General features: G+C 39.7%; 4 protein-coding genes across 7 annotated transcripts; 1 reads left to right on the plus strand and 3 right to left on the minus strand.

Annotated features, from left to right (window-relative positions):
- Window positions 1-3,250: 3,250 nt before the first annotated feature.
- si:dkey-32e23.4 (dynamin-1-like protein) lies at window positions 3,251-37,924 on the minus strand. Of its 4 annotated transcripts, XM_017696342.2 has the most exons (19): window positions 37,592-37,924; window positions 37,002-37,369; window positions 36,067-36,170; window positions 34,889-35,030; window positions 33,857-33,895; window positions 33,425-33,471; window positions 33,166-33,234; window positions 32,944-33,030; window positions 31,770-31,932; window positions 29,477-29,597; window positions 25,217-25,555; window positions 23,544-23,664; window positions 23,003-23,158; window positions 17,178-17,267; window positions 16,905-17,003; window positions 15,384-15,494; window positions 14,383-14,492; window positions 13,845-14,004; window positions 3,251-10,918 (listed from the first exon to the last, which is right to left on the minus strand). In XM_017696342.2, exons 3-19 carry the CDS (start codon window positions 36,166-36,168, stop codon window positions 10,862-10,864), a joined length of 2,013 nt encoding a protein of 670 aa, XP_017551831.1. In that variant the 5' UTR covers window positions 36,169-36,170; window positions 37,002-37,369; window positions 37,592-37,924; the 3' UTR covers window positions 3,251-10,861. The 4 variants fall into 4 exon arrangements, with proteins under 4 accessions (XP_017551831.1, XP_017551829.1, XP_017551830.1 ...); XM_017696340.2 differs by lacking the exon at window positions 37,002-37,369; XM_017696341.2 differs by lacking the exon at window positions 37,592-37,924 and having other exon boundaries at window positions 37,002-37,561.
- Window positions 37,925-41,087: 3,163 nt separating this feature from the next.
- rab7b (RAB7b, member RAS oncogene family) lies at window positions 41,088-47,814 on the plus strand. Its single transcript, XM_017696344.2, has 6 exons — window positions 41,088-41,326; window positions 42,751-42,819; window positions 43,795-43,921; window positions 46,024-46,242; window positions 46,369-46,497; window positions 47,219-47,814. Exons 2-6 carry the CDS (start codon window positions 42,767-42,769, stop codon window positions 47,306-47,308), a joined length of 618 nt encoding a protein of 205 aa, XP_017551833.1. The 5' UTR covers window positions 41,088-41,326; window positions 42,751-42,766; the 3' UTR covers window positions 47,309-47,814.
- A 791-nt stretch (window positions 47,815-48,605) lies between these two features.
- ubl4a (ubiquitin like 4A) lies at window positions 48,606-55,007 on the minus strand. The gene is made up of 4 exons (XM_017696346.2): window positions 54,816-55,007; window positions 52,559-52,664; window positions 51,317-51,543; window positions 48,606-50,022 (listed from the first exon to the last, which is right to left on the minus strand). Exons 1-4 carry the CDS (start codon window positions 54,861-54,863, stop codon window positions 49,915-49,917), a joined length of 489 nt encoding a protein of 162 aa, XP_017551835.1. The 5' UTR covers window positions 54,864-55,007; the 3' UTR covers window positions 48,606-49,914.
- A 2,657-nt stretch (window positions 55,008-57,664) lies between these two features.
- On the minus strand, window positions 57,665-59,692 carry b2ml (beta-2-microglobulin, like). The gene is made up of 4 exons (XM_017696347.2): window positions 59,502-59,692; window positions 58,430-58,702; window positions 58,303-58,331; window positions 57,665-58,131 (listed from the first exon to the last, which is right to left on the minus strand). Exons 1-3 carry the CDS (start codon window positions 59,563-59,565, stop codon window positions 58,318-58,320), a joined length of 351 nt encoding a protein of 116 aa, XP_017551836.1. The 5' UTR covers window positions 59,566-59,692; the 3' UTR covers window positions 57,665-58,131; window positions 58,303-58,317.
- Between the last annotated feature and the right edge of the window lie 885 nt (window positions 59,693-60,577).

A 60,577-nucleotide genomic window follows, 5' to 3' on the forward strand; every position in this document is an offset into this window, starting at 1 on the left:
ATACTAAGTAAAATCTATGAATAAATTTCACAAAGATCCAACCACACAGTGTCAATTAATTTCACTTGGAAGTTACTTTTAGTAACTTGAGGGGAAGAAGCTCCTCGGGGTAAGATGCCTCTCTCCCCCTCTTATTTTCTCTCCTGATCAAATGATGGGGCCAAATCTGATCTCAACACATTTGCTGAGTGACTATGGTCTAATTCATTCTGAAATTGATCTGGATCACTGTATTCCAGGATTTTTTTGAAGCAGAAAAAAGGGGTCAACTGATCTGATTTTAAGGCCTTGGCCAAAAGTGATTCCTGGATTTATATGTGTTGCAGAAGAAAAAGCTATTTGGTTTCAAGAAATTAAAAGAAGAATTTGATTTATTTGTTTAAAGTGAAAATATAAAGTTTGGGGTAAATAGTGCCCCTAGACATGACACAAAAGGCCACCTTTATCATAGTTCCTCAAAAATAATAACTTCAATTTTCATCACTACTCGGGTTTCAGAGATTATCTTGTGCAGGGGTCGCAAGTCAAATGTTAAGAAGAGCAATTTCGTCCTTTCAGCTAAAATCAAACCACCTTTGAAGCCACATTATTTTATATCCCTTTTACCATCTTGGCTGTAAATATGTTTCGGGATGTGCTGATGCGTTAGTTTTTTGTAAAATGTCTCTCAACTTTTTACGAGGCTGAAGTCGCTTCTCATTCACCAGGTTCTTGTTTAAATTTTCCCGTTCCACCTTAAATGGTGTAGTACTTATATTCTGTTGCCTCAGGCACCATTTAAGGTGGAATGGGACAATTTTAACAAGAAACTGTTCTATCTTTGTGGAAAGGTTTCCTGCTGGAGAACTTTTAAGTTAAACTTAAAGCAGAGTAAAGCAAGTCTGGCTTTATATTTTAACCTCTACTAACTATAATGACTTCGTGACTTTTTAGTGTTTGAGTTTCTCGTTGCAGATTAAACGTATGAGGGAACCACCTGGAGTGTTTATAAAAGCAAATCAGTCCATTCATCTCCAAATGATCAATATTGATCTTATATCTCTCTTTGCTGTTTCGTGAGCTACTAGCTGGGTGAGATTGTCTGTGTTGCTATGGTGACCAGCAGTCTGCATGCCAAACTTCAGATTTAAAGGGTGGATTAGCAGTTATACGTTGACTCCAGCGTTCAAAACCATTTATTGTTAAAACTGTGTTGAACGATCAGCAGAGCTTTATTTTACTGCAAAGGAGCATCATTTTATTTTTAAAAATCGAATTCCGCCATGGAGCCGCAACAGGACAGTAAAAGAGCCAGATGTTGCTGACCCCTGAGCGAACATCAGTCTTACTTTAGCTATAACAACTCTTCTGTAGAATTAGGTCACATATTTAGCAGTCTTCCTGGAGATGAATATGATCTGTGCCGCTGTCTGATTTGCACTTTTAAGTTAAATGAACACTAACACGTTGTTTAAACTGAGTTTCCTATAACAATAACAACAGATTAATGGTTATATATTTAATCACAATAGCAGTAATTAAGGACTGTTTGTATTCCACAGATACGTGTCTTTTGTAATGGGTTTATTAAAGTGAAATCACTAATTTAGAAGTGGCAAATCATTTATTAGTGTTTGATTTTTTGAAAAATGATTTGACAAATAAATTATGCATTCTTTAAAACTAACATGACAAATTGATGCAAGATTCACAAGAGCAGCTTCTTACCCCAGGTTCCCCCCCTTTTTTTTTTTTTTTTAGGCTATGGAAACAAAAATGTGCTGCCATTTCTCCTAATTGTGTGTATTTATATGCATCATCTTCCAAGACATGATAAACTCAGTGTTACTGTTATAAACTCATGTTGTATTTTACCCTGATAAACATCATTTATATCATTCATTCAAATCCTTGATGCTTTATTTCCCCACATGTTGTTTTGTGTGCACTGCAAGTGATTCTTCTTTGCTGAAGGATGGCAATGCGGTTATACTGGCAATCTGATAGTCTGCTTTCTGTACACGCAAGTGCTTTTCCTTTTTCCGCTTCTTTTGTTGCCCATGGGCACTCGGCTACAAAAACATGCGCAGCGCACTAAAATCTGGCTCGGTGTTTCTCCTCCAGATTGACACCGCTCGCTTCTTTTTTCCAACCCAGTGCAGGAAACTGCAGAGCAAAGGCAGCTGCTGGCAGCCCCCCTTTAACACCATCACCCAGTATCCAACAAATATGAATAATTTGTTCCTCTGCTGTCGAACGTGAAGGAGGAGAGGGAAAGGACTGTGTTAAAATTTAATGACTTTCTTCCATATGAACACACATCAGTACATCAGTATGTATCACAAAAAATGAAAAAAATAAAAAATAAAGAAATTGGCAGCAGGAACTTGCAGGCATTTTGTTGAGACGATACGTTCGTTTAAAAGAACACAAATATTCACTCCTTTCCAGGCACACACAAACACACATGCAAACATGACATTATAGGTCATGGAGAAAAGGAAAATGGACTGTTTTAGAGGCAGTTTGGTGAAAAAATCTAGTTTACAAAATTTTCCTCCTTACTTGAAATGTAGTCAATGAGCTATTTGGTTGAGTGTATGAAGCTTGTTGTATGAAGTTTGCCACTTTAGTTTTGCACTGGAGCAGTAAGGCTCACTGCATTATCGAGCTGCATGAACTGTATTCTATTGTTACTGTAGTGAGTTTCCACAATGAACATGTTGTTTAGGGCTGCCATGACAGAATGGATCAAATTACCTCACATGCTTTGCCTAAATGAGATAACCAGATTGGTGGGAACAGCTTCAGAACCAACAAGTGCTTCCCTGAACTGAGAGCAAGTAACTTAACCATTCGGCTAAACAGCCAATTACAAATTATGCACATGCGCAGCTCAAAAACTGCTCTATTCTGAACAAATTCTGAACGACTGTAAAATGTTCAAACCATAATTCACCTTCCAGTGGTTTGTGTAAAATGTGTAAAGATGTGCTGACTAATGTTACAACAAACATGCATCACCACAAGGATCTTTTAAAGGAATTAAATGTACACAGAACACTTTATTAAAACCATCTCCTTGTATCTACACTCTCTGCCCATTTTATCAGCTCCATGTACCATAAATACAGACTGCAGTCCATCTGCTTCTCTGCATACTTTGTTCGCCCTTTCACCCTGTTCTTCAACCGCACAGGACCACCACAGAGCAGGTACTACTTGGGTGGTGGATCATTCTCAGCACGGCAGTAACACTGACATGGTGGTGGTGTGTTAGTGCGTGTTGTGCTGGTACGAGTGGATCAGCCACAGCAGTGCTGCTGGAGTTTTTAACACTGTGTCCACTCACTGTCCACTCCATTATACACTCCAATTCTGTTGGTCCACCTTGTAGAGCTGACGTTCAGTCGCTGCAGTGCTGGTGATTGTTTAGTCCTTCATTAAATGGTCATGGGATGCTACCCACAGGACTCCAGGGTCCATGGGAGTCCTGACCACTGAAAAACAGGGTAAAAGGGGGCTAACAAAGTATCAGAGAAACAGATGAACTACAGTCTGTAATTGTGGTACATGGAGCTGATAAAATGGACAGTGAGTGTAGATACAAGGAGATTTTAATAAAGTTTTAATAAAGTGTTCTGTGTACTACAAAGTGCACCTATATAGTAAGTGGACTTTATAAAACCGACAGAATGTAGAAACAAAAGTGATGGTCAGAAGTGATGGTCACTCGTATAATTATTCAGTCGTAAAAATCTACGTTTAATTCCTTTTGTAGCCTTACAGTGAACATAAAATATGTAGTTTTGGTGTAAGTAGCTATTAATTTTTCATTATTTTACTGAATGCTATTTTGCTACTCATTTATAAGAAAATTATTTTGACAGTAATTCATTGCTTCTCATATCATCATGATGTCCAACAGCTTTATAGAACATCATATTACAGCACATCAGCCCTACTCTATTCTGATACACGGTTACCTATAAAAACAGATAACTGTACACACAGCTATCTAAAACAGTTGCAGCAGTTTTGTTCAGGGAGGGTAAGGAGAAAATTGTACAAACTGATTTTTTTGCTGAACTACCTCTTTAACTCTCTACAAGAGTTCCGTTACTTTGTCATTACATTTTCCCACCGTGATCAAACATGGAGCACAAAGACACAAAGACAACATTTCAGTACTTTTGGCTTTAGAGCAGGTAAAAGAGTCACTTTAGCACTGAAGATCCAAAGAAGACACGGCAAGTGGCAGTGTTTCTACATTTCATCCAGTAAACCATCATCTAATTAGCAGTGAGACTGCAAAAGTGGTGATTAACATTCACCAGCTTTCCGCCTGTCTCCTTTACATGCTTCCGTTAAAGGAATACTCCAGCTACTTAATCTCGATCTGCCGCAACTGTCCCATATGGTCAATTACCACTCAACAATTTCCTTGTATGTAGAAAGGATCCAATATAAACACTTATAATAGAAGTCTATGTGCAGAAGCTGAAGTAACTGCCCACTGGCATCTAATATAAGCTTGTTTTGTATCAAGTGTTTTTGTTTTTGGGGTTTTTCCACGTAGTGGGGACACGTTTTAAAGTTATTATATACGGTAACTGCACACATGTCACAGATGTTTCAGGCTAATAAATGCTGGCTTATTCCTTTCAACTTCAGCACCAACTGTAGTTAACATGCAGAGACTCATAGACAGCAAAGTCTGGAAAAAAGTAGTCAGACTCATGCATCCACAGAATACAGAAGCTATCCAATTTGCAGGGAAGTATGGTCAAATCAAAGGACAGGAGCGAACCCACAGCACAGAGAGAGAGACTCATAAGATGAGAGATGGACCAAAAAAAAAGAAAAAAGAAGTGGGCATGCCGCAGTTCACACTCAGTGAATCGCATGTATTGTTAATGGGTGCAAAAACACATTTGCTTTATTTTTTCTCGTTTTTCTTCACGCTTTGTGGCATTTATGTTGGTCTATCATCGTTTTTTTGATTGTTAGCATAACCAGTAATTAAATACTCTGAGGGGATAAACAGTTTATTTAATTCACAAAGACCTCTGACTGACCATGCTCTTTCTTCGAGCTCACACACACAGCTTGCTCTCTTACACGCCGTCTCCCTCTCTCCTTCTCTTATCTGTTCATTTCTAAGGGCTTTGACAGATCAGCAGCTCATTGTACGCTGACCTTCACAGTACTAGTCTCTCTCTCTCTCTCTCTCTCTCTCTCTAATATGGAGCCGCTGTGTTTTGGGAGAGCAGACACCCGACCTTATGAAAAATACCCCCCTAGATCCCTCACCCTGACTTCTGATCAGGACATCAGAGCACCCGAATGCAGCACAGGCCACAGCTTTGCCTTCTTTCTGGCTGCCGAATCCACCACAATAGCAAAGTTAAGCAACGTGCATCAGTACGGACCTCCACACCTCTGAACTTACATACACAGCCCCTCAAAAGGTCTGGGACACCATACCTTCCTTTGAAATTAAGGCTTGCACAATATATTGTTTGTTAATTATCATCACAATATCAGTCTTTGCAATATTATTACTGCAGAAAGCTTTACAAAAGCGTTATGAGCAAATATTTTGCTCTGTACTGTAAGGGCTGCTGGAGCCTATCACAGCGGTCACTGGGCAGAAGGCTTCACCAATCACAGACAAATCAAAATGTATTATTATTGTTCTTAGAATTAAAAGAATAATCGGTTGACCGATGGGTTTTAATGTTGCAATGCATACTGCAATTGCATTATGTTGTAAAATAACTGCAACACTTTTTGTACGGCTGGACTGAACGGTGTTCTACAGGCTTCGATTACTTGGTATTCCTGAACAAATACTTAAATACTCACTCTCAGAATCACCCTTAAATAGATTTGATAATTAACCAAAACTTTAAGTATGTTTGTTACTATAGTCCAGCAGGCAGCGATAATGTATCAATACTCATATTATTGATTTAGAAGTCGAGATACAGCCCTCTCATTCAAATACAGCTTTTATGAGTTTTGTTCTGCTCACAATTATCATTTTATCACCAACATCGCGGTTTCAGTTCAGCTCACTTTACTTGCTCTCATTTACTTTATTAACTTTATTTGGTTAGTTTGCCTTTTTTTGACGGCAGGCAGCTGTGAGGGTGACACACAGGTTGAGTTTAGCTGAGAGTCAGTCGTGCTACTAAAAGTGAAGTGAATGATTTGAGGCTCTGCGCTGCCCAGTTTCATCCTCCTCACCACAGATTAGTGGTAATCAGGGAACTGGCAGTCTCTTGCGCTCTGAGGTGGAGGTGATGCATATGCCAGCATGAATGTATGATATTTTGAACTAAACCCAGCTATTATTGATCTATTTTTAACATTTTCCACATATTAACAATGACTGTAAAGGCCTCTGACAATAAAATCTATTGCAGTTTAATTTCTCGCGGATTCCCTGTATTAATTTGGAACCCGAAATAAACCAAATACTCAAGTATTCTAATTATTCAGGCCAGCCCTAGTATTTTGTGCATATCGTAGATCTCTTTTAAAATTTTTCTCATTAAGAAAACATTTCTACATGTGCACTTGGATTTATTTTGCACCACTCAGTTTCAAGTGTCTTGCATGTTTTGCCTAATAGATGCTACTAGTGTTAAAAGCACAGATTGTTAAAAGCAGATTGAAAACACGTTTGGGCCCAAATGTGGGTTAAACATGTGAAACACAAGGGTCTGAGTGCTGACATAAACAAGAGCATGTAGAATCCATCCATCCATCCATCCATCCATCCATCCATCCATCCATCTTTTCCTATGTGTATAACGAAACTTTGAGAATAGGAACTGATCTGATATTTCTTCTTTAAATACTCCTAAGCTTGAAAACAAGCTACTTTTACTTGAAGCACTTCATGTAAGATATAAGGCTTGAACTACTCAATCATTCTACAACCCCACAGCAAGAAATACAAACCCAACATCAATCACGTCACACAGAGTGAGTGAGTGCTGTTTCAGGATAGAGTTGCTGCAGGACTGGATTATTTACTCCTAAAATGGGCCAATACCGATGCTTGTAGGGTTTAGTGGGGTATGGCATTATTCCGAAGGATGCACTGTGAAATATTGTAATAATTGGTAATAATAGGAAATATGCTCATTTGTATTGAACACGTTGAAAAGCTAGGTGTCCCCAAACTTCTGATGGGCAGTGTATGTGTCCGCTTCATCTCGGTCATTAATTATGAAAATCTTCATTTCTGAGACTGAACAGCAAAGACAAAGGCCTTTCGCCTCAGCGGCCACCATCTGCTTTGGAACACAATGAACTACAGAGCGCTTCAGACAGAACAGCTTCAATTCAGACGTTTAACCTCTAGCGCACTCACTTGCACTCGCACTATAAATACTCAGACGCACATAAATATTACTCGACAGTCGAGCCCCTGACAACAAGCGCTATGATTTCCTCTCCATCATAGCAGAGATGCTAATGAAAGGCCTTTTTGTTCTGTGGCTTTTCTACTCTAAACCTTTGACCATGGCAGTCTACAACGGTAATCACATTTTCTTTGACTAGTTTTTTTGAGCACATATCGGCTAATTTATCATATGCTAATGTGCTTAAAAAAAAAGAGCACAGACAGCAATTTGATCTGAACTGATTTGAGTGAGATGAAGTGAAACATAATGGTGGAACGTTACACCATTAGTTGTACCCTTTACTTTTTGCCTCTTGATCATCGTCATTAAAGGAACACTCCAGCGTTTTTAACCGAATAGCAGAAGCTAACAGGCAGTTATGGAATTCTGTCAGTAAACGTCTATATGAAATACTTTATAGATCATTTATGAATTTTCCAGTCAGAGGTATAAATGAAGTTTTCCAGAGATGGGACTAGTTGTCCAGAGGGAAGATTATGGTAATTCATTTCCAGTGTATTGGTCAGGGCCTGATCAATATTAATGACCTGGTTTCACTGGTAAAAACTGCCTATAATGTGCTAATAAAAGCCAATTTTTCCAACCTTGGCATTCCTAGGATTTTCACCTCCTGATAAGACAAAATCTTCAACAGTTTTTCCACTTGGGAAACCAGGATAAGAGACCTCTTTGTAAACACATAGTAGGCTGAACTGATTATACTGAACCTAAAACAATGAAGGTTGAACACCCTTCAGTATGAGAATAGCATTATTACAAGAAATATAAAACATTTCCAAACTTAAACATTAAGCACTCGGGAATAATGTTTTTCCTCATACTTATTAGAAACAAGTACCTCAAAAATGATGAGTTCATAATTTTTTGATGCACATTCTCTCAGAAAGAAAAAAGTGGTAAACAGAAAAAACAATGTTTAAATTATTTAAGTCTGGGCTTCTGCTGTTGGGTTTAAGCAGCACGGTAACTGAGGAAAACTAATAGAGGGTAGAATTAAAATCTATAAAAATAAATACATTTATATCAGCCGATATCATCACCTATTGAAATGTTTAGCCCCTTAAAATCAGAATCAGCCATAAAACATTCTTATCGCTTGGGCCCTAGTGGTCATGTGGGTGGAGTGCCTGCCTAATCACGCATGGATAACAGCCAAACATGGGCATCCTTAGATAAGTAACCGGATCTGGTTTTTCCACTGAGCTGTTCTATTAATATTGTAAGTACTGCAGTTTGTAATTTATGTTATATAGTGATGCATTTCAAGCATTTATTCACAGAATGGAGCAACTGCTCAATAGCTTCTATTTTAGGTGAGCCAATGTGTTTTCAATTATTACTAATTGCAGAGAAATGTGCTGAAATAATTGCCTGTGCTATGTAGTACAGTACAGTACAGTACAGATTAGTTTGGAAAAAAAAAAAACCACTGGAGTGTTCCTTTAAAGAATAAGAATGGTCCGTGTTCCCCTTCACAAGTTCCAGCACCAGTCGTTTTCTTCATAGACTAGAACCACACAGACCAGAAGAGCTGTGTCAGAACCATGATTATAACCCGTTTTCCATAAACATTTCCATATTACAAGTAACCTGTAAACACAAAAACAACAACAAAGGTGCTCCAACAACCAAGCTTCATATTAATATGCACCAATAACTTAAAAACACCATGTACTTCCGTATTTATATTTACAGCCTAGATTTACTGACATATATCAATGCTCTGCATGATGTATTATTATTTATAGGGCTTTATTCTCAAAAGTCTACATAAAGAATTCCACAGACAGCAAGACTAAATCCTGTGTATTTGAAAGCGGACTCCGTTATCAAATATGAGGACCAGAAGTGGTTTAATAATATTCAGGACACTTCCAAATATGAGAATGGAATTGGCACAGACTTTTTGGGACAATTATACAGGCTTAGCTAAGGATGGCAGGCAAACTATGATTGGTCTGTGTTCAGCATTATAGGAAGGGCCGCTGAAAACCTTCTATGTGCGCATCCATTTCAAAATAAATCATCTTTATCATTACTACTAATCAAATAAATAGTTTTTTTAGTCAAGGTCATGTGTAGTTCTAGCTGTGAAAGGCAGCAAATAGAGAGAATATTCACAGCAGATTTCAGAAACTGTAGAAGCTCCTCCAAGTGAGTCTGAGGAATTTCCAAGTATCTATCAAGAAGCACAGCCCAAATAATTAAAGAAATACTCCAGTACTGCTTCAACATAATCTCTAAGTGATTACACAGGCCACAATTCTTCCATGTACACACACAAAGACATTTTGGGAATTAAGGACTTTAAAATGAGGTGCACTGGACAACTACTTCATAATTAACCATATGCTTCTAATTTTTTAGGGTTACTTAGTCTGATCACTGTAGACATCTTAACTGTCAACTTATTATGCCCCTATCTCAAAATCACCCACAAATCTGATCATTTCCATTTTAGGTTGATTAAAATGTAAAAGTCTGAAATTGTTACTTAATAGCTGCTGTGTGTAGCACAACAGAATAATTAAAGCACTCCTGCAGGGGGTTTTTATTCTGACAAGCTGCTGCGCTTTATAGATACATATGGTGCACTTCTTCTTTGAAAAGAAAAGGTTCTTTCATCTTTTAAAATAAGACCGCCTGTGATGTGATCAGTTATAATTATTAGCAGTATTTTCAGTTCCAATAATAAAAAAGTGCACTGTGGAATGAAATGACACTTATCAATTTGTATCCAGGAAATAAATCGGTATCGTGTCTGGCCAATATCTGATCCATTTAATATGTGATGTGATCAATCATGATTATTAGCTGTAAGTACAGCATTCAGTTCCATTAATAAAAACACTGTGAATATTTGATATGCATCACATTTCTGAATTATGCTCTTTAATTTTAGAGCAATTGTTTCCAAGAAACAGAACCAATAGTGTACTGGTCTCCTCTGCCTGGTATCTGAGCATTACTAGAGATTAGCTTGAAAAATTCTGGAGTACTCCTTTAAAGCTCAGTGCATTTTCACAGCATGCCTAAGACTTTGGTACAGAATAGACATGCTAGTGGTAAGATTTCTATCTGGCCGACAGTATGGGTAAACAAACACTCCAGCTCACCTTATAAGAACTCACTCACACACACACACACACACACACACACACACACACACACACACACACACACACACGCACCCTCAAATGCATATTTAAAGAAACAGGTGTATATACATTAGAATCAAGTACCTGAAAAATGATGAGTGTATAAATGTGTTCATAAATATATTTTGATGCATGTGCTCACTGAAAGTCTTTAAATATGTATTTGATGTAGATATGAAACGTTTGGTACATACATACAGACACACACACACACACACACACACACACACACACACACACACACACACACACACTCAACACGCTGCTGTTGATGACACCGCGCTACCACAGGTGAGTCTCTCGGATCTCTGAGATAATATTGTTGGCTTTCTTCAGTGCCTGAGAAGAGAAAGGAAGAAGGAAAGGAATTTGTATTAAAGGATAAAACCATGAGACAAGTCAAACAACAGAAGCTGGATCCTGTGAACGAGCAAGCACTGATATGAAGGCACCTATGAGGCTTTTGTTGAGAACAGTCCAGAGACATAATTAGCTCTTCTGTTTCCCTGCTCTTACAACCGTGTGCACTGCTGGCGAGAAAAGTCCAGGTCTCCTGCCTGTCTTGTAGTCACACACACACACAGGCATACATACACTACTGTGCAAAAGCTGGAATCAAACCAATGGTTTCAATAATACAGAACTGTCCAGCAGACACTGAGGAGAAAGAAGTATTCAGACACTTTTATTTTGGGAACTTATGTTCCCTTACATTAACGGCCGGACGTCCAGGACCATTCTGTGTGGAGTCTGTGTGAGCTCCACGTATCTGCCTGGGTTTCCTCTGGGTTTTAAATTGCCCCTAGGTGTGAGTGTGTGTGAATGTGTGTATATATATATGTATGTATGTATGTATGTGTCTGCCATGTGATGGACTAGCGAGCTGTCCAGGATGTTTCCTGCCTTGTGCCCAATGAGCACTGGGATAGGCTCCAGTACTCTGTGCGACCCAGGGCTTAGAAGATGGACGGATGCTGGTTATAAGCACAAACTAATGAACACAAAACTGATAAAGCTGGCAAATCCAGCTTTAAGACGTCCAAGTAATTAGCTTTTTAGTAGCATTGTGGTTCAATGTTAGCCCATTCCATCTTGGCAAACCATGAGGTTATGAGGATTCCTCTGATGGGCTCGCAACTTCAAAATCCTACAGAAATTTTTAATGGGTGTCATATCAATAGATTTACTAGGCCATGCAAGCAGCTTCTCATTTGTTAGAAACAGGTCTTCAGTTATTTTGGCTTTATGTTTGCAGTCATCTTGTTGAAACACCCTTTTTTTTCCAGGTACAGATGATTGGCCAATGAGATTAAATTCTCCTCCAATAGCCTCTGCTACACGGCTCCATTCATGTTTCCTTCAGTGACGTGTAATGCCCCAGTACCATTTGCAAAGAAGCAGATCCATATAATGATGCTCCCACCTTCACACTTCACTGTTAGAGTGGTGTTCTAGGGATCACGCGCAACCCTTCTGTAATGACCTGAATTACTACCAAAGGGCTCTACTTTTCGTTTCACTCATTTCGTCTGACCAGAGTACTAGTTCCAGAAGACTTCTGATTTGTCTAAATGCTTGAGCACAGATTTCTGATGCACATCTCTGCTTATTTTCAGCAACAGAGGAGCTTGTCTGAGATGTAGGAACAGATGACTGTGGAAAGTTTTTGCTTTACTGCTGTTCCTCCTGCTTTTCAAGTCTGCCTTCTCTCTTACCTTCCTCATAATTAGTATGAGAGAAATCCTGTGTGGCACACCTGTCCATGAACATCCATGTAATTTCCATTTACATATCAGAACAATTGCACTGAGAGGGATGTTTAAGGTCTTTGCTATGGTTCTGTAGCTGTTTTAGTCGATTGTGTGGTTTAATTTGGGGCAGTCGTGGGCTGGAGGTTAGGGATCTGGCCCTGTGACCGGAAGGTTGCCGGTTCGATCCCCAGGGCCGACAGTCCATGACTGAGGTGTCCTTGAGCAAGACACCTAACCCCCAACTGCTCCCCGGGTGCCGTGGATAGGGCTGCCCACCGCTCCGGGCAAGTGTTCTCACTGCCCCCTAGCGTGTGTGTTCACTGGTGTGTATGTGGTGTTTCACTTCACGGATGGGTTAAATGCAGAGGTGGAATTTCCCCGTTTGTGGGCTCCAAAAAAAAAAAGTATCACTTAATAATGAAGTCTCTTCAATGAAAAGAACTTCAGGAAGCTCATTCAACTACACTATTAGAACTACTGGTTGCATGAAATCTCTAAATAAATGGTGATGTTGCTTATAACAACACTAGGAGCTTTTTGGATTTACATTTATATTCTTATTTTTGCTGCATTAATAAGTAGAGCTTTGAAATATGGACTGGCATTAAATAACAAAAAGCAAAGTTTCTTGTTTCCCCTCAGTGCAAATTCATTCTAATACGCTAGTTCTGTTCTACCTTACAGGTTTGAACTTGACAGGATGCTCTGCAGATATGCAAATGTGAGGCATGAAAAAGGTGACCGCTTCAGAAACACATAGTGTGCTTGGCCACCAGTGAAAGCTGCTTGCAGCTATATTTGCCAACTATCTCTTAAAAGCTTGTTGTTCTGACAGTCCATAGAAACGAACCTGTCCTATTAAAAACATGCCACTTTCAATCAGAAACTAAGTTGTAGCCTAATGTCCTTCTTTCAACCTTTGTTCAAAAACTATTCATGAAGAATCCACATAGATGAATATGAAATCAAATTTACTGCTCACTTACAACAGCAGTAACTGTTGGCTAACGCTAACGACACGTGGTTTAATTGTTAAGTTCATTTAGCAAATTAACGATACTGTAGCAAAGTTACTTCAATTAGATAAACTGTTGAATTCCATACAACAAATGAGAATTGAAGCTTGCTTTCAAATCAGTTTACTGCCGTCGCATCAGACAGAACACAAAGGTAAAAGAGAACCTGGTCCAAATCTTTGAGAAGACAGTGTAGATTTTTATGGTAGTTCTGATTGGCTCATAAATTTAAAGTACTATATGAATTGGCCAAACAATGACTCTGACCTGCTACTGTAGTGTATTTGTAGAAGGCAAAACTCTTCAGCTCTACATGATTCAACATGTTTAACATTAAAAACAGTGATGTATTTGAATGTCTGACAAATAAAACTGAAAGCAGATGATTTCAGTGTAATTATATTTCATCTAATAACTTCTTCTTGTAACCAGAATTCCTTTTGGCATATACGTAAATGAGATAAAAATGATTAAAATGACAACTGTGCACACACTAACCTCCAGCATGTGGGAGACCTCTGTTCGTTGCTGTGCTGTGTCCTGAGACTCGATAAGGAGCTCCTGCAGCAGAGGCTGCTTATAGAGCTGCCCCACCAGCTCGCTCTGCAGCCGCTCCTTCACAAAGTTCACCAGGAAGTGCATCACTGTTTTGGGCACGCTGCAGGACAAGAGAGAGGCAAGAGAGAAAGAGAGGAAAGGAGAAAGATGGGGTAAAGATGAAGAAAGTGGTAGAGAGAATTTATTGGCAGGAGGGTGGGGTGGGCAGGACAGGGCGGGATACATTGCAGCTACTTATGCAGCACAGTTCAATGAAGCATCAACTTATTTAAAGTGCAAGAAAAAAATGGAAATCGAGTTTACAAGCCAGTGAATAAACTGCAAAAGGAGAGTTTTTAAAGGACTATGCCTATTTTAGACCTAAAAGTCAGCATTTGTTTGTGGCACAGAAGTCTTATATGGCACTTCGGTACCTAAATCTTCATTATTACAAATAGTTATTGGAGCGTATGACCATCATGATGTTGAACCTGCTAACCTGTCCTGGATGTTCTTGCGTACAATGAGGAAGTAGGATTTGATGAGACGCTGAATGACTTCGCAGTCCCGCTGCTCACGAGCGCTCAGCTTCCTGGAGATCGGCACTGCCTGGCGGACCCAAAATAAACAAAGCATGTCAATAAGCAACAATTTTAACACTTAAATGATTTTTGACTTCATAATGCTTGACGTCACTGTATTACAGTTGTAAACCTGTGATCTTCCAATGATTAAATTATTCAAGCAATGATTTAATGCATCGCAACTATTATATATTATTATTATTATTTTGATACGATTCACAGCCATTTTAAAAAATACTCTGACACTCTCTACACAAATATGACCGGAGGAACTATATACTCAGCAGTAGAAAACAGACCATAAAAAAAAGACTCCAAGTTCTTGGGGGATTCTTATGTTTGAAAATAATAGCCTTAGATTTTATTTTGCCCACGAATTCACATTCTTTATTAAATACTAACATGATCAATAATAACCAATTCCAATGTTCCAAAACTGCTGCAGTTGAATCACCACCTTCATCTGTTGCATCTTTACACCCGCACACCATCTGTTTGTGTAAATGTAAGAGCTGTGAATATCTTTGCATTTTCCACTGTGGTTCAATCCAGCATTCAGGGTCCTCATTCAGGTTTTCTACCTTTGTATTCTGTGCCAGGTTTCAACACTCCTGAGTCACTAAAGTAATCAAGATAAATAGCCAGCTCAGGACATGTTTCTCAAAGAAGAAATTCTCAGTTAACCAGAAAAATTAAGCCAGATGTCAAGCCATTCTAAGCAGATGATAGACATTCCCATTGGACAGTCCCAGCTTTGGGCTTAAGTCATCTGGTTAACTGAGAAATTCTGCTTTGTTAAATACTCCCTGGAATGCTGGGGGATGGAATAAAATACAAACATAGATCTTGTGCAGCATCATGTAGACTGTCTCAACACTGAAGATTGTTCTAGGCTGGACGTAGAACTATCTCTTACCGTGTCCAGCAGGTTTACTGCTTTAGAAGGGCTTCCAAAACCTGGTACAGAGCCTTTATCCTCTGATGGCAGCTTCTCATTCTTCCATCGTTTTCCATCCAGCGACTCAGTCTGAGAAGACGGATGATAGAGTCAAAAAAGTGAATACATGTGAGGCTGACTATGTGTTAAATACTTCAAAACAAAATAACATGTGCAAGAGTGTGTGTGTGTGTGTGTGTGTGTGTGTGTGTGTGTGTGTGTGTGTGTGTGTGTGTGTGTGTATATACACAGGGGTTATCCAGAATTTTTGGAACCCAAAAAAATTGGTTTTTGAGAAAAATATGTATTTTATTTAAGAATTTAAACATAATGTTGTTCACAAGACCTACAGAGGCAAGACCAAGTCAAGAGTGAGGCTCTGTTTTTATCAGGACTCCAGAAAAAAATTAGCTTAAGGAGCCTCTGGCTCCTAAAAGAAAAGCAGTCAGGCACCAGTAGCTTATTTTAAGTGGCAAATAATAATACACACAAATTAAGGCTTTTAAACACCTCAGATCAGCTCTGTGATTTAAGTATCTCTTCCCTTCACCAAACCTGGCTCTTTTCATACATTTTAATCATACGTCTTCGACACATCCAGTCCCTTTTTTTCATTAACAGGGAGGTGAATTTGGTGAAGGGTAGTTCTTCATATGCTACCATGACAGCTGCACTGAATTGAATTTTAAGCTCTTTGAATTCTTTCTCGTCTATCCTTTCGCATACATGAGACACTGAATGAGCTATGGGAGTTTCCGTAGGAGCGATAATAAAATCGTACATTTTTATGTGTTTGACTCTCTGCATGTTTTTTTTTAAGTCTCTTTTTTGATATGATTCGCTCCTATTGAGAAATCCATTTTCCCAGCTGTATCTTTGCCTGCTTTCAAATAGAATTTGCAATATAGTTTGCTTTATGTTACCATATCTGAGTCACGCAAATTCCTGAAGCCAAGTAGCAGATGACCTCTTCAGGTCTGACATAAACACAGATTGTGTGGAAAAAAATCTGTATTTTTTTCTTTCGCCTCACCATTTTCTACACGCTGACATTCATTGCAAAAAGCTCAGTTCATCTGCTTTGCTTAAGTCCTGCAACGCAGGGGTTTTTTGATAGGCTGACACGTCGACGCTATAGCACCATGTATAGTTACTTTAGAAAAATGAAAATGATAAAAGAAAATAACAAAAAACAACACATTAGTTTTAATGTTTTAAAACAGTAATAAACTGTTACCAATAATAATTATAATTAATAATAATAATCATCATCATAATAATAATAATCTGGCGTGCTACCTCTCGCCACTGGCAACTTAATTTTATTGCAAATTAATAACTGTGGTTGCAACTGCAACCATTTAGGAGTCAAAGTCAAGACCGAGACCAGATAAACAACAAAGCCTATTTTCCAAAGCCTTTTGCGCTTATATTTATCAAGGGTACCAATAATTCTGGGAGTCACTGTAAGTGTGCATGTGTCTGTATGTACATGAATACCTGCTGGCTGTTAACCGAAGCGGACACTTGCGCAGCATCCGTGAAATCTGGGTGTTTAGTGTTGATATATGCCAGTTCTATCGCCACCAGATTATGGACCTAGGACAGAAACACACACACACACACACACACACACACACACACACACACACACACACACACACACACACAAACAAAGCCACCAGCTTTTGTAAAAGAATCAGCTGAGCAGATGACCAGTGTCCTGATCCAAAACTGTAGCTTGTGTCCGTGTGCATAAACTCAGTTTCTTACCATTTCATTGGTGATTGGAAGACGTTTTCTGAGTAAGCTGGTCACCACCTCCACTATTGAGTCATGCAATTTAGGAAACCGCAAGAGTTCCTGTGAAAACACACACACACACACAGTATGTAAGATCACAGTGTCAACACAGCTTATTCACAAAAGGAGAGATTAGGTATAAATAAGGCAATTATTTAAAATGTGAGAGAATCTACACTTTCGTTCCCTCAATACATTAATACTAATGGAAGTGAGGTTTTATCAGCTATCTGCACACCTGTACTCACAGCAGTCTCAGTCTAAGAATATTGACACTGTGTTTGAATAGAAAGCAGGGAACAAAAGAGTGATAATGTGTAACGAATGTAAACAGAGAAGGCAGGAGGAAAAGAAGATAAGGTAGCGATGAAGAGCAGAATTTTAATGAAATGTCACCTCCTGTCAAGACAGTGTGACTGGATGTATATGAGGGATATGAACCAGAGCCACAAGCGAACTGGATGATTTTTATGATTATTATTATTATTATTATTATTATTATTATTATTATTAGTAGTAGTAGTAGTAGTAGTAGTAGTAGTAGTAGTAGTAGTAGTAGTAGCAGTTGTATTAGCAGTAGTAGTAGTAGTAGCAGCAGTTGTATTAGTAGTAGTAGCAGTTGTAGTATTATTATTATTAGTAGTAGTAGCAGCAGCAGTTGTAGTATTAGTAGTAGTAGTATTAGTAGTAGAAGTAGTAGTAGTAGTAGTATTAGTAGTAGTAGTAGCAGCAGTTGTATTAGTAGTAGTAGTAGCAGCAGTTGTATTAGTAGTAGTAGTAGTAGTAGTAGCAGCAGCAGTTGTAGTATTATTATTATTAGTAGTAGTAGTAGCAGCAGTTGTAGTAGTAGTATTAGTAGTAGCAGTAGTAGTAGTAGCAGCAGTTGTAGTAGTAGTATTAGTAGTAGTAATAGCAGCAGTTGTAGTAGTAGTAGTAGTAGTAGTCATAGTAGCAGTTGTATTAGTAGTAGTAGTAGCAGCAGTTGTATTAGTAGTAGTAGTAGTTGTATTAGTAGTAGCAGTTGTAGTATTATTATTATTAGTATTAGTAGTAGCAGCAGTTGTAGTATTAGTAGTAGTATTAGTAGTAGAAGTAGTAGTAGTATTAGTAGTAGCAGCAGTTGTATTAGTAGTAGTAGTAGCAGCAGTTGTATTATTATTATTATTATTATTTAGTAGTAGTAGTAGTAGCAGCAGCAGTTGTAGTAGTAGTATTAGTAGTAGCAGTAGTAGTAGCAGCAGTTGTAGTAGTAGTAGTAGTAGTATTAGTAGTAGCAGCAGTTGTATTAGTAGTAGTAGCAGCAGTTGTAGTTTTATTATTATTAGTAGTAGTAGTAGCAGCAGTTGTAATATTAGTAGTAGTAGTAGTAGTAGTAGTAGCAGCAGTTGTATTATTATTATTATTAGTAGTAGTAGTAGTAGCAGCAGTTGTAGTATTAGTAGTAGTAGTATTAGTAGTAGCAGTAGTAGTAGTAGCAGCAGTTGTAGTAGTAGTATTAGTAGTAGTAGCAGCAGCAGCAGTTGTATTAGTAGTAGTAGTAGCAGCAGTTGTAATATTAGTAGTAGTAGCAGCAGTTGTAGTATTATTATTATTAGTAGTAGTAGTAGTAGCAGCAGTTGTAGTATTAGTAGTAGTAGTAGCAGTAGTAGTAGTAGCAGCAGTTGTAGTAGTAGTATTAGCAGTAGTAGTAGCAGCAGCAGTTGTAGTATTAGTAGTAGTAGTATTAGTAGTAGCAGTAGTAGTAGTTGCAGTATTATTATTAGTAGTAGCAGCAGTTGTAGTATTAGTAGTAGTAGTATTAGTAGTAGCAGTTGTATTAGTAGCAGCAGTTGTAGTATTAGTAGTAGTAGTATTAGTAGTAGCAGTAGTAGTAGTTGCAGTATTATTATTAGTAGTAGCAGCAGTTGTAGTATTAGTAGTAGTAGTATTAGTAGTAGCAGTTGTATTAGTAGCAGCAGTTGTAGTATTAGTAGTAGTAGTATTAGTAGTAGCAGTTGTATTAGTAGCAGTAGTAGTAGTTGCAGTATTATTATTATTAGTAGTAGTAGCAGCAGCAGTTGTAGTATTAGTAGTAGTAGTAGTAGTATGTTTTAAGGATACACTGAAAAAAAAACAGCATTTTTACTTTTCAGCTGAAGGAGATGAAAAAAACATTATGCAAAGCCTACAATGAAGTGTCAAGTGTAAGACTGATCTACCACTTAAATGTTTTTAATGGCAATAAAATGTAGAAATACACTGTACACTGTAATGTTTAGAACATTTACTTTATGTGAAATGTTATTTATGTTTTATATGCTTTTGTCCTACTGAAAGGAATGATTTAACCGCTCATATTGTTTTACATTTTATTCTAAAGCAAGGCAAAAAAAAAAAACAACAACTTTGTGTCCTGAAGTTTGATTTTATTTTCTGCCAATAAGTTTTTATTTTGGTGCATCACTAATAGTAATAACAATGATAATAAAATAATAGTTATTGAATATTCATTAAAACAATCAATCATTTTCAAAGCTTAAAAACCAATATATTAATTGTATATTGGTAGATCTGTGTGACTGCTGCTGCTACATCTACACCAAAATGTCGCAGCGTAATTATGCATGACTCACTGTGCTAAATAACCTGCTGCCTCTTACCTTCAATGTAGCACTTAATTTGATTCATTTTATTTAAATAGGCAAGTCATTTAAAATCCCAATAAACAATGATGCTTACATTGCAAGCTTGGCTAATATAAAGTACTGTAAACAATCTAGTGTGTTTTGTGTTCCGCATACAGCGTAAGATTAAGATGGGAAAAAAAAATTGGCTCATAAAGCCGACAGACACCGAAATCGGCCATAACCAATCGCTAGTGGTCAGTTTAAACCCACATATATGTTATAGACTCAACTGAAGTGACACTCATGACACCTCACTGTTTAATGATGCTATGTTCTCCAATAGTTGTGATCACAGGTCAGATGCTGCTTTTCACTTCTCATATAGTGAAATATTAATCACTGTTTATAACCCTGCTTATCTCACACTGAGCGCAGATGCCTTGGGGTTCCAGATGCAACATTTTGACATGCACACTACATCACACTGTACACTATATGTTATTTTGATAGTTTCTCAGGAAACAGCCTCGATTTCCAGGGCAACGTGTATCGCTTGGATAAAAAGCAGCAGTGCACTCAATGCACCCGTTTTGTAGATAGAGAGCACATTCAAATACACACATTTCTTCTGGTGAAGTAAATAAGCACAAAAAGACATGCTGAAGTGGGATTTTCTGCTTTAAGTCAAGCGTTCTTTTATGTTGCACGGAGCAAACAAGCAATTATGCGCCTTCCACACAATTTCACAGAGAAATTCTACCAGAATTTGACAATATTACACTGCTGAAATGGATACTAGTTAGAAAAAGTCTCTAAAAGAGACTAGAAATCCTGATAAGAAGCACAATGAAGACTTTAAGCTACAAGGCATGGAGAGATTACATGCTTTAGTAATACAGCACAGTAAAAGAGTCAATTATAATAATACAGTTTAAAATTTAAGCATGTGCACTCTGAGTTTGATAACTTGCTTTTAATGTGAATTTGCTCTACTGCTATATTTTATGTTGACAATGTTGTACACCACACTTAGAAAAAAGGTTCTGTGTACATTTTTCATTCTCCAAGGTACAAACCTTGCAAATGTTTCAATTGTCCACCTTTAATCTGTTTTTCCTGGTGAAACTCTTATATTTGTACCTTTTCATAACCAAATGTTTTAAAACAGATCAACAAAATAAAAAGCTTGGAGACGAGACGGGGTCTGGAGTCAATAGATGGATTCTAGAACAATTATGTTTCCTGACTAAAGGTACTGAGATGTACCCTTAAGGGTCCCACCCCAGTGACAAGAGAGATACCTTTAGTACCTTTTTTCTGAGAGTGAGTTGAAGGGCTTGGGGTGGGCAATATGATGATATTTATAGTCATTATGATAGATTACATCACAATATTCTTTCCTGAGTATCTCATGGATATTGACAGTACTTAAATAACAATGAAAGCACTTCATACTTCATTACTAAGAGAGCACAATTAGCCTTGTTTCATTAAGCATAGCACATTTTGTGAAACACTGAGTAAAAATGAGTCAACATTTATTTTTATACTTTTTAAATGTGGCACAATGTCTTTTTTGCATGTTTCAACTTCTTAAACTCCACAAAAATTGAATACAGTGACTCATTTCGTGCATCATGAAAATGTCCTAAAATGCTGTACCACATTTCTGCCTTCACACGCATATGAACTTGAGTGACATCCCATTCTTAATCCATAGGGTTTAATATGATGTCCGCCCACCCTTTGCAGCTGTAACAGCTTCAACTCTTCTGGGAAGGCTTTCCATAAGATTTAGGAGTGTTTATGGGAATTTTTGCCCGTTCTTCCAGAAGCGCATTTGTGAGGTCAGACACTGATGTTGGACGAGAAGGTCTGGCTCACAGTCTCTGCTGTAATTCATGCCAAAGGTGTTCTATCGGGTTGAGGTCAGGACTCTGCAGTCTCCGCTCTAATTCATCCCAAAGGTGTTCTATCGGGTTGAGGTCAGGACTCTTTGCAGGCCAGTCAAGTTCTACCACACCAAACTCGCTCATCCATGTCTTTATGGACCTTGCATTGTGCACTGGTGAGCAGTCAAGTTGGAACAGGAAGGGGCCATCCCCAAACTGTTCCCACAAAGTTGGGAGCATGAAATTGTCCAAAATCTCTTGGTGCTGAAGTAAGAGTTCCTTTCACTGGAACTAAGGGGCCGAGCTCAACTCCTGAAAAACAACCCCACACCATAATCCCCCCCTCCACCAAAATTCCCATTTAGCACAATGCAGTCAGACAAGTACTGTTTGCCTGGCAACCGCTAAACTCAGACTCGTCGGATTGCCAGACGGAGAAGCGTGATTCGTCACTCCAGAGAACACGTCTCCACTGCTCTAGAGTCCAGTGGCGGCACTTCACACCACTGCATTCGACACTTTGTATTGCACTTGGTGATGTAAGGCTTGGATGCAGCTGCTCAGCCATGGAAACCCATTCCATGAAGCTCTCTACGCTGTTCTTGAGCTGATCTGAAGGCCACATGAAGTTTGGAGGTCTGTAGTGATTGCAGAAAGTTGGCGACCTCTGTGCACTACACCCCTCAGCATCCGCTGACCCCGTCATTTTACGTGGCTGACCACTTCGTGACCGAGTTGCTGTCATTCCCAATCACTTCCACTTTGCTATAATACCACTGACAGTTGACTGTGGAATATTTAGTAGTGAGGAAATTTTTCGACTGGACTTGCGCAGGTAGCATCCAATCACGGTACCATGCTGGAATTCACTGAGCTCCTGAGAGCGACCCATTCTTTCAGTAATGTTTGTAGAAGCAGTCTGCAGGCCTAGGTACTTAGTTTTGTACACCTGTGGCCATGGAAGTGATTGGAACACCAGAATTCACTGATTTGGACGGGTGAGTGAAAACTTTTGGCAATATAGTGTACATGCATATAGTACCTGAAGTGAAATGATTTCAATGTGTCAATGGAGCTTTTTATACAGTACTGTGAAGAGTCTTATACTAGGATTCCTTAAGGAGAATTTAGAAATGGTTAAATAATACATTATTAATTATTGTATTAATGTTGCTGCTATTTTTTCTATAAACACTTACTGACCAAATAACCATCTTTTTTAATGTAATTTTTTCAGGTGCGTCAAACGTTCATACCCTCCCATTCCTACATGCTATGTATCGTGTGTGTGTGTTACCTGCGTGCTGTAAGATGAGCAGTGCTGAATAATCCTCTGCAGCTCCTCGTGCACGAGCTCCACACAGCGCAGACTAGGTTCCTCCAGTCTTTTGATCTGCCTCTTCACCAGGAGCTCAAAGCTCACCTCTGGAACAAACAGCGCCGGCCGTGGACCCTACGGTACGAGAACTACATTACCCACAATTCCGAAAAAATGGCCATTGTTTACGGTATTTCAAACGGTTAACATACCATGTTTATGTTAATGATCTCAAAAGACATTTTCTTACACGTAAATATGAACAAAGAATTCACTCTGTGAGAAAACATTTCAAAACACAGGGAAACAAAACTATGAAATCCTGTCATTGAAATGAAAAACATTCTCTACACAAGGCTCAAAAGCTCCAACAGGAAAACAAAACAAACTGACCAATAAAAATGAAATACTTTTAACGAGTTTAGCAGCTTTTCTCAAGGGCATAAACCACAAAAAAAATGTCCAAGCAATTGTAGAAAAAAAAAGAAAAACACACACCCAAACAAAGACACATTCTTACTGTGGCATTTCGGATGGCCGTGAGAATGTCCAGCTCAGTGAGTCCTCCCAGCGGGTCTATGGACTGTAGAGTTCGCCCAAATGTCTCATGAAATATGTAACAGATTCGAGCACCACCGCACCTGTACAAGACAAACAGAAGGAAAAACAACCAGATGATCAGTGTCTCCGCAGGCAAACTGCTTAGCCTGATTGTGTCAACAGGCAGCACTTAACAGCAGTCATACATGGCACTAATCAATAGCCAGTGACACCAGTCAGAGAGGGAAACATAATTCTAGACCTCAGTGCACTGAGGGAAAGTAAAGAGGCCTGGGGCTCTAGCTAATTACCTGCCCATCATTTTCCCTCAGCTACATGAGGGAGCAAACGAGCACTATTCAATATCTATCAAAGGCCTAGGCAAGTTTTGTTACAGGACAAACGCACAGTACAGTTTAGAAACAGAGAAGAGATGTTAGTTTTGAGTTTTATAGCATCTCAAAATTGAACTCTTTTAGACTTGTCATTAGTCTGACCTGCTGCAAAAATGTCTGCTGTCTTTCACCCAGCGTCCAGTGCCAATGCCCACATGCTTTCCAACAGTCAAAGTGAATCCAGTGCAATTAAGCTGAGCTAATGATAATGAGCCTTGGGTCATACTCAATACAGACAAAGAGCATATTGTGATTAGTCAGGAAGCACCGATACCGATATCAGGCCAATATTATGCTCATTTACGCATAAAAAAATGCACTAATCCCTACGCTCCAACACCAGCTGATACCGCGTGACATAAGCCCAGTGTACCCTGACGCTCTAACGAACAAATAACACAAGCTGGCACTGAAGGAGGCTCTGCTAACACAGAACAGTACTAATGACTCAGAGTACAAAATACATTAAATCAGTCAAAACAAAGAAAATCTTTTCTTTGTACTTCTGTCAGTTAAATAAAGGTTCAAGAGAATGAACAAATCACAGCTTCTTGTTTTTTGCATTTGCAGTTTGTCCCAACATTTCTGGGGTTTGTACTATAAACATATTTTTGTGGGGTTCTGGCGCGTTTTGTGAGTATTGCCAAGACGGGGTCAACAAACCAAATGTTAAGACATGCCATTTTGTCCTTTTAACAAAAATCAAACCACCTTGGGAGCCACAATATTTTATGTCCACTTTACCAGCTTGGTTGTAAATATGTCTCAGTGTGTGCTGTTGTACGAGTATAGGATAAAAATATGAATGAAAATGCGACTTACTTTACTTCAAGCTTTAGCTCAGCTATCCCTGCTTTTCTTGTATCTCTGGCAGGAAACTTTTCCACAGACTAGAACAGTTTCTGGTAAAATGTCTCTTACCGTTCGACTTTTTACAAGGTCAGCTTCTCATTCAATAGCTTCTTGTTCAAATTTTCCTGTTCGTCCTTATATTGCAGATTAAACACATCAGGAAACCGGCTGGAGCGAATATAAATGCATATATGTCTCTCTGCTTGTCTCAGAATTATCGATGTTTTTGTTAGCTACTAGCTAGGCGAGATGGTTGTCTGTGTTGCTGTTCAACAAGCAGTCTTGGTGAATTAGCAGTTATAAGTAACATTAACTCCAGCATTTATGGCCATTTATTATTAAAACTGCAATTTATTGTGATGCTGCATTTTTGCCATATTGCCCATCCTAACCCAGAAGCACTCACAATTCAGAGGTCTGGATGTGCCTGGCCGTGCCCTCGATGGTGTTGCAGTAGTCGGTGGCAAACTTTGTGACGATCTGCAGAAGGGTGGCACTGTGGTCCTCCACAGGCTCCCCATAGCTGCTGAGACGGGCTTGGTACTGTGCGCTCAGCACGGTCACGCGGGTTTTCAGCTCGGGCAAGCAGTCGCGGATGTGGTGCATTAGCAGGCGGCTAAGGGTGCGGGCCAGGTAACGTGAGCCGCAACGTGAGGCCAGCGATGGATAGTGGCGCTGCAGGAACGCCTGTTCATCACGGCAAGCATCCGCCACGGTTTTCTGGGTGTTCAGGTCATGTTGGCTCCTGGGGATGAAAAAGTAAAAGGAAAAAAAAAAGTGAAGTAAAGGAAAGATGAAAAAGCTTTTAAACTTTAAGGAGTTTCTGAGATGACTCAAAGGCTACACTGCTGTACAAAGGCAAAGAGCAGGAACTCCGCCAAGAGTGAAACCACAGGAAATAAAAAACAGCTTTAAAGCCAATGTGAATCGAAATAATAAGATTATGGGACAAGAGGTTCTTGGCCTTTCTAATCACGCGCAATATGACGAACTGGGTTTAATATGACCAGTGACATGAACTATCAAAAGCCAATCTGATTTTAGCTAATTCCATTTCCTTAATTTGATATATATCGCTGTTGTTGGAACAAAACCTCACATCTCCAAAATGGTAACTTTACAGAAGAAGAAAAGAAAAAAAAAACAAAAACATACTTTAATTTTAATGCAAGTCAATGCAACAAGTCTTTTTTCCAAGTAATTTTGGGCCATTTCATTGATCAGGAAATGTACACAGAATGTAAAGGACAACAGGCATTTTCAGATTATGCCAAAAATAGAAAAATCGAGATCCAAGCACTCTCTAAAACTATAAACCCTGATTGTGAATCAATATTTTACATATGGTTCTGCAGTAAATACAGTTAAACAGGCCTATTTATGCTCTCATTATAAAGCATGCAGTGTTCTTTAAGTACAGACAATATCCACAATACATCACAGAAATCTCATGATACAATATAATTTTTCTGCACATCTAGTTGCGAATGTGTACTTTGTGTGTATTTGTGTATAGACGTATCTTTGTATATATGTGCATAGAAAATATTGCATATTTATGTTCTATGTGGCTTACTAGTGTCTCATGTTGTCTAATAATAAAATATATGCACCATTTACATTTACAGCATTTGGCAGACGATCTTATCCAGAGCGACTTACAATGTGATCATTTATACACAGGCAGGCGAAGGTGGCGTTAGGAGTCTTGCCCAAGGACTCTTATTGGTATAGTGTAGGGTGCTTACCCAGGTGGCGGATTGAACCCCAGTCTACAGAGTAAAATAAAGAGGTGTTAACCACTACACTACACTAACCACCATCTAGGTCCCTGTGTTTTGTAAAACTGAACCTGCCAAGGTGAAGGTGAAGCTGCCCAAGTGGCAATTTACCACGGAGATCTTTGCATCTTTTCCATTTTAACAAACCACCAGTGACATTTTCAAATATCCACAATTAACAACAAAGCAACTCACTTTATCACATGGCATCAAACTGCAACAAATCAGATACGAGAATTTGTCAACTGAAACGTTAAAGTTCAAGTTAAAATTCCCACCACAACAGCTAATGTGACAGCAAGTGACAACTTCTGTCCAAAAGTCAGCATTTCTTCATAGCCTGTTGCAATGGATGGGCTATTAAAATACGGTTTAACTAGTGGCAGTGCTGTGGTGTCCACCTGTTACCCACAGCTTCATTCTTCCCCAGGTAACTTGCTTAGAAAACACAATATTCAATCTTCAGTGATCTTAAGAATAAAACCAAATGCCCCACTGATCTAATCTGTTGAAGATGGAGGCCAGCGGGATCAAATGTCTATATTATGAAAACGGAGATCTATTCATGCTGTTCCCTGGTTTGACCAGTGTCACACAAAATAGACTGGATGTCAGAAAAAAGCAACACCTGACTAACCTCAGGTACAGAAGCATTACATTGCTTAGTAAATGGTTATCCTATAACCCTTTTTATGATTCTGACCACACATTCCTCATTTTGGCTAGAGCATTAATTGGTTCGGTTGCCCAAGTGCCCAATGCCAACTTTTATAGCTGTCCACCCTTCTAAAATGCAAATATAACGGATTATGACTTCACATTCATTTTCACCTTTCACATTCCTCCTTGTACCCCAAAAGAAAGTAGAATCGAACTCAGGATTTTCATCACAAGTTCAAAGCTGATCCTCAGACATATGATTTCTGTCATTTCCACCAGAAGTGCAGTTGCTACATTTTGCCTTTGTACAGCAGTTCATGTCTTCTTTCCAGAAAAAAGAGCACAACTGTACCTAGCTATTTACTGTCTATTTCAAACAGTGGCAAAACAGGAAAGCCTTTCTAAATCAATAAAACTAGAGTAGCTTCCCAAGAGGACTGAAAGACACTTAGTATATACGGCCCACTGCTGGAAAGGAGAAACCATTAAGCTCACAAACCAGGACTTTTCAGGCCATCCAATAGAAAAATCTCTGTTTCAACTCAGGCCCGAAAAGCAGGATGTGAAAAACACCCCAGTGCATTCTACTGGAAACAGTAACAGCCAAAAAGCTTGTATTGGTATCATGTGTTACTTGTGGAAAAAAATTATGAGACTTCTCAAGTGGCTTGAAGGTTCAAGTGCCACAATGGCCCTCTCATTAAAGAGCAAACCTCTGAGAGCAAAGTCTGCAAAGCGTTCACTTTCAAATCTTGGAAAGGACAGTGAATCAAGCAGCAGCTGAGAGCAAGAGGGGCTTGCCTGTGGCTAACTGCGATTAAGTTAGCTGTGTGAAGTGTCATTGGAGGCAGGGTGTATTCTGTGCTGCTAAATTGAGCCTGTTCTCCTTTAGGACCCTAGAGGTTCTGTGTAAAAGCCGCAGCGGATAAAAGCACCCGCTGCTTATCTCAAATGCACCACTCAATTGGGGGATATCAGTGGTAGACATTTTGCCCTGTGGGTCATGAGCTTAAAACTAGAGCGAGAAGGACAGCTGGAAAAACACAATTGAGCAGGGGTGCAAGTTTGAATACGGAAATGGGGAAAAAAATTCTGCAAAGATATTAATATTGACAAAGACCCTCCCAAACATTGATTCAAAACTCATTAATAGCTCTAATCATTCAGAATATTGATTAAGTGCTTCACTTTATAGATGCGTATTGATACTCCACAGTTACAAATCAAAAATTGATTTTTCACTAATGACACTGCACAGCTATAACTGTATAACTATAACTATAGGGAATTCAGGCATACTTACAGAAGGATGGCAAATTTGGAAATTCTATAAAGTATTCACTGTAAACGACAGCAGGCAGGGAAAAAGAAAAGTGATAGCAAAGAAATAATTCAGTTTTAATTTTTTTTCACTGCTTTAAAATCAAAGACTACTTACTTACTTACCTATTTATTATGCGTCTATAAAAACAATGCTATGCAATTATTCCCTGAAAAGGCTTAGAGTTGCAGTACTTTTTCAACACCAGATTTAAGGTTTACTTAAAGGGCCCATATCCTACATTTCTCTTCTATTTTCTTATACTTTGTTTTTTCTCAAGGTCTACTTATAACATTAGTTAGACCATGCTTTCAACATGGTGGTGGTAGTATGAGAGAAGAGTGATTGACAGGGGGGGTTTTCTACTCAGCTTCTGCCTGTAGCTATCCCTCTGAATTGAACAGACTTTTTTAGTACTGTGTCTTGAAGACTGATACTAAACAAATGAGCTCTGTTCTGATTGGCTGTACAGCTATAACATAGCTATAGCTTTCTGAATGACGCACAATACATTCAAAATGTGCCTCATTCGAAAGCACTCCAAGCTGAAACACCGCTTAGAACTTCAACATTAATGGGCGGAGCTAAAGTGCTGTAGGCAGCTTAGGTGGATATATGTACATGAGTTTTTTCTCATGACCTCACAAAAACAAAGAAATACAAACAGGCTAATCTTGCAGCTTATTTTCCCTCTGAGAACCGTACGGACTGGGCAGTGAATGGTACATTTTGAAATTTTAATACTGTTTACATACCACTTCAAACTCCTTTCACCCAAAAAAGCAAGGACTTTCCATAATGTGGGCCCTTCACCATCATTAAATCTCTCTTTGGCCTTATTAAATAATGCCTTATATAAAATAATGTTGAATATATTCTCTGTGTATTGATAAACGACTCCCACCTGTTGACCACTCCAATGATGCCCAGTCTGACTGGAATGACACGGCCCAGTAGAACCTCCAGTGCATCGGTTCCAGCATCCATCAGATCTAGCTTACTCACAACCAACAGAGTCCTCCGACCTGTCCACACAAAGAAAAGTAGTCACATACAGAATAACAGAGAAGGCTGGTACAGAGTACAGGTGTGAAAATGCATACATGCACTGCAGTGCATTTATCTGATTGATTCTGAAATATTAGTTTAGAATAATATTCAAATCAAGCATATGTCAAAATAAAACTGGGCTATTTGCAAAATAGCCCTCAAAAAACTTTTTTTTTATAAAAAAGTTAAACTCTTCTTGGATGGCTTATTATGATTATATAGACTGATAATTGTGTTAAATGTGTTACCATAGCACAGAATTCCTATTTTTCATTTAAAAACACAGACTTTCTCAGTGCAGTGATTTAAGGGGTGCTACACAGCAGTTTAGTTTTGTATGTCATGAATGAGCTTGAACCCACCACTGTCCAATACACTAAAATATGCTAATTAGAAAATTACAGCATGGCGGTAGGAAACTTATAGCTGCAGAACAGGCCTGCGCTAACGTAGCTAATGTAATATTTGAGATGCTTGGACTGTGCAGCTAGCCAAAATAGATGAATGATCTTAGTATTTAAAATTATGTGAAATACACAGATCAGGCATAACATTATGACCACCTCCTAGTTTCTATGCTCATTGTCCATTTGATCAGCTCCACTTACTGTATAGCTGCACTTTGTAGTTCTACAGTTACAGACTGCAGTCCATCTGTTCCTCTGATACTTTGTTACCCCCTTTTACCCTGTTCTTCAGTGGTCAGGACCCCCATGGACCCTCACAGAGCAGGTACTACTTGGGTGGTGGATCATTCTCAGCACTGCAGTAACATTAATGTGGTGGTGGTGTGTTAGTGTGTGTTGTACTGGTATGAGTGGATCAGACACAGTAGCGAATGATCCACCACCCAAATAGCACCTGCTCTGCGAGGGGCCATGGGGTTCCTGACCACTGAAGAACAGGGTAAAAGGAGCTAACAAAGTATGCAGAGAAACAGTCTGTAACTGTATAATGTTATGTAATTGTCAATGTTATGCCTGATCAGTGTATATATTCCATAACTATCTAATAAACATCTGTCTAACGTAGTGTGTAGAATTGTCTTGATAACAGGAAGCTTCACGCTGCAGCTTCACAGACCACAGCAGAGCTCACGAATGCTGCATTAGAAGCAAGTTGAGAGGATCAAGACTCAAATCGGAGGGAACCTATTCTGTTCTGGGTTCAATTTATGGTTTAACATTTATTGGATTTATTATTATTTGATTTGAGGCTGACTGATAATTTATCTAATTTATTTTCTTACTATGAATGTTAGATTAGGAGCTTCTTCGTTTCTGCTCAGTGAAACACAGGCTCTATTCCCCATTCACTAAAGGTTAAAGCACAGCCTGCAGAGTAGCGGTGGAAGGGCAGGGTTTGGAAACTGTGAGGCAAGGAGATGTTAGCAATTTGAATAATCATGCATATTCATGAATGTTCATATTCTTAAGTATTAGGGATGCTCTTATGCCATTTGTAGTAGTCTTCTCTGCATAACAATAGTGCACAGAAAATATAACAACTTATTATTCAACAAAGATTACTTTAAGGTTTAATTTATTACTTTGAGCGTACTTTAAAAGAATATATAGTTTCTACTGTTTATGTTCCACTACTGCAAAACTTGTTCTTTCAGTCATGACTAAAAAGCCAGGGTTTTGGGTCATTTGGGGAAAAAAATGTGCTTCTTCAAATTATGTCTCAAGAGCAGAATGTGAAAATAACCCTGTGCACGTTGCTGAAAAATGTAAAAGCCAAGAAGCTTCAATCAGTACTGAGTCACTGGATGAGCAAAAGGACTTAGAATTCTGCCTCACACCAGGAAAATCAAGTTTGAGGGTTTTTCAAATTTCAAATGAGATTTATACTCTTGGTTGAGAGGCAGTGCAGAATTGAAACATATCGTGTTTGTGGAAATTTATTTCAGCATAGCCAGATGACTGGCTGGGGGCCAGTCTGTATATCTGAAAAACTCCAGAGAAACCTCTCTGCTCAGGCCCAGACTGCAGAGAGGGAAACATGAAGCTGTACAGGCAGTGTGTGTAACGGAAGAGCAAAGGCTACATCAAAAAAACTCAACACAGACAGAATAATAGATCCTGAGGCTTCTGCCATCTGCCCCCGCAGAGGGAGACAGGAGCGGTGCCTAAAATGATCCTCACCATCTGGGTCCACTTCACGGGCCAGTTTGAGAGCGTCTGACGTGGCCAGGTCTGAGTTAGCCGGGGACACGCACAGGATGAGGGAGTTAGGGTTGGAAATGAAGGACAGAATCATCTCCTGAACCTGAGTCTCGATGTCCTCCGGCTGGTCACCAACTGGAACCTGTAGAGTGGAATGACACAGCGCGTTTGACTCTTTTTAAATGTTTAGACAAAAATGATTTGGACATCTTGCACTGCTCTGTTCTAGAAACTTACAGTCAGAACTGTTCACAGTGGTGGTGACAGGAACCAGATGCCAGCTCCTTCACAGGAGGCTATTATACAAAATGGTCTTTAATACCTGAAAATGGCCTGATGCCTGAAAACGCTAGTGTTGAAATAAGGTCTGAAATCCATTCATGGTGGAGTTACGCCATAATTGTAGAGAAATACTTTTAATATGAATTTAGTTATTTGGTTTACTCATATATGACATACACATATACATATAGAGAACAGCAATAACTTAAGTGAAACCATGGAATTAGTTTCTATTTATCATCTGTCTGTCTTTGTATATAATCTGCATATACATGCACTACATGCGTCAGCTGACTGGGCTACTGTGTGAATATGAGCGATACAGAGAACATGAAATGGTAAAAACGTTACACTCAACAAGCAAATTGTCAAAAGATGAAATCCTGCTAATATACAACTGATGAATGAAGGTCCCTGTGCTGAGGAAAAGAGAGACCAAACCTCACTTAAATTGCAACCTTTATGTTTCATTGGTAAAGATTTTCTTAGTAAGCAGCTGTTTTTGAAGTGTTCCTACTGGCTTAAGTAGAATCATCCGTGTTTGATGTTTACTCCGATTTGCTATATCTTTCTAATTCGAAATGGATTTGTGTTACTTTCAGAGAATAACTTAGAAGTGAGGCAATGAGTAATGAGTTTTTCTTTTTCCCACAAAGTAATCAATAAAGTAATCCCAATACAGTCTGAGAGAAGTAATCAGCGATTCGTAATGGGCTACTCTGAGTGACGGCCCAAACACTGGTAACATTACCAGCTAATCAGTGCATTTCTGATATATAGCAAGGCATATGACAATCATAACAATCAATAATATAATCCTGATAATAAAAGCATCAAAACAAAACATTTTTTTTTGTTTCTCTGAGGTTACCTTGGTGATTCCAGGCAAGTCGACCAAGGTGAGGTTTAGAACGTTAGGGGAGTAAATCTTCAGGTGGATGGGTTCCGGACTGATACCCTACACACATGAGGACATTAAAACAAATGAGAATTGATCGCGAGGAAGGAGCTAATAAATAGAAGTGACAGTAGGCCTTGAAAATGATCCCAACCTGTGGGTATGTGTGTATGTGTGTCCATCTTGCCTCAGTACCTTGCTGTTAGTGGTGCGTTCAGTCTCCTCTTCGATTTCCTTTCGGATTTCTGAGAAATCTGTGAAAATCTGTCAAGAAAATAACAAAACCTGTCAAAGCAAAATAACCGCTTTCCAGGTACCTATTGATGGATAAACTTATACCAGCTGACCTCAACTCCAAACACAAACAAAACAAGATATAATTTCAGGACAATAGCACACCCAAAGTGAGAGTCTGGAAAATACTTCTGGCAAAAAAGACAGCACTTTAAAATACCTGGTTTTTGCGGTGAAGGAAGGTTCCCCATTCTTCTGCTTTGATTCCTTGGAGACAGAAAAAGGAGTTAAGAAGCATGACCTCTCAGTACTCAGCTACAACATGAAGAACACTTATTCACTCTCTTGTGTAAGGGCTTTCTAGTAGGGTTTGAGTGGAAACACACTTGTAAAAATGATTCCAAAACATAAATTGCCATTGGCTGGATGAACTGACGAAATCACAAAAACACAAATACGGATGTGAAGGAACTGAAGAATAAAAATGTCAATAAAACGACCAGACAAAAAGAGTTTGAGTGAAAGTAAACACAAATATGAAGAAACTCCATAATGAATGGTGAAAGTATTCATAAATACGAAGAAATTATGGAAAGGCCACACAGAATGAGGACACGTTCATGCAGTTTGTTTATTCTGTAAACACAGAGACCTGGATAGCTGCACTGAGAGTTTGCTTTGGTTCCATTTCCTGTGAAATAGTGACAGAAAAAGAAAGAAATGGGCAAACTCGAGAATGTTAGGAGAAGAGAAAGAACAAACCATATTCTACAAGACCTACATTAGTCATATACAGAATCAGAGAAAGGTAAAGACGTCACAGACGATACTGCTCAGGTACTGGTTATTAACTGCTAAGAACTACAAGAGACCAATGCATCACAGGCACAATGAGAGCATAACACGGCTCTAACGGCTTAAATAATGACTTCTTGCTTTTATGATTTGAAGTAAAAATACAGTATGATACTTTTCAGTAAATCACTGCTGTCACTTTCTGACATTTTTCAGTTTTTTACATAATTTGAAAGTACCTGTTGCCTTTTACAATTTGTGTAAATTTCATGATGATCAAACAAAATGACTCAATATTACTAAAAAAGAATATTCTGGTTCCATTGACGTACATTAAAAGTAAAGTAGGTTTTTCCCTTTTTCTGTAAAGTTACCATTTTGGAGATACGAGGTTCTCTTCTAAGAACTGTGAAATACTTTTTCATACATAGGCCATGTACTTTGATGGCCCACTCAAGTATATTTAGTCGGATTTTAACAATTTCTAAAATGTATAGTTTGGAAATGTTACACTTCACAATACCAAAGCCTCTAGTCACTGACGCTACCCCTGCACCACCCCCCATGTTTCTTTCAGACCTGTGGGAAACACTGCTTTCATTTATTATTAGTATTATTATTAACACCCATAATAAATAATTGTTCTGCTAAGTAAAAAACAGTATGTGAACAACTGGGTACGGCCAGTCAACCAACACAATTGTTTTTAATAGCATTAATATAGAATTCTATCTGAATATCCTTGCATGTTTGCTCAATAACAGTAAAGAAAGCAAACAACACAGAGATGTTAGAACTCCATGCACTCATACAGTCTGACAGACTACAGAGAAGTAAAAAAGGGAAAAACACAGTGTGTTCTATAAATATCTGCGTTGCTGGTAGTTACCATGCTCCTGTTTCCGACGCTCCTCCAGTGGAGGCACATTCACCAGCTGCAACACTAGAGGGCGACGTGTGACTATTCCAGAGCCACGGGGCAGAAAGTCACATCCAACCAAGCTCTCCAGCACTGAACTCTTCCCACTGCTCTGTAGATTCAATCACAAACACACTACATGAGACACTCCATATACCAGAAACAGGCTTATATTTATATAATTAGCCTATACAAATAGCTTTTTTATTTTAAAGTATGATTTAGTTTGATTTGAAACAATCTATCAAATGATTACCAACATAGCAACGCCTAAGGCTCGGTAAGCCAGCCTTAAAACCATTTAAAACCTTAAAACCTGGTAAAAAAAAAAATAGTTCTTACCCCTGAACATCTATAAAATGGAAAAAAAGAAATTCTAGTTTGCTCTAAGGAAGCAGGGCTGCCACAATTATATTATTACTTGATCATTACGGCAACTTCAGCCTTCCCAATACTGACTGAGCAGAAATTTGACAAACGCCATTAAGTCTCTATTCAAACACCTACTGTTCTATTGTGTGTTGTGAGATTCCTGACCAATCACAGATGTTCTTGATGCAATGAATCATGTGAATGAACCAAGGCATTCCCATGACCCAACAAACATGACTATTATCAGCTAAAAATAACTCAGGCTAGTTCTTGACCATGTCACATCACAGGTTCACGTTATATTGGAAGATACTGCAATTGCAATGTTTAGCAACATCACTGCGACAAGGTATTTAGTTCATATTGTGCTGCTCTAACCAGAATATTGAACAACTGCCTTCAGTTCCTTTCTAAAAGCACCCCTTCCATTACCATTTTCCATTACAGTGATCATTAGGTCCATTCGGAAATTGTTTATCGGGAACTTTTTTGGTGTTTTACTCCAAATATCACAATGTTTATCACAAACAGAATATCGCAATGTGACTTTCTCACACACTGTTCAGCTTTAAAAGGAATTAGAACTAAGCCAGTCAAGACTTCCTGGCCATCTGCAATGTAAAATCCCAAAGTCTGCTGGAATATTTCCTACGCCATCTTCCAAGCTGTATGTGATACGTGGACTGCAACTACTCACTGCAGTGACATGGACAAACAAGAGCTCTGTGGATAGAGAGATATTGCTCTACAAATCCTGACCGGGACACTTCACTGACCTGTGATCCAACCACCACAATCTGCGGAAGCTGAATGATCTCGGCTCCCACAGTGAGGAAAACCTCCTGCAGGCGGTTAATGATGGGTATAAGAGTCTCCATCTCTGAGCCGAGAGAGGGAGAGAGAGAGAGGAAATGAGAACGTAATTCCACAGATTGCTTTCACGATTTGGACAAAGGAGCTTACATGCAATGCACAAACACAACATATGAAAAAGGGGGACAAAATAAAGCAGTTTTAGAATCACATTTCATTCGCCGTTACTCTCAGTTGTGTAATAGTAAACATACAAAGCCTAAGGGCTTCGGTTATATAATGGGAAGAGTGCAAAGGGCCTCAATGTGACTCAACCACAATCTTGCCATCTTCATTGGAACAAATGTTCTTTCAATTAAAGTCTCCCCCACAAAATTGGAGGGGAATCACTTCCCTCGACGGTTAAAGAAGTACTTTACTCTGCTGCTCCCTTTATCGGACTGTGCTCTTGTCAATCATGTAAAAATAACATTTCAGAAATGTCCGTTTTCATGGCTGTCAAACAGGTCCCTAATCAGATGGGAGGAGTATCTAGTTTCACTTGCTAAGTTCCACGGACTTACGTACTGTGAATAGTTTAAAATGACAACATTTTTACTTCTACTTAAGAACCTTACGAGGAAAACGTTTGTTTATTTCCATTTTTATCATTAAGACTGGCCTCATTTGATTCTGTTTTGGTGTGACAGCAGGCAGACTGCCATGCCGTTGCGAACACCTCTCACTTTTGAGCTTTAGCATTTGATTTCAGACCAAAAAGATGGCAGAAAAAAAACGAAGAACCTCCAATTCCCACACAAAAATAACGTTAGTCAGTCAAGGGGAACAGTGTCAGTAGGAGAGGGAACAGAACAAACATTTCAGTGCAACTGGATGAACGTAAACAGCTTTCACTCACAGAAATGTGCTGCCATTCATGACATCACTGTCCATTTTACTTAAAGCCAACAGAATCCACTCATTTCATGCCATCATATTTCCAGTCTGCAAGTCAAACGACCTTGCTGGTTCATTTGAACAGATGCTGAACGCACTAAGAAGTACTACTGCAGTTCACTGCTTGAGGGGCTCCGGCACATTCTCACTTTTTCCTCCTCCTCTTCAGGTAGACGCTTTTTTCCTCTGACTGAATTATCATCCCGTCGCAGTGAGTGAGGTTTCAAGCTTATCTGTCTGCAATAAACTGCGATTCATCTCAGCGGAAAACAATCACAACACAAGACACGGACAGACTGAGCAAACGACGGCCAGCTTACATGGAGAGACCTAGAGACAAACAAACAGCGTTCACTCACACACAGCAAGCTTACTTGCCCGATAACGTCTAAAATGTAAGTGAATAGCAGAGATATGTGACACAAAACAGGGAGATATCTCTCTTGTTGAATGAAAGAGGAAGCACCGGGCAGAAGATCTCGTTAGCTAGCTGGCTAGCTAATTGATTAGCTAGCAAGATAACAGCTACTTTAGCTCACTGGGTCTCCTTACCAAAACGCGACGTGCTGCTTTTCGTTCTGTCTTTCTTTAAACCAAATCTTCACGGTCTTGCCGGCAACATTGTAAACAGCAGGGGATAAACGGAATAAGCAGTTGCTCTCAAGACATTTTGAGCGGGTTCATCTTCCCTGCGCCCTTCCCTCAGCGGCTGTCAAACAACATTAGGCGTGTTTCGCCTCAGCTTCAGAAGCCGTGATTGGCTAATGGCGCGGTGACGTTCTGTTTTACTAGTTGCTCATTGGACGGTGATGCTGCCAGTCACACTTTTGCCATCGCCGCCACGCCCCACCCCTCCCCAGCATCAGGACCCTTACCACAATCATGTTTAGACTTTACCAGTTAAAATTAAACAGCCATGTGAAAATTCTTCTGTGTCTGTGTTTAATTATTATTCTTAGCAGTTCTATACTCAGTGTTTCCATATAGGGGGGAGAAGCGGGGATATAACCCACACTGATTAGCCATAGCGTTAAAACCACCTCCTTGTTTCTACACTTGTTGTCCATTTTATCAGCTCCACCTACCTTATAGGAGCACTTTGTAGCTCTGCAATTACAGTCCATCTGTTTTTCTGCCTGTTTTGTTAGCCCTCTTTCACCCTGTTCTTTAGTGGTCCCCCCCCCAGGACCACCTCAGAACAGATACTATTTGGGTGGTGGATCATTCACAGCGCTGCAGTGACGCTGATGTGCTGATGGGCGTGTTAGTGTGTGTTGTGCTGGTATGAGCGCGCTGCTGTGTCTGATCCACTCGTATCAGCACAGCACAGTGATTGGTATATGTTACGGGCAACATTGTCTATATTGTGTAGTTTGTCAGGGGCTGTAAACAGATAGAACAGGACCCAGCAAGACTAATGAGAAAGGGTGTGGCCGTACAATGATTCATACATTGCAACTGCACGGGGCTAGGAGGGGCGGGACCACTAAGCCGAGGCTCAAGACTGTGCTTGTTCTTTATACCTCTCTCTCTCTCTCTCTCTCTCTTAATGAGTAATGGGAAGAAATGATGATCATCCACATCAGTTTGGGTATTCCAATGTGTGTGTATACAAAATGCTCAAAATAATAAAGGGCTTTTATTTATTTATTTATTCCCCTGGCTGGTTAGCCCTTAGGCTCCACGCTGATGACAGATGTGTGGGATAGACCTAATGGAAACCAGACCAAGGTGGATAGAAATGTAGACAGACAGATTTGTATCTGCTATCTGTACTGCTACTTGCTACTATCACTCGGGCTGCTAGGTCATGTCAAAGTTCTTTAAGCTGATCTCAGCGTGATGTCTTCACCTGGAACATATCAGTGCTACTGATATGCATTATCAGCAGAACTGATATCACTCTGATTAAAGAGTCTGACTAAAATGTTTTGAAGTGCTGGACTGGATTAGAAGAAGCTTCTTATACGTATTCAGTCAGCTTATCTGGTATGTAGTCCCATCGTTAATCATTTTGACATGATGGGCTTGAATGACGCTGAAATGACTGCAGTCTTCTGTGATTGAGAGTTTTGATGTGGTGGCTGAAATTTAGCAAAAAGCCCTATATTATCAAAAAAAACAGTATATTACCAAAAGTATTTGCTCGTCTGCCTTCACACGCATATGAACTTGAGTGACATCCCATTCTCAATCCATAGGGTTTAATGTGATGTTGACACACCCTTTGCAGCTCTAACAGCTTCAACTCTTCTGGGAAGGCTTTCCACAAGATTGAGGAGTGTGTTAATGGGAATGTTTGACCTTTCTCACAGGTGGCGTCCGATCACGGTACCATGCTGGAATTCACTGAGCTCCTGAGAGCGACCCATTCTTTCACTAATGTCTGTAGAAGCAGTCTGCAGGCCTTGGTGCTTGGTTTTATACACCTGTGGCCATGGAACTGATTGGAGCACCTGAATTCAGTTATTTGGATGGGTGAATACTTTTGGCAATATAGTGTATATGGTCAAATCAGAAGGACATATATGGTGGCAGAAGGCAAACTCCAAAATACTTTTAAAATGACAAAATATTAAATACTGTAACCAATAATGTGTCTAAATGAAATACAATAGGTTTGTTTTGCATTAGAAAAGCCCAAAAGAGATTCATTTACAATACTTGTAATTTGCTCTAGTAATTTGAGACAAAATATTGAAGTTTGAAGTCTGACATGTCTGAGATTTGCTTCAGAGCTATGAGCTAATCTCTAACATAGACTTAGACGTAGACGTACTCATAAAAAAATGAAATAAACAGGGAAGCTTGACTTACAACTTGAAAATACGTTGAAATAGATTAACTGTGTTGGCTATTAAACTGATTCATGTGAAACAGACAATACATTTCAAAGAGAGAAACGCATTGTGACCCAAAAATGCTAAATATGTATGTTAAATACATAAAAGTGTTTTAGTTTTGTTCCATCAAAAAATATTATCTTGAGGTAACAAAGGGGTTTGGGCTTATAGACTAAATCGGGGCAATCATGGGCTGGAAGTTAGGGAACTGGCCCTGTGACCGGAAGGTTGCTGGTTTGATCCCCAGTACCGGCAGTACGTCACTGAGGTGTCCTTGAGCAAGACACCTAACCCCCAACTGCTCCCTGGGCTGCTCACTGCCCCCTAGTGTGTGTGTGTGTGTGTGTGTGCGCGCGCACGCGCGTGCTCACTAGTGTGCATGTGGTGTTTCACTTCACGGATGGGTTAAATGCAGAAGTGAAATTTCCCTGTTTTGGGACCTAGTTAATCAAAAGAAATACGGTGTAGGTTTTTCAGTGGATCATTGCTTTGAATACAGTTAAAGAGAAACACCACTGATCTGGCAAAAATTCTGATATGTAAACAAAGTCATTCAGAGTGGTTTGGTGTGAAAACGCTCCACTCTAGAGAAACCTGCTGAGTCAGAATTGTTCACAGTGTGCTGATAGGAACCAGACATCCACCCCTTAAAGCCAACTCATAAAAAGTTGCTACATTAAATGATTTTTAAGAGTTTTAAGATATCTGACACATTGCTTTATGACAGTTTCGTGATAAGGTCTGGGCTTAAAATGGATTTTAATCCATTCATGGCAGAGGGGTACACACAAGGCCAAAAAATCCCCAAAGAAAAGCTTTTTTTTTTTAAACTGCTATTTTATATCTCTCAACATTTCACATGAAAACTCAGAAGGGACGTATGGATTCACTGGTGGCTTTGGGCAGTAAATAAAATGGCTATATCTGTGCTGTAGACATGGCGACCCCTGGTTCCCATCACCACCAGTGTAAAGAAATCAGTCTGTAAGTTTCTCTGCAGTGAACCACGTCTTATCAGACCTCTCAGAAGGACTCATCCCATCTCAAGGACTGCATTACTCAGAAAATCTGAACGACTGGTGGGGTTCTCCTTTAAAACAGTAGTGAAAAGTAACTGTATGAAGGGATGTTGAGGGGAAAATGAGGCCCTCCCGCCATATTGGAGCCATTAAAGAGAGGGAGGGCTCTTCCAGCGGCTGAGACAGTTCAGTGGTGCGTCAGGCCCTTGTGACCAATGCAGCCATGTTCAGCTAGGAAAGGAAAGGAGCGGAAAGGAAAGGGATACGGTCACCGCAGCAGATGAGCCTTTCTGTAATCGATAAGGCTGGATATAAATTTGTTGAACGCTTTCGGAGGGATATTTCACTGCTTGAAAGGCTATAAAAAGCCCCCGAAGGCGGTCTACAGCGCTGTCTTTGCTGTGTTGGAAGTGAAGAGGCGGAAGGTAAGGCTCCGTTTCAGCGTTAGCCCAGTTTTGTTTTTCTCAGAGGGGGAAAAGCTGTCAGGCGACTGGTGCCTCGAATTCATTTCTACATCTAAATATGTAGCGTTATAGGCTTTTTTAGCATCGACTCCCTTTTTCTGGGACGGTATATAACCTAAACAGGCCGTCCGCTGGACGTTATTAAAAGGCGGCTGAAGTCGGCTTCCTATTCGCCAGCTTCTTGTTCGAATTTTCCAGTTCCACCTTAAACGGTGCAGCGCTTACAATGTAACTGCTGCAGCACTTAAGGTGGAACGGGACAATTCGAACAAGAAGCTGACTTGAGCTGTCCTTGTCGGCCGGGACGAGCAACTTATCGAAACAAAAAGGCCCTGACTTGTACCACCAGTGCCTTGTCAGGTGTATTTCGCGATAATCACAGCTTAGTTGTCCATTTCATCGTTATCCGTTTTAAAGCGTTCATCAGCGTCGGATTGACGTTATTAAATGTGGTGACGTCACGTGGCTTGGAGACGTGTGTATGTGTTTTTTTTGGAAATCGCCTCAGAAGCTAGCTAGCCGAACTGTGTTAGCTAACCTAACGTTGTTTTTTCGTGGCTGTACATTTTGAACTGCCCTAATACTAAATCGTGGAGTCACGTTACTGTTTTACGAACAAACAAATTGTTTAAATAAGTGACTAAAAGTCGCGTAACAGTGGATTGTACTGTGTAAATCCGTCTAACAAAAAGGCTAGCAGCACGATTTCTCTGTTCGCCCGATAAATTAAAGAGAAGGTCCACTTTTTTTCCCCAAAAACTTTAACTTAACTCAGTCGTTGAGATGTCAAAAAAGTAATTCAGAGGGGTTTGATGGGAAACACTCCGTTCTGGAGTGGCTTTCTTTACAGTGGAGGTGATGCGAACCAGGGGTCGTGATGTTTTTTTGAGTTTTTATATGTAATTTTGATGGTGGAAAATGTGGTCAGACTTTCTTTGGGGACTCTCTTGCCCTGTATGTACTGCTGTGACAAGCCTGGATTAAAAAGAAATACATTTTAGGCCAAAGACTACTTTACTGTTACCATACAACTGTTATAAAACAATGTCTCAGGCAACAGGCAGTATTCATAACCGTTTATGTAGTAGTTTTTAGTAGCTTAAATGTTAGGGGGACGTCTGGTTCCTATCATCACTGTTGTGAATAGTTCTGTCTGGGTAAGGTTTTCTAGACTAGAGGATTTTACATCATCAAACCACTCTGATTGACACCTTAGTGATAGGATAGAATTAAGCAGAACCTTTGACAAGCCAGCAGAAGACATTCTTGTTGGTCTTCACTTTTGGATAAAGTTATCCAGCTTTTTATGATTTTGAAATGCGCCCTCTGCGTCTTTGAAACCCTATCAGTGCTGTTTTATGTAATGAATGTTGTCACCTCTGCAGATCTTCTCTGGACATCATGGCCTCTCGCAAAAAGGTGCTGCTTAAAGTGATCATCCTCGGGGACTCGGGGTAAGGGTCAATCATTCCTACTGTTTTTTTTTTTTTTTTTTTTTTTTCCTCCCTTTCTGACCGACCACTTCTACTTTCAGGAGGAAATGGACTTTGTGGCTTGAGCCAAAGTCCGTAGAAAGGCTTCTTTTTAAGGTGGAGAAAGAACTTGGATCCAGGCTTTCGATTATTTTACTTTCATTTTTACTTTGCTCTTTGAAAACAGCCTCAGGTGTACACTTTGATCCAGCCAGGAATACTTGTCGAGCCAGCTGCTGGGGATTTTGCTATAGGCCTTTAGGAGTTCCCCTTGTTTCCCATGTCTTATTCTTCCATGTCTGGGGTTTAGGTCTGGTTGAAATCATCAGTCTAGCCAAGGCCACAAGGTAGAAATGATATTACACAGTGATCTCTCCTGCATTGGCCTCACTGACTGGCAGCAAAAGTTTAAAAGTTGACATAAGACTGGTGGAAATTACATTAAGTTGCTTATCTATTACTTTGGGAGAGTTTTAGCACACAGGTTGAGCACAGCCCAGGCCTAAATCACATTCTCTATGGGAGGTTCTGGTAACCGAGCCAAGTTATATCCTCTGAAATGCCATGTGACACCATGGTCTGGTAAAGTAAGACAGAGAAACATCTGTGGACCAGATTGGGCTCCTTTCAGATTTTTTCCCCCTCCCTGCTCGTATTGATGTGCAGTACTCCTGCTAAGCTAATTGCTCAGTCATCGCTGTTTATTCAGTCGTGATCTATACTTATTAGCAATTTTTATTAGCTAATAATAGCAATATTAGCTAATTATAGTGTTTGTGGTATATAATGAGAGCACTGTCTTATTTTTTAATTACATTTTTTTTAAGTAGCTGGGCTTCTTTTGAAAAACAGTCTGTTTTGATATAGGATGGAGACATGCAGGGGGTAGGTTATGTGAACTGTGTACTGTTGCTAATGTCCTGCTGCAATTTTGATAGCACATTTTTCTTGTTGCAGGGTGGGAAAGACGTCTTTAATGAACCAGTATGTTAATAATAAGTTCAGCAACCAGTATAAGGCCACAATTGGAGCGGACTTCCTGACCAAAGAGGTTATGGTTGATGACAGGCTTGTCACCATGCAGGTTCGTCTTTATCTCTTTACGAATTACTAGCTAAAGTGACATCCTTCTTAAACGAGAATGTAGGATGTTGGTTTTCTGAAACCTTTACAGTCCTATTACTTTTGTGAGCTCATTTGTGATAAACCACATTTGTCTTATTTGCTCAAATCTGACCCTGAATATTTTCCTTTCTAATTCATTTTAAAAGACGTGCATTTTGTTATAGCTATGTGAGTGGGCATAATGGGCTTAATCAGAATATATTTATAACTGTTTATAATTGATGAACGTTTTCATCTCGTTAATGCAGAACCTGAACATGAAGCCCATGTCATTTTAAATAGACTGAGCACAGTTAGCAGTTTTTCATTAGCGATGTCCAGTGAGAGTAGCAGTGATTACGTGGTCATCCAGTGAGCGTGTATATCGAATATATCATGTATACACTGATTTGTTCCGATCACTTCTTGATTGTGTGCCTCTCGCTCTCATAATGCTGTTACATCTTGTTTTGAGGGGAACTGTAGCTTTCCACTTTGCTGTTGCTTTTGTTAGTTTGCTGCTCATTGATTTACTCCACCAGCACTGTCCAGCATAGTCTACTGAAGACGTCCTCCGGCACTAACGTTACTGATATTACTGGTATTGCTGCATCAGCACTGTGTTTCAGTTACTTTAGACTTGGTGTACTTCAGTGATAAATTCACGATGGCAGTAACTGGAAACAACTTTGGTTGTATCAACTTCTTGCCATGTAAAAGCTGTATTTAAATGACTGCTACAGCTTCAAAGTCCTAGCAACAGCATGGCAGTTAGCTGTGCTTCAAGCTGGACCTAGGGAATGGTTAAAGGGTCAAAATAGGAAAATGTGTGAATGTGACGGTACTGTAGTAGTCCACACACTTGCAGTCCTTTTTACTCAACCAGATTTGGTACTGGTCCCATCCCTGGTGTATTTACCAGCATAAAATGTTGGATTGGATATTGGAGAGGGGACCTAAACAGATTCTGATCCAATTCTATAACAAATCACACCTGAAATTTTGCAGAAGTGCTTGCTTATTAGCTTTATGTACAAAACCCAAGTCTGCTTGCTTCATGGGGCCTAAAGTAAGGCTGAGATGGCGCTTTGTTGAAAGGATGATATAATGACCATAGTCACGTTTGGTTTGCAAATCTTCACCCAAAGAGGCATTTCTGTTCTTCATTCCTTGGTGTTGCAAGACAAACAATATTGAGTGCTTATTTATAAAGAACAAGAGTGCTGTTTGCAATCTTGATTGTGTTTTTTCATGCCTTATCTTAAGAGGACTGGAGATGCAGTCATCTCCCAAATGAAAGGCACTGTGTGAGTGAGCGAGTGGACTTTATTCTCTCTAATCAGCAGGAGCTGATTGCTCTGATGTGACTGCCTGCATACGGCCCATTAGTGTTCAGTAAGCAGAGTCAAACATCGTCAGCGTCATGGCTGATCCTGTCTGGCTGGTCTGCTGTGATGGCATTAATGTTCATGTGATATGTCACTGAGATTCATGCCAAGCAACTTCCTGATAATTTCCCAGAAGGTACTGGGTTTAGAAGAACACGTTTTCAGCTTGTGTGCTGTGCTACAGATTGCTGATTTTGGGTTTTCCTGCAAACCGTGAGATTCAACAACTTGTGCGATTGATGGGGAGAGTTTCTAAAGGGAAGTGCTCAGTTCATCACAAGTGTTTTTTGTCCTGTAGTGTTGTGGTTTTTGCCTTGGTAACTATGGGCCTCATTCACCAATCAAGTGTTTTCTTAAATGTGTTCTTCATAAAGGCTTAAACAAACACAAAAAAGTATGTCCGCAGAATTGTTTACCCTTTTGTGCTCTTCTGTGTAGATTCTATTCTTAACTAAGGACAAATCCCAGATAAGAAAGCACTGGTGAATGTCAGAATCTTGTGAAAACTGTGCAAGTGAATTTTAAGACATTGTGTGAGGTTGATGAATGAGGCCCAATGATTTATTTATTTTTTTATTACTGCTTCCTACAAGCCTATGAAATGGCTAAATAATAGCATCTTACTGTAGGTCTTTTGTGTAATAGTTTTCTGGAGAATCAAGTGAAATTGTACCTGGTTCTCTCCTGTTGATAGATTTGGGACACAGCAGGGCAGGAGCGTTTCCAGTCTCTGGGTGTGGCGTTCTACAGAGGAGCAGACTGTTGCGTGCTGGTGTACGACGTCACTGCCCCAAACACGTTTAAGACTCTGGACAGCTGGAGGGACGAGTTCCTGATCCAGGCCAGCCCCCGCGACCCTGAGAACTTCCCCTTTGTGGTGCTTGGTAACAAGATCGACTTGGAGAACAGACAGGTTGGTGTGCGCTCCAGACTGTGGGATTCCTTTCAAGGAATTTTTTTTATATATATATATATATATATATATATATAAAAACATTCTGCCAAACTTATTTTGTTGAACTTTTTTCGTTTTGAGCAGGTTACAACAAAGCGAGCTCAGGCATGGTGTCAAAGCAAGAACAATATTCCCTATTTTGAGACCAGTGCCAAAGAAGCTATCAATGTGGACCAGGCTTTCCAGACCATCGCCCGCAATGCACTCAAACAGGTACAGGCCTTTTCAGCACGTTGATTTTGAAAAGAGTACCAAGTAATCTGGTAGTTGTAGTGCTCTCAGTGTGTCCCAAACTAAAGATGTAATTGATTTAATCAGTTGATTTAAAAAAAACAAAGGTTTCATTTCCAGTTCCTCGGTTCTAGTTCCTCTCTCCTATTCAGATGGGCGGGTTTGTGATCCAAGTTGGAAATTGTGTGCAACCTCACGCGTTTAATTTTTGAATTGTATGCAAGAGGGTGCATTCCCTTCTTGCTGCTGCTGTACGTGGTTGTACTATGAGGGGGGAGGGCACCAGCTCCCTGTAGTGAGTTGGTAAAACATTGTGTTAAATTAGTATTTTATTTATACTAGTTACTACACTGGTCCTTCAGTGAGCTCGGTGCAAATTCTTTAAAGACCCTGGTCAAATTTCACATTTCACCATGGTAAGAAAAGTCTGTGAACCTCTATTCCGCCCTCATCGTTATTCTTAGTGGCTTTCTGCGACTACAGCTTCAACAGGTTTATTTATGGTCGTCATAGCGCTTAAAGGTCTGAGTATGATCATAGGCTAATAACACACTTCAGTAATTGTCTGAACACCTGGGGGAAAGATCTGATGGCAGACCACTTAAAACAACTTGATTCAAATGCAATGTTAATGATGTCGTGTAATCTGCATAATTCACAGGAATCAGTGGTGTTTAACCCTCCATTGTATTCTCATACCTAGGAGTCTGAAGTGGAGCCATACGATTTCCCTGACCAGATCAAACTAAGAGATGATAGACCTGCCTCCTCTAGCGATGGTTGCAACTGCTGAAGAAGAGAAAGCTGAACGGCGAGGGGCCAAAGGAGGGAGAGATGGCAGTGATCCAGTAGAGGCCGAACCGTTACAAAGACGCCAACCACCTCCCCACCCCACCCCCGCCCGCCATGTTTGTCTTCTCCTTTAAGACCTCCAGGGTATGAAATGCCACGTGACAGCATCCCTCTCTTTCCACACCCCAAGGAACATGTGGCATAGTAAAACTGTCCTGAGGAAACTGGAGAGAACAACTTCTTTCCTCCAGCATAGCATTACTTTTAAAACTACAACTCCCAGTATCACTACTATATGTCAAAGACTGTCACTGCGCCCACTTTCTTTGTGCAATTTTTTTTTTTTCTTCTTTCAAAACGATCTTTTTGTCTGCCAAATCATTGTGCCTTTCATTCTACATCATGCTTTCTATAAGGCCATTCAAACACCCTGTTTATGTATTTCTATATTCTGCTCATGCATTCCCTACTGTATAAATTGCACCACTGATAAAGGTGTCAAACCCATCTGTATTTGCATGTCATCAATATATGAAAGATGATCGCTCAATGATATCCAATGGAGGATATATACAGTCTTAATCTAAACCTTTTTTGTTAATGATTTTATTCAAGTGCTTGAACTTGCTTAATATTGTCTCAATGTCTGCTGTAAATGGTGTCGACTAACAATAGTAGCTACAACCACAGTGTGTTACAGTGCACACCATTTGGCACATCTTATGCCTTATGGATCAGCTGTTACATACTCTCATTGTTTTAGTCAGCATCATCTCATCTATACCCAGTTTTAGGAAAACGATCATAGAAGTCAAACTGTTGCTTGGCTCACAAATTCATTCTTTTCCAGCAACTGCTGCTGGGCTGGACAAGCTTTACAGATGTTGGCAAAAATCCCATTCAATCTAATGAGACGTCATAGTTCAAAATGAAGTATGGTAAAGTTTCTAATGACCTTTATTCTGTATTTCAGCGAAAGGACTTTATCAGGTTGCATTAGAAGCCGTATGTAGTTATCTAATGTTCACAACAACAAAGTCAGGCTTGATGGCATAGCAGACAATATCCTACGTTCTCTACCACCCTGAAGTCCTTTAACAAAATATATGGGGCTTTATCTACTAAAAGTCCTGATGGACCGTTTTCCAACTTATCCTGTACATTTACACAGGCTACTTTTGTTGCTGTGTTTTTAAGACTGATATGTAAATTTCCTCTCTTCTGTTTGGCTGTCCTGTATTGCGCCTCAAAAAAAGAAACAGTAGTAAATAGGTCCGCTTTTCATTTTTGTAACTTCACAAAAAGTACGAGTTGTTTTTGCAGACGAGTTTCCGTGGATTGAAGTTTTGGTTTTCCCGATATGGGTTGGTTTAACTGAAACCCAGTGTTATGTAGATAATCAGTACGTGGAGGGTCTACTGGGAATAATGAAGGTATTTTAACAAACACCAAAGCTGTGTTCTGTGGTTTCGCATTGGGCTATCATTGATTTTTGCCAGCTTTCTTTAAAGCTTGTCCAACCTATTAAGAGTTGGTACGAAAGAACACGTTCATGTTGGATCAATAGTCATACAGGAAAGGGTTGAATGGGTTCAGTAAAAGTAGAAGCACAGAGTTCTAGATGCATCCAAGTGTCCTCATTCATAGCCTTTGTTTTCATGTTTTGATTTAGCCTTTTTGTACATTTACCTATTGTACTTGTATTAATATATACACACAGACCGTATATCAGAGAACTTCAGTTTTATACGCCAGGATGAGGAACAAATGGTTTAAATAGTTTTGCGAATAGAAACTGAATAGGTGTCCTTGGCCAATTATGCCATTGTAACTTGTTAGTGTAATCTTCCAAGCCAAATAGACAAATAAAGCTAAGGATACATTCATGCCTAGTGTTGATATTTTAATAATTCCTTTCACAGTTGGAGCCTGATTTTCATTTTTAAGAAATTTATCAAGCCTGCCAAGTGAATGTTTTGTAGCTTTTAATAATATAAACACAATATTTACAAATAGAGCAGTTGCCCTCATATGGCCAAACACAAGTTTTCATACAGGCTAACTAATATTTCTGCAGCTTTGTAGAACGTTTGATCTGGTGCCAATGAACTTGAATGAGACTGCATATCTTGAAAAGCCTCGCTCCCATTTCAAATCAGGTTAACATGAAGCTGTAGCATGTCAAAAGCTCTCTGTAGTGCTGGTGGCCACCTTCATGTGGAAAAATGCTGGCAATCCAAAAGGAAGTACTACATTTCTGTATGATTCAGAGCAAAAAGCTCTTGGAAGGACAACTAAAAGATGAGCGTGAAAATGGGGGCAGGTTTGTGCTGCTCATTATACTTATTTCTCATTACACTGCTCATAAACAAAGGACAGAAATGCTGTCAATAGACTAATTCTGTTAAAATCGAGCTGAACCACTGGCACGCATGGTACCCACAGTTGCCAGCTTTAAAATACGCAGAGGTGGTCTTATGGCTCCCTTCTTCCTAAGTGTCCTTATCGCGTACATTAACCCTCAGTTTCCACTCTTCAAACCAAGTAGCAGGTTGGTGTTGTGGCTTTCTCTCAGCTGTTAAAGTGTGCTCTTAGATCTAACTGGCCTCAGTCCATGTACGAAGTGTCCATTCCTTCTGTCTCAGGGTGCAGCAGACGTCCAGCCAGGCGTTCAATATCATCTAGACTCAGCTGTCTGAGGGAGCGTTCGTAATCCTGAAGAAGAAGAAGAATGTGGAAAAATGTTAAAAATTAAAATAATGTCAGTGACTCACCAATGGAGATTTAACTGAAAGTGATGGACTCATCACTTCTCAAAAAGGCTAAATTGAATCCAGGCTGAATTAATTTCCTGACAAGAGGTTCACTGCTCCTTAAAGGGGCTTTGTCACCCCATAACATCCACTCATAAGCCTAGTGAGGTGTTATTTGCCAAATTTTACATTTTCCAGCCTCTCTTTTTCCCTAAAATGAAACAGGCTGTTTTCGTTGCTATGCCTTTAAAGCATTATTCGGACAGGGTTAGTTTTCCATAGGGAGGTGGGGTAATGCCCGTGTTCATAACCGATTAGAAATCTCAGTATAGATGACAGATATAGGAGTGGTTACTTGATTTACACGCCAACTTTACTCCAGAAAAGGAGCAGAAAATGTTTACTCTAGTCCGTTACTTTGCTGTATAAAGGTCAATGCAGTGCATCACTGGCATTGCCATTGGGAATTCACAGCCAAATGTCAACTTCACTGCAGAAAATCAAACTTTTTTTTCTGTTATTTTTACACATTGAGTTGTACAAACAAGACAGGAAAGTAACATTCCTTATCAACTTGATTTTAGCCACACAGAACACCAGTAAATCACTGCTGTCAGAAGAAAACCTCATATCTCCATTTTAGTCATTTTTTAAATTGCCTGTCGTACATTGTGTGTAAGTTTCATGATGAATGCAGCAAAAGAAACAGCCCAAAATTACTTGGAAAAGGGTCTGGTTCCATTGACTTGCATTAATAGTAAAGTAGTTTTTTTTCCTTCTCCTGTAAAGTTACCATTTTTGAGATACAAGGTTTTGTTCCAACAACAGCGAAATGCTTCTTTGAGAGCCTCCATATTTAAGAAACTCCTTTAATACAGAATATGATAGCATTTTCACCATGTCATTTCACATGGGATTAACATAATTTGAGGTTATTCCTACAGCTCATTTTATGGAAAGTAAAGGCTTTGTAATTATAATTCGTAAAAAAAAAAATTACATAACCCCACCTCCTCGAGTAAATCCTGTCCCAGTAGGGCTAAAAACAAATAATAAACCCTGTTCTGATTGGCTTCCTGATGAATCATGATGAATGGAAAAAACAGGCTGTTTTGCAGTGTAATGACTATTCATGTTAGGACCGGGTTACAACTATTTTACCTAGGGTGCCAATAATTATGGAGCTGACGCCTTTAAAAGGTGCAAATGGGTGAGAAAAGCACGGACTGGAAAGAGAGTTTGAGAACAGAAGTTACCTTAATGAGCTGTTCCTGCACTCTGGCTGCATCTGCTGGACTGAAGTGTTTGGCCAGAACGGTGGACAGTAACTGCCATACCCCACTGCCACTGCTTCCATCACTGTTGGTGGTGCTGCTACTACTACCACTGACCGCTGCCCCACTGCTTCTATCTCCCGCTGGACGTACCACCAGGTTCAGCTTGGCCTCTGGGCCAATGGAATAATCACTCAATCTGTATTCATCTGAAAACACAACAAAGAACCTATAGCGACCAACAATCTTATAGTAATATGAACTATATAACACAGTTCATTTCTCCAAATGCAGTCAATCAGCCAAGACATGTGACCCGTGTTAAAGAGTCCTTCTGTAGTACCGCACTGGATCTGAAAGGCTATGGTCACATGCTTCAAACTGCATCATGTTAAGTGGCGTCAAACACACTTTCTTATGTAGTTTCTGACACTGTATGAAGTATGACATCTATAATGAACCTTATTCATGCTTCAAGACAGCTGCTACTGTCTTTAGCTATGAAACATACACTGATCAGGCATAACATTATGACCACCTCCTTGTTCCTGCGCTCATTGTCTATTTTATCAGCTCCACTTACTGTATAGCTGCATTACAGACTGTAGTCCATCAGGACCCCCATGGACAGTTTTTAAACACTGTGTCCACTCACTGTCCACTCTATTGGACACTCCTACTTTGTCAGTCCACCTTGTAGATGTAAAGTCAGAGACTGGTGGTCACAGGACACTGTGCACAGGACTTTGTTGGCTGGATAATTTTTGTTGGTGGACTATTCTCAGTCCTGCAGGGACACTGAGGTGTTTAAAAACTCCATGTGAGGGTCCATGGGTGTCCTGACCACTGAATAACAGGGTAAAAGGGGGTATCAAAGTATCAGAGAAACAGATGGACTACAGTCTGGAACTACAAATTGCAGCTATACAGTAAGTGGAGCTGATAAAATGGACAATGAGTGCAGGAACAAGGAGGTGGTCATAATGTTACGCCTGATCTGTGTATTTCCTGACAGTTTGGTTTAGGACAGTATTTTAGTAGCTACAAGCTTTCAATATTTGTTAGCTATTTTAGCCTCACAGCTTTAGTGAAAAAACTAAAGAAGCAAACTTTAGACATCAAAGTGTCTTAGCTGATCGACTACATTTGAGGCTGGGGTAAATTGTGTACATTTTATCTTTGGCAGACCCAACTTATACACATCTGTCTGAGATTCAGGCCTACCTGCAAGTGCTTTTCCTTTGTAGAGCAATCGCTGCTGATTCGGGGGTATGTTCAGGCGTTCAAATACTAACTCTTTTACTGCTGACACCTTCTCGTTTTCTGCAACCTGTTAACCAATGACAAAATGGCAACAAGATTCAGTCCGCCATCGCTAGCCAGCAAACTTACTGTGATTAAGCATATACATTACATCATGGTGCAAACTACAAGTGGTTCAGGACTCTAATTAACCTCTTGGACCCCCAGAATGTCTCAAAATCAAAATTCTTGGGATTCTTGAAAAATACACTTATGATATTATGCTGTCCATTAGGGGAAAAAAAAAACTCAAATGCAAATGTGATTGTTTAGCCTTCTTCAACCTTGAATGGCAAACTGTGTTTTTAATTGAACTAGAGATGGAGCACTAATCTGCCTCAGGGTGGTGCTGCAGCATATTGGTTCACTCAGTTGGTCCTTCATAGTCTAACAATTATGCTTGGGATAACTCTGAAAAACTTTACAATATGCCACAGAATATTTGTAAATCTGAAAAATTTCCCAAGAGATTTATGGAAAGAGTAATTTGTTATCCATTTCCCAAATCGAGGAAAAAAGATGTGCAAGATCCCAATTAATGTGTGGAAGAGTGCATTACCAAAGTAGTGTTTCCAAAGGAAGCATTTCTTGAACACTTTGCTGCTGTTAAAGCTAGCAACAGTGCCACTATGGCAAGTGGGTTAGCAGCTAGCTGATGCTGTAGTAGCCAGCAAACATGGGACCCCCCAAATACCAGGGAGTATTTTGCACATTGCACTACATGCACTAGTGGCCACCTAGAAGCACATCCTAATATGACCAATAGAAAATACTTTCTAGCACAAAGTAAGAAGCGCTGTACTACTTTCCAGCAACATTTGTCCTACATAATAATGTTGAGTAGGGGTGCACGACTCCAGCCGGTGTCCAGCACAGTTTGGTGGTACCCCTGTTCCTCAAACACACCCACTTAATCTCGCAACTAACATAAGTGTAACCAGGTAAATCACCAAACTGTGCTTGACACCGGCCCTCCAGGACCAAAACTGTGCACCCTTGATGTAAAGGCTTCTTCCAGTCTGCCTAAACTGGTGGTACTAATTTAGGTTTGTTAACACATAGATTGGTTCTCTCCGTCCCTCTCTCTAGATCTGGGATGCACAACTCTGGTCCTGGAGGTCCAACACAGCTTGTTGATTTACCTGCTCCAAAACACCTGACTACACTCATCTGTTAACTGCCAGGTTAAGCGGGTGTGTCTGAGCTGGGAAACCTCCAAACTATGCCCTCCAGGACCGGAGTTGTGCACCCCTGCTCTAGATGAACCCAGGAACCAAACCCATGCCCTCCATGAGGAACTCAAACTGTTCTCTCTGGAGATCATGCTTTAAAAAAAAAAAAAAAAAAAAAAAAAAAAAAAAAAAAACAGGGCACCACTACACGCTTAAAAAGATGGTTCTTCAAGGATTCTTTACTAAAGACTATGGTTCTATGTGGAATCAGGAGATGCTTACAGAGCCATTTCATGCTTAAATGGTTCTCTGCATGCTGAAACTTCTTCACATTGATGGAGAATGAGTCGTATGTGGTTTTACATAGAACCTTTTTGAAAATGGTACCAAAAATAGTTCTACAGTCACAAGCTTGGCATCGCTACAGCAGAGAAACCCTTTTGGGTGGTACACCTTTTCAAAAAATACAACACGTTCTCCATCAATCTCAGGAACCACAACACCATACAAAGACAAGCGGGGCTTCGCCAGAGTAACATCTGAGAGAAAATCCGACTTGACACATAAAACGAATAAGGTTCTACAATTTAGGACGACAAATAGGTTATTCGGTAAAGAAGCACCACTAGCGTAACACGCCTTACATCTAATGTTAAGCTACGTTCACGGGTGTCCAGTCCCTTGTGTTAACCTACCGTACTGTTCAGTGTCTACGCTGAATGTTTACGCCAATGGCGCTGCTAGCACGGCCCACTGAGACACAAACCCTAACTATAAAGGTCAACTCGGTGGCTAACAAGGGCCACAGTTAACCGGACCTTCAACGAACCAAACTCTCCGACTCAGGAGCGGTGGGTTAAGTCAGGGGGCAACGCCAACTCTACCCCTAAACCCGAACTGGCTCGTTAGCTACGCCGCTAGCCGGCTAAGGACACGAACAGCGTAAAGCATCGAGAAAGGCTTTACGGAACCATCGCTTTAAAAAAAGCAGGACAGCCGGTGCTCACCTGTACGTTACATTCTTTCCCCTGGAGCGGTTTAACAGTAAGAATCATCTTGACATTTGTTTTAAAAATAACCCAAAATAAAGAAATGTGTTAAGCAGGACCCAATTCTCCAACGGTAGCGTCCAAACGGCGCTGCCTGCGGAGGTGACGTCACGACCCGTAACTGCAACCCGGCCGCTGTGCACATCCGCTTAGCATGCGGCTGCGTTCCTTTTAGCTCAGACGCTCTAGTACCCTACACTGTCTAGAACAGTCTGGTAGCTTTACCGGTACCCTTAGGGACTCTAGCTACCTAGCAGATTCTACTAAGAACGCTAACAGGCCATACGAATAAGACCACATCCTAGAGCAAGATTTGAAGCTACATCCAGTGCTATCTAGCACCTTCTAACGTAATAAGCCCGCAGGCGAACACGTTCTAATATACCAGTGCATATGAATGAGAACACTACTGAGCACAATCTGATAAGAACACTAGTGAGCACATTCTCATAATAACACTAGTGAGCACATTCTGATAAGAACACTAGTGAGCACATTCTGATAAGAACACTAGTGAGCACATTCTGATAAGAACACTAGTGAGCACATTCTCATAATAACACTAGTGAGCACATTCTCATAATAACACTAGTGAGTACATTCTGATAAGAACACTAGTGAGCACATTCTCATAATAACACTAGTGAGCACATTCTGATAAGAACACTAGTGAGCACATTCTGATAAGAACACTAGTGAGCACATTCTGATAAGAACACTAGTGAGCACATTCTCATAATAACACTAGTGAGCACATTCTCATAATAACACTAGTGAGTACATTCTGATAAGAACACTAGTGAGCACATTCTCATAATAAGACTAGTGAGCACATTCTCACAATGCACTAACTTACTAGCTGGCTTCTGTTTCGGAACATGTTAGCTAGCTAGTGTTATTTTTATCAAATGTGCTGATAATATAATGATAATATCTATTACAACCAAAAGTAATTGGAACACTAGCAAACACATTCTCATAACCTTGCTAGCTAGCTACTGTATCAGAACATGTCAGCTAGGGAATGTTTTTATTAAAATGTGCTAATGATATTAATTAATACAGTCTAATCATTTAATAAGATCTAATAATAAAGATCTAATAATATAGTAATAGGAACACTGGCTAACACATTCTATAGTTAGCTAGTACATATTAATGAGCTAGTTGGTGTACTAGGTGAGCTACTACTAGCTAGCCAGCTAGTGTGATAAAACACAAGGTAGTACAACTAGCACACTCTGATAACATTAACGAGTACTAATTAGAAGTCAGTACATACTAAGACCACACTGCTAAAACATTTTAAACCCCTTAACCATTCTAATAAGAACATTAGCTAGAATATTTATGGAAGAATGCAATAGCATAGTTTGCTAGTGGTCAGTGCAGATAAAATGTGTATGTTGCACTAACGTTATTATTGATTCTATTGAGAACACTGGCGAGTGTTGTTTGCTTGTTAAACTGCTTCAGGTGGAAAGTACCTCAACATTATACTGTTTTACTTTCACTTCAGTACATGCAGCAGCTCACAAACTGGCCAGTTTATTGGCCATTACTTTATTGGATTAATTACACAGCATCATTTCAAACAGCCAAACAAAGCTGTTACTCAGCTTCTTAAATGTTCTTAAAAAGGGAAACATATTGTAGCGTGTTTAAAATATTCTGCATGTTAATATTGGAGTATTAGTTCCACAGTATTAATTAACTGGGTTACTCTATAAGGACTCTCATTGTGAAGGCAAGGCTAGCTTGCCGGCTGTGCTCTGTTAGTGCTAGTTAGTCTAACACTGATGGCCAAGGAAGCAAAACGTAGGAAGTCTTTGAGACAACTCTGCACACGGCCAAGGCCAACTATAGGCCTTTAATAAATAAAGCACAATGACTTGTGCGTCAGCTGTGCCTTCTTTAATAGCGCTGAATGTTAAGGTTAAACTCCACCTAAAATCCAACCTTGTTTACCTTGTTAGTTCATTAATTCTTGTTTTTCTGTAGTCTTCCATCTTGTTATGAACCTTTTGCCCACCTCTGATTTTTGATTATGTCACTGTGCTCCAGTGGGCGGGGAAAGAAGCATCAACCAATGATATTGTTTCACCTCCCCCGCCCATCACCCTCATGAAGTGTTTAGAAAAAACACTCAAGGAGCTCAGAGATCTTGCCTGATACTGCATAAATGTGCAAAAGGAAAATGAATTATGATTCCTGATGTGTTCATTTTCAACAAAATTTGTTGCACAGTACATTTTTGCAACCTTGTGAATCAAATTACGGCCTTTCGGCAACCACATCAGGACTAGCAGCTAGCGTTTTATGTGCTAGGTAGGTGCCCTTATCAGAGCACGAATATATACATTAGGCACACAGCACTGAGCATGACATCCACATTACTTCAAGGCTTTTTGGTGCTTTTGAGTAATGCTTGCCGATCTTAGGATGTATACAGCAGTAAATGTATGCAGAATTGCAAAAAAGTTTCATGATTGCACCAGCAGACCTTGTGATTATACGCTACATTGATATATACATCACATATTGGCTTGGTGTTACCATAAATATCTTAAATCTTTACCTGAACTGTTACATGTAAGGTTGTCACCTCAGCCCTGTAAAATTTCTGGAAACTCGATCAGGGGCTTGATTTTCTTGCAGGACAGTCCAGAGAAACCTGGATGGGTGGCAACCTTACATCTGTAATAAGCCATTAACTTCTCGCTGAATGTGAATTACTAGTCAATCTTAGTGCAGGAGGCCAAATTTGTCAGAATAACAGTGAGGAAATAAACAAACACAAAACTAGGTTTAGGGAAGGGGAATAAGTTTATTTAAATGCAAGTCATTTTCTTACAAGTATTACTTGGAAAAATCAAAAAACATAAAGGAAAAACTATTTCCTATAAGGTTCACACGTGACCTAGCAGATGTACAGAAAGGTAGGCAAACGTCTAATTTACATTTAGAAAACCTTTCCAGTGGCTAAAAAAGACAAAACAGCTAAGAATAAATTCATTACACATCACATATGTGATTTTCCAGAACAGTCTCTTTATCATTTGAAAGTGTGTAGCCAGAAGCTAAAAAGTAAATGGTAAATTTACTGTATGTCATTTACATAAAAAATGCAATTGTGCATGATTATACAAAGTTACGGAACAACATGATAGAGTGGAGAACAGATGTATGGATTAAAGTTATTGTCAAAATGTTGGTATCTCCAGGTATTCCAAGTAGATAAAGCATAGTAAAAACAAAGCTTTCCAAATGGAATCTGTGGGGCAAGAAAAAAGAGGATGAATGTATTACTGATCTTTTTGGGAAAATGACTTATAGAGTACTGAATGAAACATAACATGTAAAGAAGTGTTTTTTCCCCATTTCAATTGAGCTATGAAAAGTGTCACTGAAACTATAACTGTAGTATAATATAACAAGTACCTACCAAGACTCCAGCTGTTTACATGTCTGGTTCTGCAAGAAAAGAAAGCAAAAACATGTTCAAAGTTCACTTCAACTAAAATATCCTAAAGATTTCTCCATTTAAAACAGGCTTCACACAGCTTTCTTACCCCAGCTGTACATATTGGTCTTATCCATGTGCTTGACCCGGCAGGTGTAGGTCTCTCCAGAGCTGGGGTTGAAGGCTGCACTCTTGGTCAGATGGAACTGCCAGCCCTGCTCGAAGGCCAGGTCAGTCTGCTTGGTGTTCTGGATTTCTGCCCCATTCTTCAGCAGGTCGATGGTGATGTCTGGGGGATGGAAGCCACTAACATGGCAGATCAGCACGTTCTCCTTCCCATATTCTCCAGGGTTACGGCTGTAAACCTGGACTTTTGGTGAAGCTAGGGATTAAGACAAATAACGGAATAAACAACGAGGACCTTCAGGGAAACTAGCATGCCAAACAACCTGTTTTGTTAGAGCAAAGGTGGCAGCCAGGCAACTACGGCCAAGTTATATCCCCATTCCTAGTGCCGTATCTGATTTACAAGCGATTTTTTTAGGAATTGCTGTTTTTGGTAGGATCTTTAGACCATTTCATAACATTTTAACTTGGTTTGATTGATTTATTCTCAATCTTGCATGCTAGGTTAAGGACCTAAGACACGTACGGCTGCTTCCAGAAATCAGGAAAGACGGTAAAATTAGAAGAATGACTCAGCAAAGCCGTTTTTCAACACAAATATGATGTTTTTCCTTCATGCCTACGTTACATTGGTTCTCAACACAAAGGCACTTCCTTGAATCTAAAGTGAAAGTAAAGCGGTGCGGGGATTTCCACAAACAACACAGGCCGCGGCCGTACAGAAACAGAAATAGGCTTAAAACAAGTCATTTGAGTTCATAAAAAACGTTGTCTGAGGAAAACAAGCTCATAATGATTCCGTTTTTCAGGTTCTACGCCAAGTTTAAACCCATTTCCTGCTTTCGTTCAGCTCGGTCAAGTCAAAGGAGCTTCAAAACAATTTCAGAGGTTAGCCTTTACTCATCCATTAGCACCAACGAACTAAATATGTGTTTTAAAAACAGAAGATACCAAGTTAACGTTCATATAGGCGATACACGGCACGGCACAGTAGCTAGCTAGGAGGGACGGGTGGCGTCATAAAATTAGCTCCGTAACTTCGCTGAAATACTTACACACTTTGGCGAAGGAACTGGCGCTCAGGACGGCGAGCGCGACGAAAGACATCAGCAGATGCATTTTCCCGCTCAGTGGTATGTTTACCGATCGATATAGACAAATAAATTCGGTGTTTAACCAGGTTTTATCAGAGCTCACCCAAAGCGCCTCCTCACCCCTCAGTGCAGTTGGAAGGTCTAAAGCGAAAGTGCGGAATGCGCCCTCATAACAGCGCCGCAAGCTCCGCCCTGCGCTGCTTTTTTAGCCAATCAGAAATCCAGATTCCTTGTCGCCAGGCGAAAGTTGCATTTGGACGTTTTGCTGGGCTGCTGCTGTGGATCAGTTGAAAAACACGAGGAACTGACTCAGTGCTAGATTTAAGACTGCGTTTTACAGATCTAGACCACAGTTTATACCATAAATGTACATAATGTACAGTTATTGTGAACAGGCAGCTAATTCCTACTTAAATAAAAAAAAAAACAGTGCAATTCTATGATCTCTGATATCTTTTTCATACAATACATACAAAGTAAGGAAAGCAGGGCGACTGTTTACCACAGTTTAACTGACTGAAATATACTGGACGTAGCCTATTTTGTCCCAGATGCAGTGGGGATCATTCAAGTGTGGAATTACTAATATGTTTTGTTTGGGTACACTTTTTTAGTTTCTGCCTTCTTGTGAGACCTTAGGTGGTTGTATATGCTGGGCTCTGTCTTTCATCCACATCCATATGATAACCCCATAGTCTTGTTACACACTTCTATAACCTAAGAATAGCTCCATTAGCTTGCCCTGAAGTCCCTGTAGTTACTGAATAATAAGCCTTAGTATGAAATAAACCTGAAATGTTAAGGGGGATAATACCTTTGGTAGCCAATGACAACTGAACAAACTTATATCAGTGGCTCTGTCTATCATCTATCTATCTATCTATCTATCTAATATATATATATATATATATACATCATTTCAACACACCAGCTTCATATTGTGTGAAAATGTCATGATGAATGGACCAATAGAAATGCTCTAAAATCACTTAAATGTAATCTCTTCACATTAACTTAAAATGAAAGGTAAGGGTGTT

The sequence above is a fragment of the Pygocentrus nattereri genome, chromosome 29 (genome assembly GCF_015220715.1).
Source record: "Pygocentrus nattereri isolate fPygNat1 chromosome 29, fPygNat1.pri, whole genome shotgun sequence".
Classification (NCBI taxonomy): Eukaryota; Metazoa; Chordata; class Actinopteri; order Characiformes; family Serrasalmidae; genus Pygocentrus; species Pygocentrus nattereri.

Excerpts from the sequence above, each read along its gene's own strand:
- si:dkey-32e23.4 (XM_017696340.2), bottom strand. The coding sequence starts at position 36,168 with ATGGAGACTCTTATACCCATCATTAACCGCCTGCAGGAGGTTTTCCTC. Across the intron at positions 29,598-31,769 it reads CCGTGAAGTGGACCCAGATG|GTCGGAGGACTCTGTTGGTT; the intron begins GTGAGGATCATT and ends TTGTGTGGACAG. Across the intron at positions 14,493-15,383 it reads CAGTAAACCTGCTGGACACG|GCAGTGCCGATCTCCAGGAA; the intron begins GTAAGAGATAGT and ends TGGGTCCGCCAG.
- rab7b (XM_017696344.2), top strand. The coding sequence starts at position 42,767 with ATGGCCTCTCGCAAAAAGGTGCTGCTTAAAGTGATCATCCTCGGGGAC. Across the intron at positions 42,820-43,794 it reads ATCATCCTCGGGGACTCGGG|GGTGGGAAAGACGTCTTTAA; the intron begins GTAAGGGTCAAT and ends TTCTTGTTGCAG. Across the intron at positions 46,243-46,368 it reads TCGACTTGGAGAACAGACAG|GTTACAACAAAGCGAGCTCA; the intron begins GTTGGTGTGCGC and ends CGTTTTGAGCAG.
- ubl4a (XM_017696346.2), bottom strand. The coding sequence starts at position 54,863 with ATGATTCTTACTGTTAAACCGCTCCAGGGGAAAGAATGTAACGTACAG. Across the intron at positions 52,665-54,815 it reads GGAAAGAATGTAACGTACAG|GTTGCAGAAAACGAGAAGGT; the intron begins GTGAGCACCGGC and ends ATTGGTTAACAG. Across the intron at positions 51,544-52,558 it reads CAAAGGAAAAGCACTTGCAG|ATGAATACAGATTGAGTGAT; the intron begins GTAGGCCTGAAT and ends TTGTGTTTTCAG.
- b2ml (XM_017696347.2), bottom strand. The coding sequence starts at position 59,565 with ATGCATCTGCTGATGTCTTTCGTCGCGCTCGCCGTCCTGAGCGCCAGT. Across the intron at positions 58,703-59,501 it reads CAGTTCCTTCGCCAAAGTGT|CTTCACCAAAAGTCCAGGTT; the intron begins GTAAGTATTTCA and ends CTTAATCCCTAG.